Consider the following 72,089-nt stretch of genomic DNA (forward strand, 5'->3'; position numbering starts at 1 on the left):
TAGGGAATTGTATATGGTTGTGAGTGCTAAGAGGCTGGGATAACTGGGGGCCACCTGAAACTCTATCTGCTACACACCTTCTGGGTAAAAGTCATTTTGGAATAAAGCAGAAAAAAATAAAGATTTGAGGGTGTTGCAGGTTCTCTTTCCAATTGTACCTGACTCCCAGCTGAAATCCTACAAGTTTGGTTCATGACCCAATAAATTAGCTGACATTATTACCTTTTTTTCCCCACATAAGCCAGTATGTTTTGTGTCCATTTCAACCAAAAAATTTCTAACTAATATGTAATTGTACTTTTAATACCTAGCATAGTACATGATATATGAGAGACGACCCTAATTATACTTTGATAAATCAAATTGAGAACCCTGCCAGTTGTTCAAATATTTTCACAGTATCTTTTTTATTTTTATTTTTTATTTTTTGTTTGAGACAGGGTCTCACTGTGTCACCTAGGCTGGAGTGCAGTGGCACAACCGTGGCTCACCACAGCCTCAACTTGCTTGGGCCTCAGGTGATTCTCCCTCCTCAGCCTTCTGAGTAGCTGGGCCCACAGGTGCACACCACCATACCTAGCTAATTTTTGCTTTTTTTTTTTTGGAACCTGGGTTTTGCCATGTTGCCCAGGCTGGTCTCAAACTCTTGGCTTAAGCAATCTGCCTGCCACGGCCTCCCAAAGTGCTAGGATTACAGGCATGAGCCACCATGCCCGCCCTACTTTGGCAATTTTAAGTCACCAAATCACAGGATGTTGGAGCTTAGAGCCCTCTTTTTAATGTGCTCATTTTACATTCTGAAGAAATTGAGGGTGAGAGAAAACAAGTGAATAATGTGACCTTGGCTACACAATTAGTTATGTAGTGATGGAGCTGGAACAGAGTTCTAAATCCTAACTCTGCATCTGGTCCTCTCAGCAGGAAAGAGACACAACTAGACCCTAACGCGAGAGGATGGGCAACTCAGTACCATGGAGAGAGACTTGCATGTGCCGGCTCCTCTATGCCCTTAGCCTTGAATAGCCAATGGTTTGAGTCCATGAATTAAGTATTGCAATAAGAATATTTGGTGTACCAAGTACAAACTTAGCTGACTGAAATTATTTGTTTTGATATGATTACGAGTCTCAAAAGTATAAGAACTATATAGCACATTCCTCTCGTGGCTGTGAGTCCTACATAATTTTCCTTAATGCTTGTCAAAACAGGAAATTTAGATAAGTTGCTATTCTTTTACAGAAGTTCAGTGATTCTTGATAGTCAATTTGTTTTAGAAAGAAATCAGCATTCTTGCAGTACAATGATCTAAAAATATGCTCTAGGAAAAAATTATTTTATAGCTTTATGCAGAATGCATGTCTTTTTTGCTGAATAATGTTCTTTGCTTCTGCAGAGTCATGTGCATTCCCCACTGGCTTGGTTCACATAGTCCAGATAGTTGAAATGTTTTGCTTGCTCTTTTTAATATTTGAAGGATGTCAGCATGCATTTTGGCATAGTTGGAAATGGCCCACAAGGGGTTCTCTTTACAATATTTGAAAAATGTTAATAATGTCTCAAATTTACTAGTTGTAGAAAATTGAATATAAATATTTTCAGTGGAAAAATATTACCTGACTCAAACTTCTCTAATTCTGCAGTTTTAAGGCACGTTGAGTGTGACGGTGGTTTGTAAGTGTTAAAGCATGATACAAATGTTAATTGTCCTTGTTAGCAATAATAGTATTGTTGCTGTGAAATTTATTATTAACAGACCTGGGGGCAGATGATCCTTTTTCATTTAACACACCCACAAAAGAGATGGCTGCAAAGATGGTTAAATATGGTATTTCAGTACAAGAAGCTGGGAGAGAACTGTTGTAGAACTCACTAAGTGGGGTTGGGTCCATCTTTGCCAGCAGATTTTGAACTCCTCAAAGTCTATTCATCTTTTCATCTGCCCCTTCCCCATGCCAAACACTAGATTCACAACAAATGTTCCTTGCTTTGCAACGAATGCCTTTCAAAGCCAAGTCACTCAAACTGAGCAGTTATGCGTGTTGCGGAAGTGCCGAGTTTACCTTCTCCATCAATCATATCTTGTGGCTCTTTTCTGTCTCTTGATTTCCTTTGAAATACCAGAAGTTGTACAACTTCAAAATGATGCTAATTAGAAATTAGTGTAACTCATAGAGAAAATCGAAAATCTTTAAAGTGGCAGCAGTGAAGATGAAATATGACAAAGGAATGGACAAAATGGGTAGTTATTTTATTACGCTATGTAGCATTTAATTAAAATTTTAATGTAGGAAATTCCGTGTGGGAAATCTCTTTTGAGTGCTTTAAACAAAGTCGCATCTTTCAAAAGATGAGAGCCATTGTTAGCTTTTGTCATTGTAACTCAGTCACATGAAATTACTGACCTGCATTAATGACTGTTATCTGATAAGGCAGGTTTGACATCACTTTGTTTTGGTGGGGGGTGATGGCCCTTACGTGGCTGATACTGGTTTTTGATCTTTCTCTTCCCTATCCTATTGTCAGCTCCATAGAATGGAAACTCAAGATGACCATAATTGATATTTCTGCCTTTTACTAATAGTGTGAGCTTAGCAAGAGATTTATCTACGTCTCTGTTTTTCTATCTGTAAAATGGGAATCATAGACTTGCTTCAGAGGCTTCTTATGACAAATTAAATTAATCTACATGAAAGTACTTTGCAATCTTGTAAGGGGTTTCTCCTGCCCTTCCTTACTCCCATTTTTCCTCCCTCCCTTCCTCCCTCTCTCCTTCCTTCTTTCCTTTCTCCCTACCCTACGGCAAACAATAGTTGTAAGGGCATTTCTATTAGAAGAAGGCACGGGGATCAGCAGAAGCAAAGATCTTCCAGGTAATGGGGGTGGATCACGGTTGGGATATTACTTGTACGTTATTAAATTTCACATTGAATCTAGTAGGTTTATTTTTAAGAAATCTTCCAAATTTTATCTTTCTTATTATTTTTGTTACATTTGTTGTTGATTGTTGAACACTTGGCAAATAAGCCTACTACTTGTCACGTTACTGGAAAAGTTCTGTCTTCATTATTAACCTTCAAATCATTTGTGTCTTTTCAGATAAGCTTTGGAGATATAAACACACAGAGCTTCAGAACTTGGAAGGGCCTTAGAGAAAATGTCTTCTACTTCCATCATATTGTGGAAATGTGAGCCAAGGCCCAGACAGACCAGTAAATCAGTAACAGAGTTGAAAAAATAATCCAGGTTCTTGTCCGAGGCTCTTGTTGCTACTCTGAACCACTCCCAGCTCTGAAATCTGTTCCCATCTTCCTGCTGTCAACATCTTCCTCCCAAGGCATCATCACCTGTTTTGTAATCCAGTCATTCAGGATCCAAGGTGAAACTAGCAATGCCCTGGATACCATTCTTCCAGAAAAGAAGCCACTGACAGTGATTGAGTTCAGCATCATGGGCAGACATATTCTGGTTTGGTCACTTTGAATTGACTCCTACTTGCTTGATGTGTTTTGTGGCATTCCAGAGACCTGGAAAAAATTCTGAAACTAGTGAAATCCCCAGCTTCTTATCTACACTGGGACACGTTGGAAAGAACAGAGAACTGATCACTGGGATCTGGCCCTAGCTCTTCCCCTAGCTCTCCGTATGACCATACGTCACTGAGCTTTTTCATTCATGCATATGGCCAGACAGCTTTTCAGTGCATTCAGTCATTAAAGCTCATGCCGGGCACCGGGAATCAACCCACATTCAAAACATTGTCTCTGTTCTTGGGTGGTACAGTCTAGTGGGGAAGGCAGGCATACAGAAAATATATACTGGGCTGCAGTAACTGGGATCAGGGAAGGCTTAATGAAATTGTACCAGACATATACTGGAGGTGATGTCCAGGAGAGACTGTACAATAAAGGTGAGGTTGAAGGTGAGAAAGCACTGAAGGAGTCTTGGAAAACAGGTGGATTCCAGAGGCGGAAAATGGTATTTTCATACATTCATTTACTCATTCATCTGCCCATCCATCCATTTATTCCATTAACAGGTGTTAAGCATCCCCTACAAACCAAGAAATAAGGAGATGAAAAACACAGTCTCTATTTCCACAGAACTCCTATGAGCTTGAGCAAAGACTCCAGGGCCACAAAAGAGCAGATGGGTTCAGGGAACTGCAAGTGACTCACTCTGGCTGGAGCAAAAGCCTCCTGTGTAGCAACAACAGGAAAGACTAGAGAAATGGACAGGGCCTTGTACACCATGAACGGCCTTAAGAACGGTCATAGGAAGTTTATGATTTACCTGGAGGACTGGGATGGGGCAGGGATGACATCATAGAGAGGAGGCAGGGATGACATAACCCAATTTGAGTTTCTGGAAGACCTTGCTGGTTGAAGTGTGAAGAACGAATGGAAATGAGAAAGGACAGAGCAAAGAAAAGGGAACCACGTGGGAGGGTGTTGCTGCTGTCACGGGAGATCTCATGTTGACCTGGACAAGAGCGTGGTAGAGGAGACAAAGAAGATCTTACTGAGCAGTAATTACAAAATCTTATTTTAGATGCTCATTTTCCAAAAGAGAAAGTTGACAGATGATATGTCTTGCCCACAGGCATGACCCTGCTCGGAATTCTCCTACATGACATCTGATGCTCACTCTTGGGAAAACTGGACCCTGTATTGGTTCCACCACTGGCCAGGGATGGAGTTTCCCTTGAGTTGGGTCTCAGTTTCTTTGTTAGACAGTCTGGAACTTGAGAACTGATGTTCCTCTGGCCTCAGCTCTGTGACCATCTATGCCTGCTTCCTGGGAGCTGACACCTGATATTTGCAGCATCTGCTTTTTCCAAGGACATTTGGGGGTCTTGCAACTTGGGTGATTTTAATAGATATGGTCCTCTAGGAAGACATAGGCCAGTTGAGGAAAAGTGGCAAGGGCAGGGGTAATTAGGAAAGCTATCTTAGGAAGCAGTGGTGGGACTGGATGAGGTACAGAAATAAGGAGGGCATCTAGCTGGAAGAAAGGAAACCTTCCTGGGTACAGAACAGGACTGTATGGTGGCCCTGGCAGTTTATGGTCAACAGCTGTCCTGATTGGCCATGGCCTCCCAGGCTGGAGGGTGGATATGATAAACATCATCCTGAGCCTATGCCAGTAAGGCAATGATCTCCTTCTCTAGGATGCATTTAGCTGAGTGGGAGGAGAGGTAGGAGAAGGATTTGGAAAGAGAAGGAAGGGGTGTCCCAGGAGTCAGACAGAGGTTGATGATGGAGGTCTTGCATACCAAATGGAAAACATGTGCAGACGGGTCTCCACTCACCTTCTCCCTGCTCTCTGAAACCATGATACTGACAGTCTAGGCTTGTGCTTCATAATGCTGGCTCCCTCTCCAATCCCACAGGCTCAGCCTCTCTATGCCTTGGTTTACCCACGTGCAATAAGGGATTAATAATAATAGGACTAGCACATTGTGTCTGTTGAAATGGTAAAATGAAATAATACATGCAGGTCCCTAGCACAGAGCTTGGCATATAGTAAGAGCTCAATGCAGACTGCCTATTACTTCTATTTCAGAGGAGCTCACTGGGTCCTGAATATTCTGGCCTGGCTGGTGTGTTTCACAGTGAATGTCTTTGTGTGGATGCTTCACCCTCACCCTCCGAACCCCGAGCTATTCCATGACGAGCAATGTGATTCTTTTTTTCCTCAAAGACTCCTGCCAGTTGCATACATTTTGCATGATCCCCTTCTCTTTAGAAAGTAGGTTTTCAAAAATAAACGCAATTTAGGATGACATACTTTCCTCCTGCCTGCTACATTTCCATGAGCCCTGTTCAGCTGGAAGGAAAATCAGCCAGGGGTTCTCAGTGAGTATACTCAGCTGTGGAAATCCTTGGGCTATAAATAGGGAGTGTGTGTGGGTATATTTTTTATGATATGATGGACTCATTTTTCCTGATCATAAAATCCATGGCTTCTACTTATAGCTACAATGTTGCTCGTTAGTACTGAGGGATTTTAAAAATAGGTTCCAGGAAATAAGATGTGCTTGGCTAACTCTCTCAGTATGGAGGCAGCAGAAGGGGCCTGGAGATTTGAGCCTGAGATTTAGGGTCTTTGTGTTAACCCCATGATGTCTCTGAGTTGTCCTTGGTTCCAGGTTCCCTCAGGTCTTGTGCTTTCAATTTGCATTACATTGCTTGGGCGAAGAGATTTATCTATTCACTCATTGAGAACTTGCTCTGAGCCAGCCATGCTGCCATGCTTACTGGGGAAATAAATAGAAAGTTCATAGAACCAAGGCGCTCACAGCCCAGTGGGCAGACCTGTAAATACATACAGGATTCCAGGATGAAAATGTGATAAATGCCATTGCACCGGTATTAGGAAAGGCCTGGGAAGCACCAAGAAGGTACACGTAATTATGCCCACGGCAGCAGGAGAGCCACCTGTGGTTGATGGAACAGTGGCCCCCAAAGATGTCCAGATCCTAATCCCTGGAACCTGTGAATGTCATCAGGCAAAAGAAACTTCACAGATGGGATAGAGTTCAGGATCTTGAATAGGAGATGGGAGACGATCCTGGATTGCCTTGTAGGCTCACTGTGGTCACAAGGGCCTCATTAGAAGGCAGCAGGACAGTCTGAGGAGAGAGACAGAGGAGAAGGTGATGTGCCTACAGAAACAGAGAGAGATTGGAAGGTGCTACGCTGCTGGCTTTGACGATGAAGGAAGGGGCCATGAGCTGAGGGACGCAGTCCTGGGAGCTGGAAAAGGCCAGGACACAGCTTCTCTCCTAGAGCCTCCACAGGGCAGCACGGCCCTGCCAACAACTTGGTTTCAACCCTGTGAAAGTGATTTTGGACCTCTGGCTTCCAGAACTGTAAGAGAATTAATTTGTGTTTTTTTAAGCCACCAAGGTTGTGGTAATTTCTTTCAACAGAAGCCATCAGAGACCAATATACTACCCAAGATACCAATTGGTACTGGCACCAATATACCAACCAAGGACTGTTGTAAGGCCCATCAGGTGATCAGAGCCACCCGATACCCATTCTTTTCTGATGATACCTGCACCCCACTTGTTTAGCTGAACCCCTTCCTTAGCAGAGCTTGTGTTTCAGTGAGGCAGGCTCACCTCTGGTTCTAGGGTAGGGCACAGTGTTTAGGCCTAAACTAATTAGTACAGTTACTGTTCAGGCTCAGGGCTGAGCATGCATCATACATGGATCCAGCTAGGTGAGAGCCCAGGGTTTTGTTTGTTTGTTGTAGAGACAGGGTCTCACTCTGTTGCTCAGGCTGGAGCACAGTGGCTTGATCATAACTCACTACAACCTTGAATTCTTGGGCTCAAGCTATCCTCCCACCTCAGCCTCCCCAGTAGCTGGGACTATAGGTATACATCACCATACCCAGTTAATCTGTTAATTTTTTGTCAGGACGAAGTCTTGCTCTGTTGACCAGGCTGGATGGAGTGCAGTGGTGCCATCACAACTCACTGCAACCTTGACCTCCTGGGCCCAAGCAATCCTCCTGCTTCAGCCTACCAAAGTGTTGGGATTACAGGAATGAGCTACCATGCCCAGCCAAAAGCCCAGGGTTTTCTAGGATGGTTGTACAAGAAGATGCTTTCTCACTGCACCCCCGCCTCCCATCTTTGAGGATAAATGAGGAAGCATGTCTTCCCAAGAGGCAGGGGCCATGTTGAAACCATGAAGAAAGACTCACCCTGAGAAGAACTCAAACACCAAACAAGCAGAACTTGGAGATACTGAGAGAAACAGGGTCCTGAGCTGCTGGACTTTTCAGATGCACAAACCCGTTACATTTTTTTATTAAAAATGGTTTGAGTCAGGTTTTCTCTTACTTGCTCCTAAAGTATCAAAACAAAGACTAGAGAGACGCTGCTATGAGCAGAGTGAGGGGGAAATGGGAAAGAAGATGAGAGGCAGGTATTGTGATTGAAATCTGCATGTGGTAGAGAGCCCGGAAGGCCAACCTCCCTCTCATTGCAGGTAAGTGTGACCTGGGATCAGGTCCCAGTACTGTGGGTTTTCGGAAGAAGCTTGGCCAGGATTGATTATAAACTGTTGTTTTGCAGATAAGGAGCAGGAAACACACAGAAAGAGAAGGGCTTGTTCAAGGTCACACAGTGAGTTAGTGGCTGACACAGAACCGAAGCCACCTCTTCATTATCCTGGCCTGGTCTACCCGGCTCTGCTCAGGCCCAGTTCTGCTGTATGGCGATTGGTCAACCCAGGGCCAGGTCAGCCACATACACACAGGTGCCCAGAACCCCACCTGGGCAGTCCACACCCAGGGATTCTAGGTGGCCCAGGCTCAAATGAAAAATGCTTTTATGCTTGCTGTCTGTATGTGGCTCACTGAGGAAACAAAGACAGTTGCACAGGACCATGATTTTTTTTTTCTGTAGCCACAGCAGCCTGGAGTGGGAACAGACCATGAGATTCGGAGTCCTGGAGCTGAGTTGCGGCAAAAGCTGCCTCTTACTCTGTCTGTGCCCATGGATAGATTGTTCAACCCACTGTTACCTCACTTGATCTTTCTACCTTTCAAGGGATGCAAAACGACAGAGATAGTGGAGGCAAGGTGTTTTCTGAATTGCAAAGTGCTGGACATCCACCATGATGGGCATCACTCGGCTGATTCCCTCTCCCCTTGAAAGTGCTCTACAGAGACTGGGGTCCTTGACAGACATCTTTGAACTAAAATGCTCCAGCCTTCCTTAGTTGGATATTTTCACTGGCCAGAAAACACGTGGGATCAGAATGTCAAATAAGACAATGATATTTATTTGTTAAGCTTTGGTGACATGTGAAAATGTTTGTGGGAGGTTTGACGGTATGTAAGATATTTCTTTCTAGGAAACAGTATGAGATTGTAGCTAAAGAGTGCATTTTATCAAATGTGAATGCTCCTTCCAAGCCATTGTTGTTCCTAGCTCTAGGTTCAGAAAGAATGTCTCCATTTCCTCTGCAACAGCCACAACACACTACAAGTTAATGTCTAGTCCATGAAAGTGCAAGATGAGTTATCCTGGGTTCAATCAAATGGAGGGTTTTTTGTTTTTTTTTTTTTTCTTGAAACAGTCTCACTCTGTCACCCAGGCTGGAGTGCAGTGGTGCGATCTCAGCTCACTGCAACCTCTGCCTCCTGGGTTCAAGCGATTCTTCTGCCTCAGCCTCCTGAGTAGCTGAGACTACAGGTGCACACCACCACACCCAGCTAATTTTTGTATTTTTAGTAGAGATGGGGTTTCACAGTATTGCCCAGGCTGGTCTCAAACTCCTGACCTTGTGATCTGCTTGCCTCGGCCTCCCAAAGTGTTGGGATTACAGGCATGAGCCACCGTGCCTGGCCTCAAACAGAGCTTTGAAGTCAAATCTGGGTTTGTTTGCCAGCTCTGTCAAGTGCTCTTTGTGTGACCTTGGCCGAGGGGCTAAACTTCTCTGGGAATCAGCTCCCTCTCAACTGTCACTGCCTCTCAGGTTTGTTGAAGGATTAGATAGAGTGTGTGCTACCTAATTTATAACTTGTCCATGGTGGTCATTATTGCATTGGTGTTGCCATCCTAACCATCATGATGGGCAGAAACAACAGTGGAAGATGGAGAGGGAACAGGCTTTCAATAGTGCACAGCATCCTTAGGCAAGGACCTAACTCCGCAAGAGGACTCCGTTTATTTAGCCAGTATTAATAAGGATCCACAAGATGCCCACGGCAGGGATGCTGCTGGGATGAAGGAACAAAGATCATTGCTCTCAAACAGCCCACAATATGGTGTGGATGCAAACGTGAAAACTATCACACAAGACAGAAATAAAGAAATGCTGAGAGATAAACAGACAAAGAAGCCTGTAAGAGGAAACCGTGAATGCCATCACTGGGGATCACACAATTGTAAACCCAGTAGGGACTTCAGCGATCAAATGATGCAACTTCTATTTGGGTGGAGAGGCTGCTTCAATTCCATAAATAGCCAAAACGGAGGGTTAAAGATAAACCTCCAAGTGTCAGGCCAGAGGAGATCTTTGATGGTGCAATCCAGCAGGGATTTTTCAATCATTGATTTCTGTGCAGTGAGAAAGATTTTTTTTTTTCAGCTAAAAGGCTTTAAAAAGTTTGTCCTTCCTGCCAAACTCAGGGATACATGAACTTTCCTTCCACCACGATGAAGTGTGCAGTGCAGCAAAGTCTGCACATTGGGGAAGACAGACTAATTTGTGCTTTTATCATTGAGTGCATCTGTGTAGTATTAAAGTAGGAACTATGAGCCACAAATAGGGAAGACGCTCTTCCTGAACTGTGACCTTTGAGCAATTACAGATGGAGAGAAAGAAACAGTCTCTGTGGTGTCATAAGAAGGTCCTGTGATGCTGCTGGTTGCCCGCTGATCTCCACTATCCCTGAATTATTTACTTTAAAAACCCAGTTTTTAGAAGATAGCAAGGAACCCAGCTTAAAAATACCACCACATTCCCCAGCTACGCTTTCACAGCATTCCACTCAGTGAGATGTAGGTAGAAGTTTTGGGGTGGGTTCCAAGACAGCTCCTCAAAGGGAGCAAATTCTTCTTGTTTGCATCTTTTCTCTTCTTCCATCCTCCTGCCCAAAACATAGATGTGATGGCTGGAACTACTGCACCATATTGCAACCATACAAACCAGACTAAGAACATCAGGGTGTCACTGGCCCTGAACCAATGCTGGCCACTCTCTTCTTCTGAATTTATCTTTTTATGAGAACAATAAACCTATATTGCTTATGTCGTTGATATTTGGTTTATCTGCCGTATCACTCAAGTGCCAATCCCTAAGTGATAAATGCTAATCATATGAGTATAATCCAACAAGATTTCCATTTTTAGCTTAATTTGTTTTTAACAGTTTTATTGAGGTATAATATACAAAGACTGTACATACGGAATGTATATAATTGGATGAGTTTGGACGTATGCATGCACCCCTGAGGCCATTACTATAATCTGGCAATAAACATATCCATCTTCTCCAAAATTTCCTCATGCCTTGCTGTCTTTGTTTCTTATGGTAAGAACACTTAACAGGAGATCTACTCTCCTATTTTTTCTTTCTTTTTTTTTTTTTTTTTTTTGAGACGGAGTCTTGCTCTGTCACCCAGGCTGGAGTGCAGTGGCACCATCTTGGCTCACTGCAAGCTCCGCCTCCTGGGTTCACACCATTCTCCTGCCTCAGCCTCCCAAATAGCTGGGACTACAGGCGCCCGCCACCACACCTGGCTAATTTTTTCTATTCTTTAGTAGAGACGGGGTTTCGTCATGTTAGCCAGGATGGTCTTGATCTCCTGACCTCGTGATCTGCCCACCTCAGCCTCCCTCTTAATTTTTTTAAGTACACAATACAGTATTGTTAACTATAGGCACTATATCCCATCTCCAGAACTTATTCATCTTACATAACTGCATTTTTATACCCATTGATCATCAGATCCCCATTTCTCCCTGGCAATCGTGATTTTTTACTCTCTGCTTTTATGAGTTTGACTACTTAGATACCTCATATAAGTGGAATCATGCAGTATTTGTCTTTCTGTGGCTGACTTATTTCCCTTAGCATAATGTCCTCCAGGTTCATCTATTTGGTCACACATGGCAAGATTTTCTTCTTTTTAAAGGCTGAATAATATTCCATTGTGTGGATATACCACATTTCCTTTATCCATTTATCCATTTACCCGTCAATGGATATTTAGGTTGTTTCCAAATCTTGGCTATTGTGAATATGCTGTAATGAACATGGGAGTGCAGATATCTCTTACAGATCCTGATGTCAATGAATTTGGACATATATATGTATATATGTGTGTATGTGTGTGTGTATATATATGTATGTGTGTGTGTATATATATATATATATATACATATACTTAGAAGTGGAATTGCTGTAGTTTTAACCATTATAAAATATCCCTAAATTCATTAATGTTTGTTTTTTTAAGTAGCACTGTTAAATGTACATTAAAGAACATTCAGATGACAATGTCACCCATTTATGCCACCTTCTTCTCTAGTTTCTTAATTCAAGTTTAAGCCCAGGGCTTTACATAAGTCAGCGTCTGAAGTTTCACTCACCTTGGGCCATTGGCTTTGATGCAGAGCAGTGTGGAGACATGCTGTTTTCCATAATTTCTGTTCATGACCTTCATTCTTTAATGCCTTAATGCAAGGCATATTGAAGAACATTGGCACTCTGTCTGCATTTCCTATTTGGTTAAACTCAGCATTGTGTTTTTTTCTTAATTGAGTTTCTATTGCTGGAAGGTAGAAAGCTTCTCCTGGAAATCAGCAAGATTCTGACTCATGACTCCTAAGTCACCGTCCTTCATTAGCCTGGGCCGGTCACACTAACTCTCCCAGCTTTACCATTCTCTAATCCATTCCAGGGGGTCAGTCGATTTATCTTGCCACCAGCTAACTGCATTGCCTGACCAGTGTCATCCTTTTATACATGTCTCACGACAAGACAAAGGCTTCACTATATATAGACAAGAAAAAGGCTTCGCTATATAGGTTGTGAATTAGCATGCTTACCGCCCAGAGGAAAGGTTGTTGCTTTTCAAGACAATGAGAAAGTACGGGACCCCTCTGGCCACAGATATTGGCTTTACTCTTAGTAAATTTACCTCCCGCAGATCTGTACTCAGGCCCTTCTGCCTGCAATAACTTCTGTTTTAACACTGCCCTAGAATGTAATCTTTTTGAAGACATTGCAAGTGACAATTAGGGATTCAGTTTAAGATAAAATCCAACTCTAGGTGGTGCTGCCAAGTCAAATAACTCAAATTAGTTGACAGCACCTGACAGGCAGAGGCAACATTTGCACAGAGGACAAGTTCTTTTAAAAATCAATTTTAAGGTGTAGCTTGATTTCAAGACCACTGACATTTGAAAAGACAGGATCTTATATTTGAGGAAATACAATGTAATAACTGTTGCATGAAATTGGCTAAGGTTAATTCTTTAGTAAACTCTATATTAAATAAATTCCATATCATGAGTTCAGCTCACAGCAATAATTTTTCTATGTCATCTTTATAGCATTCAGAGATAAAATAACTCTTTCATGTGTTATTAGAGTCCTTACTAGACTTCAAGATCCACCAGGCAAAGATGAGGAGGTAGTCAGGTTCTATGGTAACCACTATACCTAGCACTGTGTCTGCCACATAACTGGGGTTCAAAAATACTTGATTGATTGCTGAATGACCTCCCCTGGCTAGTGACATCAGGATTCTGCTGTCAACAATGATTGGAACAGCTGTATCCTGAAACAGCAGCATTTGAGCTTGGCCTGCATGGAAAAATGGGCGAGGAAGGGAGTGGAAGACGGCCAGTGGCAGAAGAAATATACTGGGAGGGACTAGAGTTCTAGCTAAAGGAACAACAGCAAGAACAAAGCACAGAGATAAAGATATGCCAGGAAGACTGCCTGATGAGGTGGGGGCTTTCCGTGATAGGGGATTCAAGAGATAAGGAGCCATGACTGGAGAGGTTGAGCCAGGAGAGCAATAGGAAGAGCATTCAGCACCTTCCCTGTGTGCTATGGAATCACGAATCTTTCGAACCCCATTTGGCAGAAGTTTGAGAGTTATGAAGTATTTGACCTTTATCTTATGCTATTTAAAAATGCTTTTCAATAATCAAGTCAGCACTAGCACTTGAGCCAAAATGATGAACCCTTTTTTATTTCAAACTAGTCAGCTGGGTTATCACTTCTAAATGTAAGCACGAATATGACATTTCCTGCTAAACAAACTCCGAGTCAAACTCTAATTATCCCAAGGCTGCCCTTACCAGCATTTATGCCTCAGCGTGACACTGTACACCTTAAGAGTCCCAGGTCTAGATTTTTGAAAACCTCTTGCTCTCTGATTCTGACAGTCCTTAAGCATGTTTTGTTGTAATTAGACCTAAGGATAAAATAGCTGGACTACGTGGCAGAATAGAACTCATCTGTTATATTAACACCCCTTCTAATATCCCCAATTAAGAATGGTACTGTGGATTAAATGGCACCCCCCAAAAAGTATGTTTGAGTCCTACTTTCCAGTGTCTATAAATGTGACCTTATTTGAAAATAAGGGACCTGCAGAAAAATGAACTAGATGCCTATGTCTCGCCACATACAAAAATCAAACCAAAGTGGATTAAAGACTTACATTTAAGACCTCAAACTATGAAACCACTACAAAAAAAACATGGGAGAAAATCTCTAGGACATTGTCTGGTCAAACATTTCTTGAGCAATACTCCACAAGCACAAGGAACCAAAGTGAAAATGGACAAATGGGATCACAAGTTAAAAAGCTTCTGCACAGCAAAGGGAACAATCAACGAAGTAAAGAGACCACCCACAGAATGGGAGAAAATACCTGCAAACTACCCATCTCACAAGGGGTTAATAACCAGAATATATAAGAGCTCAAACAACTTTATAAGAAAAGAGAATATAATAATCTGATTTTTTAAATGAGCAAAAAATGAAAATAGATGTTTCTCAAAAGAAGACACACAAATGGCAAACAGGCACATGTAAAGGTGCATGACATCATTGATCATCAGAAAAATGCAAATCAAAGCTATGAGATATCACCTCACCCCAGTTAAAATGGCTTTTTTCCCAAAAATAAGCAATAACAAATGCGGATGAGGATGTGGAGAAAAGGGAACCCTCATACACTGCTGGTGGGAATGCAAATTATTATACCCACTATGGAGAACAGTTTGGAGGTTCCTCAAAAAACTAAAAATAGAGCAACCATATGATCCAGTAATCCCACTGCTGAGTATATACCCCCAAAAAAGAAAATTAGTGTATCGACATGATATCTGCACTCCCATGTTTGTTGCAGCACTGTTCACAGTAGCTAAGATTTGGAAGCAACCTAAATGTCCATCAACTGATGAATGGATGAAGAAAATGTGGTACGTATACACAATGGAGTACTATTCACTCATAAAAAAGAATGAGAGCCTGTCATTTGCAACATCATGGATGGAACTGGAGATCATTATGTTAAGTGAAATAACCCAGGCACGGAAAGACAAACATCACATGTTCTCACTTACTTGTGGGATCTAAAACTCAAAACAGTTGAACTCATGGACATAGAGAGCAGAGGATGGCTACCAGAGCCTGGGCAGGGTAGTGGGGGAATTGCAGAGGGAGGTGGGGACAATTCATGGGTACAAAAAAAGTTAGAATGAATAAGTCCTACTGTTTTATAGCACAACAGAGGGACCACAGTCAATCATAACTGAAGTGTACATTTTAAAATAAAGGTTATAACTGGATTATTTGTAAATCAAAGGATAAATGCTTGAGGGAATGGAAACCCCATTCTCCATGATGTGCTTATTTCACATTGCATGCCTGTATCAAAACATCTCACGTACTCCCATAAATATATCCTCCTACTATGTACCCACAAAAATTAAAAATTAAAAAAAAAATTAAAAAAGAAAAAAGGATCTTTGGGGATGTAATTCCTTTAAAATGAAGTCATATTGAATTAGAGTAGGCCCTAGTCGAATGACTGATGTCATTAGAAGAAGAGGGAAATCTGGACACAGAGACCCAGACACAGGGGAGAAGCCCACGTGAAAATGGAGGCAGAGATTGGAGTGATGGAAAGTCAGTAGCTGCTGAAAGCCAGGAGAGAGACATGGAACAGCTCTCCCCTCACAACCCTTGGAAGGAACAAACCCTGCCCACACCTTGATCTTGGAGTTCTAGACTCCAGAACCATGAGAGAATTAATTTCTGCTGTTTCAAGCCACCTGGCTTTTGGGAATTGGCTACAGCAGCCCCGGGAAATGGATAGGGATGGGGACACTGAGACGGGGTGGCTTGCCTAATGGGCTGGAGTAAGTTTTTCACAAAGCAGTCGCAGGCTCGCGCTCTGATGTCTTGGGCACACACCCAGCTCAAATGGAAGCATGTGTTGACCTCTCAGCCTGCGTGTCACTATGCTTTGTATGAAGAGAGGGAACAGGAGAGAGCAAGGAAGTTATTGTTAGTTGGTACTGGCCCTCCAGAGCAAGACAGCTTTCTTCCCACTCAAATCACTGTGCTCTGCTTAGTTGCCTAATGCATTTCTGTCACATACGAAGAATATTCCCAAAACTGTAAACTTGACTATGTCTCATGAGCCCAGAGACAGGTTGGTGGATTCCATTTGTCATTCATCTGCTCAGTTCCCATTTAGCCAGAGTTGTTAAAAGAATGATAAGAAGAAAATCAATGTGCATTTTAGTTCCATTAAAAAAAATGAATTAATAAGAGAATATCCTGTCATCCATACAACTCCTTATAAGATCAATTATCTGATTCTATTTATAATTCAAAGTCTTTTCTAATGCGTGAATTTTTTTTTCAATTAGAGGTTTCGATTTTACTTTTCAAGGACTTCACTGACAAGTTATATTTGGGGTAGGTTCCTTTGATCAAATTTCCCTGGACTTTTTCAGAAGACTCAAAACATCTGATCCAGATAACACCAATATAAAGAACAAGACTCAAACCATGTTTCCGAAATTCTCATGCCCAGAAATCCCAAGCCATTAGCTTGCATCCCCTTACTATATGTGATGCTACAAGTGATGGGGACAGGGGAGGTAGGGGCAGAAAACTGGAGTGGAAAATGCTGACTTTTAGATCAAGATCTGTATGCTTGAATTCTGCTGTTTATCCGATGAGCAACCCTGGTAATTGAAATAACCTCTCTGAGCCTCAGTTTTCCCTCTGTATCTTGCAAAGTGACTCATGGTTGTCAGAGGTCAAAAAAATATATACACACTTTGGGTAGGAAACCTACTTTCTGAGCAGGAAGGAAAACTACTGCATCAGAAAAACTAAATGCAGTAGGTTCAAGTTCTGAACCCAAGTTCAGCCGCTCACTGCTCAAAAGCCAAACCCCAGAGACAAGAGTTGATGAGAGGAAATGCGGGTTTATTCAACAGCTGGCAACTTAAGGAGATGGTGGACTAGTGTTGCAAAGAACATCTCAAGTGCGTACAAATTGCAGGCTCTTGCTATGTTAAGCGTAGGGGGAAGAGTAGAGGGTTGGGATCAAGAGGTGACCAACAACTGCAGGCATCTGGGCACCGGCAAGCTTCTGAGGAGGCTAAGAACTTTTTTGTCTTTGGTCGGTTCACAGTGCTCCTATAAATCTTTAAACAAGACATAGTTGTTTACATACTTCCCCTTTAATCCTAAAGTTAGTTTTAAAAACCACGTGATTGCTGTTTTTGCATATTATCTCAGTGCTCTAAAATTATCCATGCCTATGTGCAGTAATGGGTAAAGAACCCTTAAACAAAAAGTGGAGTCAGTTATGTCAGCTCTTTGCTGTTTCACTGCTACAGAAGTCTATGAAAAGTAGTAGGAAGTTTGTGAAATTATGGGATGTGCACACTGGGAAACATTTCTTCTGTTGTGGCAGTAGGGAGAGAAAGTACTAAATTAGGGATAAGACAATGTCATGGTCAGTAAGATGTAAGAAAACACAGGTAAGATAAGGGAGAGGAGGAGGCTGCAGAGTGCTGGCATTCTTGTGACCTCAGAAATGATGTTAGCCAGGACTTGAAGTTGATTTCAACCAAAGATACAGGAAAATCTGCTTAAGACCAAGGTGTGAAGGCATCTACTCTGCTTTCCCTGCATAGGGGTTCCTCCTCACACAGGTGAAATAAACAGCGATGGGGACAGAGCAAGTGCTTCTCCTTGCAAAAGGCACTGGAGTGGGACTTGGGTAACATTTGACAGAAGATGAAAAGGGAAATTGTATGGAGATGGGAGAATATATTTAGAAGGGCTTGAGTACATCATAGAAGTGTGTGTGTGTGTGTGTGTGTGTGAGAGAGTGTGTATGTGAGAGAGAGAAAGAGAAAGGGAAAGAGAGAGAGAGAGAGAGAGAGAGAGAGAGAGCTAGGCTGCGGAATGCCTGCTGGTTCCCCCATGGGATGGTTGTGAACTGGAAAGAAGCTACCTGCTCCTAAACCTACATTGTCTCAAATATCCTGCTTACCATATGACCACAGTGGGGCCTGGGTCAGGGGAGGCAGATTCCACAGTCTTAGTGGCCTTTGTGAGTTTGTGTAACTATTGTGGTTTTGGGCAATTGTAGTGGGCTACCACCTCAATGACTCTCCTATCCCTTTTCACAACCAAGAAAAGTTTAGCCAGCCCAAGGGGAAAAGGTCACTACTACATATATAAAGTACCATGCTTATAATAGGCACTCAGTAAATATCAACTTTATGCACTCTTATAGTTGTATCAGAAAAGATAAGAATTGCTTGTCACAGACAGGCACAGAAACTTTAGACACTTGGCACAGATACACAGAAATCAGAGTTGCATTTTTTTTTAAAGAATCATTAAAACAATCCAGTGATGTACAGCTCTGACGTACAGCTCTGCCACCAGGGCTAGGGGTGGAAGAAGGGACAAGAAAGAGTTATTAGTTATAGGGTCCAAAGTTTCAGTTAGACAGTAGGAGTAAGTTTTTGCGATCTAGTGCACAACACAGTGACTATAGTTGATAATAACTCATTGCATATTTCAAAATTGCTAAAAATAAGTAAAATTCAAATGTTCTCATCACAAAAGATGATAAACATGTGAGATGACAGACATGTCAATTAGCGTGATTTAATCATTCCACAATGTATACATAGGTCACATTAGACTCCCTAAGTATATGCAATTATTATTTGCCAATTAAATTTTTTTAATACACAAAGCAAAAAAAGCTGAACTTAATTATTCCTGTAAATAAGTGAGAAAAACCTTGCACAAAGATGCAAAAGGCTGGGACCGTGGATTTAACCATGGCCTTACTTGGGTATCACCCACGGAAGCCCAGTTAACTCCCTCCTTCTCTCTGGTCAGCTCCGACGATGGATCACTCTTCTCCTATTGTTCTGAGTTCAGCAGATCATTCTACAATTTGCTCTGTATTTTGTGGAAAGACCTAGTGAACAGAAGGCAAAAATCTTTTCTTAGTAAAGTGGAAATAAAAATATTATGCTTTCTTAAATTAGAAAGAAAAAACAAAACATTTTTAAAATTAATATTTTCTTCATCTAAACTAGCCAAATATTAAAAACAGATTCCTAAAGGTGATCAGACAAAAACCTTGTTAGAAGAGTATCAAAGAACACAGAGAGCTCGGAAATAGACATGTGAATTTAGAATATGAAGAACAGAATGTTTCATATCGGTGGAGAAAAAAGGACTATTTAATGAATGATTACATTGGATAATTGGCAAAATATTTGAATAAAAAAGTTCCCTGCATCCTTCCTTATGCCAAAATGAAATCCAGATGGAAAAAGATGGAAATGTAGGAAATAGAAACACAAAATAACAATGCTAGTTATTAATAATTAGAAAACACTAGGTAGTCTCCGTGTTGGGCACAGTGCCTGACACATTCAAGGCACTCAGTAAACAGTTGTAATATCCATTAATGCAATGCTTTTTATGTGCCGGATTCTCCACAGAGGAGTGCTTTACCTGCTTTTTTTCTCATTTAATCCTCAAAACAGGGATATAACACAGGATATAATAGTTCCCATATTTTATGTATGAGAAACAGAATCACAAAGAGGTTAGATAACTGCATTGAGAACCACCAGCTAGCAAGTGTGGGGATGACATTCAAACCCTGAAATTTGGACTCCAGGGCGCTCTCTTGTTTTCTTTTCGTGTGTATATGTGTGTGTGTGTGTGTTGTGTGTGTATACGTATCTGTGTGTGTGTGTGTTTCCGGTAGATCTTAGTTTTTATATTTTTATTATGGAAAACCTTAAACATATATAGAGATGGAGAACATGGTACTATGAGCCCCTGTGGCTGTGTGTACCACCCTCCATTTAAAACAACGATCAGGGCCAGTCCACTTCTTCTGTATCCCCACGCACTTGGGTCCACTTCGGGTGACTTTGGAACAGATCCCAGACTTATTCATGTGAAAATATCTCCGCATGTGGCTCCAAAAGACACAGGTATCTTTCTTCGAACATAATCTCAGTTCTATCATCATTCTAACAAATAACTATATTTTTATAGCAAATATTCAGTCAGTTTTCAAACTTTCCTTCTTGTTTCATTTTCCTGGAGAGAGGGATCCATTTACTGAGGTTATTTGACATGGCTCTCGAGTCCCTTCTACCCCAAGACTCCCCTTTTTTCCCTTTATCCTTGTGAATTATCTGTTGAAGAAGCCAGGTCACTGGTCTGCAGTTTCCTATTGTCTGGGTTCCACTGACTGTGTCCAGTGGTGTCATCGAGCATGTGTCTCCACCCTTGCATTTTTGCAGACTGGCCATCCAAGTTGGTTGAGCCCATATGGTTTAGTTCATACTTATGAGACAATATTTTGTTTTGAGATGGAGTCTCATTTTGTCGCCCAGGCTGGAGTGCAGTGGCATGATCTCAGCTCAATGCAACCTCCGCCTCCCAGGTTCAAGCAATCCTCCTGCCTCAACCTCCTGAGTAACTGGGACTACAGGCACACCCTGTAGCCACCACACCCAGCTAATTTTTATATTTTTTGTAGAGACAGGGTTTCACCATATTGATCAGGCTGGTCTCAGGTGATCCACCCTCCTCAGCCTCCCAAAATGCTGGGATTACAGGCGTGAGCCACTGGCGCCCAGTCGAGAATAATTTTTTAAACTGTGAGGGGAAAGAAGAGCTTTCCTTGACATGATGAAAGGAAAAGAAAGCAAGAGGAGAAGGAGGAGGAGGAGGAGGAAGAGCAGGAGGAGGAGGAGGAGAAGGAGGAGAAGGAGGAGGAGGAGAAGGAGAAGGAAAAGGAGAAGGAGAAGAAGAAGGAAAGGAAAAGGAAGGAGGGAAGGGAAGAATTGGCTGGGTGTGGTGGCTCACACTTGTAATCTCAGTACTTTGGGAGGACGAGCCAGGCAGATCACTTGAAGTCAGGAGTTGACCAGCCTGGCCAACATGGTGAAACCCTGTCTCTACTAAAAACACGAGAATTAACTGGGTGTGGTGGGGAGTGCCTGTAATCCCAGCTACTCAGGAGGCTGAAGTGGGAGAATCATTTGAACCTGGGAGTTGGGAGTTGCAGTGAGCTGAAATGGTGCCACTGCACTCCAGCCTGGGTGACAGAGCGAGACTCTGTCTGAAAGAAGGAAAGAAGGGAAGGGAAGGAAGGGAAGGGAAGGGAAGGAAGGAAGGGAAGGGAAGGGAAGGGAAGGGAAAGGAAGGGAAGGGAAAAAATATTTAGAAAACAGTTAGCTTTTCCTGTTTAAATATTTAGAATTCCCTTCCTTTATGACAATCTTTCCTTCTCTCTCCAACTAGGTCAGAGGACGTGCGATAAACTAGGGAAAATATTTGCAATGCTTCCATCAGTTAATATCCATAATCTATAAAGAACTCCAACAAATTAGTAAGAATAAAACAAACAGCCCTTGGCTGCAGTGAGAACATGCACTGAGCACTCAGCTCTCCTACTGTGGGGGCACAATTGATGGGCAGCTTCAACTTGCCTGGAATTCAACACCACATTTGTCCCAAGTCCATGCTTCCCAGGGCTGCTCACAGCCAAGGACAGGAATGCAGGTCTCTTCCTGGGACAAGACACTCCCCTGAGGGTGACTTGGTTGGAGTCCATGTTGGCCTGCCTGAAACTTTCTTGGAACTGTGGGGCAGTCTGATGCTCTGTCTACTCACCTCTCTTTTACTGAGGCTGCATTGTATGACCCTTCCCACCCTCTCCAGCCCCTCCCCTTCCTCACTAACTCTCTCCACATCTAATCCCATCTCAACATCTGCTTCTCAGAAGGACTCAACCAACAAACCCTCCATGTTGCACCTGTCAGATGGAAATGATGAAAATAACTGATGATTATCACAGTGTGCTGAAGTTGGCATGCTTATCCACCATGATGGGGGGTATGAGTGGTTAAAATCATTCTAAAAGACAGTTTAGCAACATGTCTCCAACCTTGTGAGTGGCTAACCTCTTTAACCCCAAATTCCACATCTAAGATTTTAGTTTAAATGGTATGTATTAAAAAAGAAAATACATATTCATCTCAATTGACGAGAGAAAACCTTTCATAAAATTCATAGCCTTTCATGATTAAAAGATAAAAACCTCTTAGCAAAATAGAAATAGAAGAGGACTTCCCTAACACAAAGAGATGTATTCAAGAAAAATGCCCGAGGGCAAGAACTGCATCTGCCAGGTACCAGGGCCTATCCCTGGCTCAAGGTCAGTACCTAAAAAGTCTGTATGGAATGAATGAAAGAAAAAGGGAATGGTCCCTGGCCATGTTTTCAGCCCCATCTTCCGATCCCCCTTTACACGCCTCTACTTCAGCTGAACAAAATGACTGGCACTTGCTGCGGTGGTCTTAGAACTCCACTTTATTGGGCCGGGAGTGGTGGCTCATGCCTGTGGTCCCAGCACTTCGGGAGGCCAAGGTGGGGGGATCACCTGAGGTCAGGAGTTGGAAACCAACCTGGCCAACATAGTGAAACCCTGTCTCTACTAAAAATACAAAAAAAAAACATTAGCCGGGCATGGTGCTGTGCACCTGTAGTCCCAGCTATTTGAGAGGCTGAGGCAGGAGAATCGCTCAAACCCAGAAAGTGGAGGTGGCAGCAAGTCAAGTTCACACCACTGCACTCCAGCCTGGGCAACAGAGCAAGACTTCGTCTCAAAAACAGCAAAACAAAACAAATGTTGAGCATCTGTGTGCTGAGCTGAGAGTTGAGCATTTGACTAACGTCATTTCTAATTGTTGCTACAACCCTGAAAGTTGGAGAGAGTTCCCCATTTTATAGAAGAGGAAAGTGAGGCTCACAGATGCCAATAGCCCACTCATGGACACACAGCTAATGAGAGGCAGCACTTGGATTTAAGTTCATGTGACTGCCGTGAGAGCCTGTGCTTGCTCCGCCCTATCACACGGCCTTTCTGGGGCAGCACTAGGATATATGAAGACCTTGTCCTTAACATTGAATGACCTGATACCTTGTCACTTGATCTGAAAAATGACACTGTCCAGTCCACTTCTCCTGGCTCTGCGTGTACATTATTCTCTTCTGTGTCTCCTGCGCACTGAAAACCCCGTTGGCCAGCATCACTCTGCCCCGTGCAAGAGACCCTCCAGCCACCCTTGAGATTTTAACCAGTGTTAGTGCCAGCAGTTGGAGCTGGGGACAGGATGGAAGGGACACACTGCGAAAATGGAACATGTGCATTTTCAACAGCCTCCTCCAAGGTCATGGCCTCAGGCCTCTGTTCCCTACACTCTCCTGGAAATGGTTTAATCACAGGCTGGAGCCACAGAACCCCATCTTCATTATAGCCCCAGGAAACAAGGTGCCAGGCCCTCTAGAGCAGCCTGCCTGGAGCAGGCTGTTTCTGCTAGTGTCAATTTCAGACATTAAGCCTCAGCCACCTTGACAGTACCAATAATAATTTGCAGGGGGTGGGGAAGATCTAGTTTGCAGAACTGTAGAGGCTGGAGAGCCCTCTGGCTTCGCTAGTCATCTTCTAATCCAAATTTCTTTAAAAATATTAGTAGGTTAATTAAAACCAGCAAGAACAGCAAAACCACATTGTTACTCAAAGGGCCAAGTGCTTTGCCAAGGTGACATATTTGGCCAGGGGCATAGTTTTGGATGGAAGTCACGGGTTCTGTCTCCTGTCTGATGCTCCTTTGATCTGCCGAGACCCTTGGGGACATGACTGCCCCTTAGTGTCCCTTCCCATCCTAAGGGTGCAGGTTGTAGTTAAGAGCATATGATGGTCTCAGCCTAGCTCTGCCGATTGCCAGATGTGTGGTCCTAAGCAAGCTAAAAATCTCTTTGTGCCTCCGTTTTCTCATCTGCAAAATAAAGATGATAAAAAATGCTATCAATCTAGTGGAGCTGTGAGGGTTAAATACATTAACATATATAACGTTTTTAATACAGTGCCCAGTACACAATAAGCACTCCACAAATATCGGCTATTACTATATTAATTGGTAGCCTTAGGTCAATAAACCATTGTGGAACCTTTTTCAGGAGTGAAGTTAAAATGATTTGTACCCAGTTTATAGTAACTCTTGAATGAGTGAATACATGAATAAACAAACAGATGAAGGACGAGTGAGTTCAAATACCCCTGAATGGTAGTTAATGGCTTTGATATTTTTCCATATGACGTGTCCACTGAACAGAGAATTTCCTCACTGTAAGTTACTGACAGTGCCCTCAGACACCATGGCTTCCCAATAAGGTGGATATTTAGGAGCAGGGGGCTTTGCTGGGTGATTGGATCTCCAAATTAAAATAATCTCAGCCACAAAGATATCAGGACCTTCCATGTTCCAACGCAGGCTCGTGGAGGCTTTGTTTCAGGAGAAGAGGGAATCCCAGCTATGACTGACATTTATTTACGCTCATAAGATGGCTTGTCTGCTGACGAGGAGCTGGAGTGTAGGAGTGAAAGTCAATGACACAGAGAAACAGAAATAGATGGGGAAGGTAAAATTATCTCTTGTTTTGGCATCTTCTGCTCTGCCAGGAGTACAGTTAAATTCATACCATCTTAGGATGCCAGAGATGAGGTTTGCCTTGGAAGGGCATTCATTCTGTCACCATCTAGAAAGCATTATGTGCTAGGTGCTGGGCCTGAGGGTGGCAATGCAATGGTGCCCCAGTGAGGCCCATCTCCTGCCCTGGGTCATGGAGAAGGGAGGGAGACAATGACCCAGCGTTTCAGAGTGCTCCGACGGACAGCTGTGAACTGGATTCTTATGGATATAAGATGGGGAGATGCCTCTACTAGAACTTCCTTTTAGGGTCAGGGAGACTGTGAAGGGGAGGGGATACTTGAGCTGGGGCTTCAGTGGATGAAGAGAAGTTTGCCAACCAGAAAAGCAGGAAGGCTCCCTAATGGAGGCAGCAGCAGGTGCAAAGACTGGGGGCTGTCCAGGGGACCTCCAACCTTTGTCATGGCTGCAGCAGCAGTGAAAGGGTGTCAGGGACAGGTGGGAGATGGGAATGAGTGAGGCTACAAAGGAACTGAAACTTTATCCTGCCACCATTGCAAGGGTGAGTAGGAGAGGTCACAACGGTACCAGCCCATCCCCTTATTTTCGTAGAGGAAGAAAATGAAGCCCCTGGACATGGACACGAAGTGACTCCCCCAGAGACACAAAACAGGTCCATGCTGGTGCCAACACCCAGTTCTCCAAATGCCCCATTCTGATCCTTTTCACCCCACTCTATCGTCCCCTCTAAACCTAGGAATTGAACAACTATATAACACGAAGCAAAATCTACTCAGAGATAGGCCACATAAGGATAAAGATTTCTGGTTAAGGTTGTTTGAAATTGAGTTCCTGTTCTACTTAAGAGCTCAGAAATTCAGTTCAGTCATTGTAAAGTGAAGGTTATATTTTCCCATGTAGGACTAAGTGAGATAGAGATGGTGAAGACACACAGCATAGTGCTTGGAGAGCAGGCAGAGGACAACTAATAGCTGCCGTAACCATTGATGGGCTGAGACCTTATTGGTGCCCATTGGTAAGTGGGAGTCCAAACTCAGTTCATAAAATAAAGCTGTAGACTGGTGGTATTTTCTTGGAGAATCTTCAAGGAAAGGCTCGGCTCCCTGTGATAATGGTTTCCTTTGACTTAGCCATCCTCTCTTAGCCAAACTAGTACAGAGCCACCTGGGATTTCGTCCCTCATGCAAACCTGCCTGCACAGCATTGGTATTCTAAGCAGCTTTGGTTCCCCGAAATGATTACCCACAGTTATTTGGGGCACTAATTTGCATGTAGTGTTTACTGCATTTTGAAATGGTTCTTTTGTTTTCAGCCCAGCAGACATAGTGGAGGAGGAACATGGGGAGGAGTGTAATGTATCTTAATTTGGGGGTAGCTAACAGTCTTAAACCAAGCTCCGAGATGTACCTTTGAAACTGAAGCTGGGCATACACTAGGGTGAGGGAAGTGGGAACCAGCCCCTGCAAAGTATGCATTTCAATAGAACGCTGCATCTTTTTTTTTTTTTTTTTTTTTTTTGAGATAGAGTCTTGCTCTGTAGCCAGGCTGGAGTGCAGTGGCGCAATCTCGACTCACTGCAACCTCCACCTCCAGGGTTCAGACAACTCTCCTGCCTCAGCCTCCTGAGTAGCTGGGAATACAGGCATGTGCCAGCATGCCTGGCTAATTTTTTGTATTTTTAGTAGAGACGGGGTTTCACCATGTTAGCCAGGATGGTCTCGATCTCCTGACCTTGAGATCCGCCGCCTAGGCCTCCGAAAGTGCTGGGATTACAGGCATGAGCTATTGCACCCGGCCCACATTATATCTTTTAAACAAAGAGTCTTGGATGGCATATGATTTTCGAGCCAAACAGGTAAAGGGGAGAAAAATGTACTTAATTAAATTGCATAATTAAAGAACAGTAGGCTATGCCTCATCTTATAACAACTAAGTCCTGGTGAGTCAACCTCACTCCATGGAGTAAAACACAAAGCCTTTTCACCATGCTCTTCTTCTTTGCCTCTTAGCAGCAGGTGGCCTGGTTATCTGTTCTAACCCCTTGACATTCTCCCCTACCCTGACTTCAAAAGTCTCTACTGCCTTTGGTCCCCTGCTTCTCTCTGACCACTTTCTCCTGCCCTGAAAGTCTGTGTATCCCCAGGGTCACTCCTAGGACCCTTCTCTTTGCTGTCTCTTCTTCCCTTCTTAGGAATCTGTCATTCTTTGCCAGGCTGTCTCCAGGAGTGAGACCCTGTTTAAAAAAAAAAAAAAAAGAGGGCCAGGCGCAGTGACTCACTCCTGTAATCCCAGCACTTTGGGAGGCCGAGGCAGTCGGATCACCTGAGGTTGGGAGTTTGAGAACAGCCTGATCAACATGGAGAAACCCCCATCTCTACTAACAATACAAAATTAGCCAGGAGTGGTGGTGCGTGCCTGTAATCCTAGCTACTCGGGAGGCTGAGGCAGGAGAATCGCTTCAACTCAGGAGACAGAGGTTGCAGTGAGCCAAGATTGTACCATTGCACTCCAGCCTGGGCAACAAGAGTGAAACTCCATTTCAAAAAAAAAAAGAATAACCCAATTCATGTGATCAGCTTTCACACCTGAATCATGGTAGGCTGTCCCAGGCAGAGCTCTCTTGGTTATCATGAAAACCAGTTGATATGGTTAGGCTTTATGTCCCCACCCAAATCTCATCTTGAATTGTAATCCCCATAATCCCCACATGTCAAGGGAGACACCAGATGGGAGTAATTGAATCACAGGGGTGGTTTCCCCCATGCCGTTCTCGTGATAGTGAGTTCTCACGAGATCTAACGGGTTTTTGGGGGCTCCTCCCCCTTTGCTCGGCACTTCTTCCTGCCACCTTGTGAAGAAACTGTCTTGCTTCTCCTTTGCCTTCTGCCATGATTGTAAGTTTCCTGAGGCCTCCCCAGCCATGCTGAACTGGGAGTCAATTAAACTTCTTTCCTTTATAAATTACCCAGTCTTGGACAGTTCTTTATAGCAGCATGAAAATGGACTATTACACAAGTTATCCAGCCCCAGCAAATGGAAGGGTCATTGAATGCACTTAGCACCTTCCTTACTTATAGGACAGAGCTTCAGGAAACACACGGGGTCTCTAGCTTCTTCCAGCCCCTTCTCTCTCGGGCCTCATGGTCTTCCAGCTTGGCATCTCTTACAGTCTGTGTACCCTCTTGTTTCTGCAAACCACACTACTTCATCTCTCATGGTTCTGGCTTAGCGAGACACCACCCCCAACTATAGCCCTCCAGATCTTCTTGTTGAATGGCTACCACCTCTGACCTCTGTGACTCAGTTCCTCTCATTGAGCATTTCATTGACTCAGCCCAGTCCACAAGCAAGCCAGTCTTGAGTCATGTGGTCATGCTTGGTCCAATTGGCTGTGGCAGGGTTGAGGTCACATGACTGCTCTTTGCAGAGGAAGGCAGTGGAGCTGATTAAGTCAGAAGGGGAAGTTGGGTGTGGGAGGCAAACTGATGGATCTGTCTGCTGTACAGGTTTTTCCATGAATATTCCATTCAGGAATGTTACTTCGAAAGCTGGGAAGAGGGACTGCCCTGTTCTTGGGATTGACATTTGCTTCTCTGAATCAGGAGTTTATGGTTGGATTTCCTTTTCTGTCTTCTGTTTTCTTGTGTCTGAAATGCTAAGAGATTGGGAGTGGGAATAAGGGACAGAGAATTATGACTTTGACTTTGGCTTTTGTGCAATTTCTGATGTAATGCTATGTGCTAGGAGGTTGAATACCTCCTGCTGTCCCTGCTGTGCCACTTCCCAGCTGGTGGTACCCGGGCCTGGTCACCTACCCATCCTGATTAAACTGCATGACAATGTATTGAATTAAATGATAAGGTCTGTTGTAGCCACCATGAATCCTGTCCTCACTCAGTCAACAGTCAATAAACATTTATTTTTATTACATGTGCGATAATGAAGGCTCTCTCCCTCTGGCGGGTACAGAGAAGGAAAAGCAGGGGATGGCATTTGCTAATTTCTTAGGCTATTTCCAGCCCTCACATTGACTGTTTTTCAGCTATCGCTGCCCCAAAACTGGATTAATGTCACCCTGCAAGAAAGAACCAAAGAACAAGAGGCCAAGTGTGAGAGAACACATAAGACAAGGCTGCTTTCCAGGAGGAAAATGGAAATGCCAAGAATGCAATTGTCACCAGAGAGGAATAGGGCCTGCCCAAGAGGACAGGAGGCATAAATCTCTCCCACTTTGCAACTCTTCCCGGAGCTCTCTCTAGTGGGGAGAGGGAGAGAAGTTATGGGAAGAGGGTTGACAGAGTCCCATCTCTGAGCTGGCCTGTGCTTTCCTGACAAGGAATCAGACACACCAAGTTCAAGGCTTGGCTCCATAACCCAGGGCAAGTTGTCTAAACTGTTCTTTCTGTTTTTTCCGCTGAAAATCTGAAAATGAGAGATTAAATACTTTTCTCCAAGAGTCACTGTGAGAAATGTATGTTGCTATATATGGAGATGACACCAACACAGTAGCTATTCAAGAGGCGTGAGCTTCCTCTCCCTCAAGCTGGGAGGCCCATCAATCCCAGAGCCGATGGAGCACAGTGACCATCCATTTAATCCTGCAGAGAAGGAAACTGAGGCTCAGAAAGGGAATGACTCTTGCCTGAGCAATGGTTAGGGCCTTGCTGCTGACTGCACAACTGGGTTACCCTCATCACAAGTTCTGTGGGCCAGGCTGGTGGGATCCTGTGCCTGTGGATGAATGCTAGCACCCTAAAATGGATCCTTAACAGAACCAGTGACCTAACCCTCACCCAAAGCTAGCAGACACTGCAGAAACTCTGAGCAGTTGCTCGAGGTTTGGGGATTCACTGTATTGCACATGAACTTCTGGAAGCTTCCAGTGAGTACGGACACTGTGGAGATCCCAAGCCAGAGCTGAGACAGGACCTGAAGTTACCCCCAGAAAACCCGCCAGGGTAACGGGGAGACAGAGGGATGAGCACCTAGTTCTGAGGATCCATTCCACCCCAACTGCCTTCACTAAGGCAAAGGCCCAACCACTGAGTAGATTCCTCTTGTGTCTGCCTGCTCAGCATCTATTCCATTCATTTTAGTGACAGCACTCCAAATTTCCTTGGAGAACCACCCCTCCCCATTCTTAAATCCAAGATTTAGTCTTCTGACTCTTACTCTCTTCTTCATCCTCCTCTCCCGGGATGGGCATAGCAACATGACTAGCTGGCCAATCAGAGCATGGCATTATCCTCTACCTACAGTGATTGGTTCAGAAATGGGCACATGACCCAGGCCAGACCAATTAGAGCTAACGAAATTTAACAGGAATGCAAATGACTGGCAAAGAAACCGCCTGCCTTTTCCCTAGTGAAAGGATAGGGTATAAGCCTGGAACTGCCACGAAGAAAAAGTAGCCTGTTAGTAATCACAGCCTCCACAGAAATGCAGGTTGGGAGGTCTGCGTGGGTATAGCGTGGGGCACCAAAGCTTCAGAGAGAAATACTTCTGATCTTTCAGCTCTTGGTGCTCTGGGAATGGAACTGGACCCTGTCTTTGGGGCTGACTCCAGCTTTGTTCCAGAAGGTACAATATTGTGGTCATTTGGGTGCTCCAGACAATTGTAAGGACAATGTTTACCCAGTGTTCTCGGAGCAGCGCTGAATAATCCCAATGCAGTGACTGTTCTGTGTAAAAATGTCAAAGACTGTCTTTACCGTGGGCAGGGTGATCCCTGCAGACATAGTTAAGGTGTGATCAGTGATGGGCTGGGAGATACACCGCCCGGAACCCTCTTCAGGGAAGGGCCTGTTGCCCAGTCGCCGGGCCTGCTGTCAGCCCGTTCAGGGACACTTCAGGCTAAACTTCTCTGGGACGGCTTCACAGGGAACCCAATGGCTGCTATGAAGTACTGCTTCCTCTATTAGGATCCAATGAGAGAATTAGAGAATTGGGGGGGGTGGGGCACAAATGGCAAAGAGCAGGATGTCACAACCTGGTACAACTGAGGACTAAAAGGAGGAAATGTACGTGAGGCACCCGCCTCTTTCCCTCCAAATAGAGTCAAGGCCAAGGAATATCAGAAGCAGCAAGATCCCATACTGATATTTAGATGCTTCTTTTAAAATAATTCCTGTATGTTGCACTCAAAACTCAGAAAAGTCTCTTAACCCAACAGCCTTAAGCTAACTGTGGTTGTGGTGCCTCTGGTTCGTATTTGGACTGGAAATTGAAGCTGCAGCTCCCCAAAGGTTATTCAAAGCTGTCCAGAGGTGATGGGAGGAGGTCAGAGCAGCAGCTGGAGTGAGAGGTGACAGCCTGCAGTCAGGACAGCTGGTACCCGGATCCCCTGGCTCAGGACTTGCTTCCTGTGGTCTTACCCTGGAGGGCCTCTGGCTAAGGAAGTCTGGCATTAAGGGAAGGAGTAACTTCCCTGAAAACTGGGATTTGAGGACATTAGCATGACCCCAGACTTAGGACACGTTTGCTGAGGATCCCACAGGGAAGACGGCCGAGGGAGGTGGGATAAAAACAACAACCCCCGCCTCAACAGGCCATGGGGGAAGGAGGAGCACCCTGGGGGTGGGGCTTGCTGTGTGCTGCAGCCTGGGAAGAGGAGAGGAGAGGGGAGGGAAGGGGAGGGGAGGGAAGGGGAGTGGGAGGGGACTGGTTGGGGAGGCCATTCCCTGGTCTGCTCTGGCACAGCACAGGGCCCAGACGACCTCTAGATGGTGAGACTGAAACTGGCTGTGCTGGGAGGTTTCCACCATGTACCCTGAAGGAAAGGGCAGGGCTGAGCTGTCATTCCTTTAGGCTGCCAGGCGTGGGACCCAGAACCAAGGCTCCTGGCTCTCCACCCTTTCTGCAGCCCCAGGAGCCTGGGGCGGCCTCTCAGTCACTCTCAGGACAAACGATCTTGCTGAATGCATAGAGTCTTCAAGGAATAAAATCAAGGATTTTTCATGCGCGTGATCAAAGCCTCACATTAACGTAGCAGAGTGAAGGAGGTTGCCCCATTTCCCAGGTGGAAGTATTGAGGTGCAGAGACATAAGGGACGTGCCCACGATCACAAACACAGCAAGTAGCAGAGCCCCTTGAGCTCCCCCTCTGCCCCCAAGCTGTCCTAAAGCTCCTTCTTGCTTTATTTCTGCCCCAGTCTCCCATTTAGGGTGTAGATACAGTCTAAGCCCATTTGCTGAATGCAGCCAATGCCATGTGAGGGATGGGAGCCAATGCCATGTGAGTGATGGGAGCCGATGCCATGTGAGGGATGGGAGCCGATGCCATGTGAGTGATGGGAGCTCCAACCCAGCCTTAATACATGTTTTCTTGTTCGGTGACTGTTTCATCTCCAGGGAGCCAGTGGGGCTGTTAGGGCTTGCACTGCAGTGTTTACAAGATGAAGGGGTCCAGCCAGGAGCTACAGAGGAGTGGAAGGGAAAGGCCTGAAACAGAAAGAGCAGGATCAGAACTGCGGCATGGTAGCAAAGAGGCAGGTGGAGGGACCATGGTAGGAAAGAGGCAGGGTGGAAGGACGAGCTTCAGGAGCACCCCTGCCTTGCCAGCCTGGGACAGTGTCCTTGGCTCAGACTCTGTCTCAGGAGAGAGAGGGTGGAGGGAATTACTGTGCACCTGTTTGTGGGGGACACTGAGGATAGGGCCACCACACAGAGCCTCTCTTCAGTTTTTGTAATCACAGCCACACAGGAAGACCCACATAATGATCTTTTTGGAGATGAGCAAGCTGAGGCTCAGAGAGGTTAAGTTACCTGTCCAAGGCCACACAGTGTGCCTGGAATAAGAACCTGTGTTCTTCTGCTCATGGGGCTGAAAGCCAGGCTTCTGCCCTTTGGGTCCAGCATCTCCATCAGCAAGCAGGCAGGGCAGCTAGGAAGGCCCCTACGCTCACAGGGAAGACTTGCGTTTTGACCTGGGGACCAAGCCACTTTCAGTGTACCAAGAAGCCCTGTGCCCTACAGAGATAACAAAGCTGGTATTTGCCTCTCTTGGTTCAGTGCTCTGTGTGCAGAATTCATTGGCAGGAACCCTGGAAGGGAAGGGGCTGAATGAGGGGCTATAAGTAACCAACCCCACCCCAACCTCCAGTGGCAGGGGCTATGATTGTCCCCATGTTGAGACATGAAACCGAGGGCTGTCACGGCAGAACCGTGTCCCCAACCAGTGTGGCACCAGAACCTGCTCTAACCATGGCCTCCCTTGGCCTCAGCTGGTGCAGTCCTCAGCACAGAGGAGGCTTGCCGGGCATGTTTGATGAATGACTGAATGATGCTTGGGTGATGCCTTATTGATCCATGAGCTCCCCAAACAGGGAACAGAGTCCTCTGCACATGTGTCTCCACGGCTAGCCTCACACACAAGTGTGCATCTGAGTAGGCTGTTGGATGACTCTCCTGGGATTTCTGCCAAAGCATGTGGCTTTGGTTTTCCTGCCTCTTCCCTTCTCCAGTGACGGTATCTGACCTGACCATTTGCTTCCATGAAGTTGGGGTTGGAATTACAAAGACCCAATAACCACAAGGCCACAACACCACAAGGTGTTTCTGATTACAGAGCTGGGGGATCTCTCTGGAGTCACTGGAATTGGATGTACAAAGGCTTAGCTCTCTGGGACAGGAAAGAGGAACCAGCCACAGCTCCCCTGAGGGCAGGCAGGGGCCCGCAGGGCTGGGAAGAGAAGGCAGAGCCTGATTTACTTTCGCTTCTGAGGCATTCCTGGGTAAGATGGGCCCATCCTATTAGTCATTCTGCCTGAATGGGTGGAGCCGAGGCTGAGCCCTTTCCCCAACTCTTTCAAGAAGGCTAAAATGTTGGTGGAATTTTCTTCCTTTAATGGACAAAGATGGGCATATTAGTTTTCTGTGGTTGCTGTGACAATCCACTATAAGCTGAGTGGCTTAAAAAAAAAAAAAAAAAGGTATTCTCTCAAATTCTGGAAGCCATGAGTCCAGAATTAAGAAAGAAACCATCTCTTGCTTCCCCTAAGGTCACATCACTCCAGTCTCCACCTTCCTCTTCACATCATCTCCTCATGGTGTGTGGGCACATGTGTATGGGCACATGTGTGTGTGTGTATGTGTGTATGTGCCCACACTTTCAAGAGTCTCAGAGTCCAGTGTGGAAGTCCAACCAGTACATGCTCAATGACCATCTTTTGCATTATTCTGTAAAGCCAATCACTACAAAGCTGTGTGATGCATTCTGTGGTTAGAATGTGTGACTGGTGAGGTGGCTTGTGGTAGTAAGCGGTGAATTCTACCTGGAGGATCAGGGCAGACTGCTCCACAAAGGGGGCCTTTGAGCCTGGCCTCAGAGGAAGAAGGGGAGTCCAGGAGGGAGCACTGACCAATGGAAGACAGCAGGCCCAGGGTTGTCTCTGGAAGGTCAACAGTCCTGCGTGATCAGGCAGAGCGCAGGCTCGTTGGATGAGAGGACATATTTGGAGGCGGGGGGGAAGGGGGTGCTGCAAAGGGTGGTCAGGGGCATTGCAAAGGCCTTCCCTCCCCTGCTAGGAAGTGAAACCACCTTGCAACTTTGGCACAAAGTGTGATCTCTGCTGCATTAACCTGGATGCATCCTTTTCTTCTCAAACAGGACTTCCTCAGAAAGACCTTTTCCAGACTACCCAGACTCCAGCACTTTCCTGTGATTTATACTCATGGCACCCCATGCTTGTCTTTCCCTCATTTGTACACACGCGAGGGGCAGCTCAGGTTAATGCATAAGAGCAGGACACTGGACCAAGACTGCCAGCAGGTGGTGTGCGGGACTGCACCATTACCCTGGTTCCTCACCCATCCCTGCTTACCCTTACCAAGCCAGTTTGCAGTGCCCTCCCCTGTGGGCAGGGCTTGCTGCCTGTCCCTATGTTTGGCTACTTGCTTTGCTTTAACCGGTGGAATTAGGGGGGAAATGACAGGGTACCAACTCTGAACCTACTGCTTGCTCTCTTGTACTTCTGCCATCCCTATAAAAAGGACATTCCTGGAGTGGCCTGTTGCTTTCAGAAGAGGAGGAGAGGCATGTGGAGCAGAGCCAAGCCCCCACTGGCCACCGGCACATAGATGAGAACAGGAGAACCGCCTAAATGAGCCCAGCCTGGATCAGAGCCAATACCCACCCAACAACTTGTGACAACCAATACATGGTGGTTTTAAGGCACTAACTTTTGGGACTGGTTTGTTATGTGGCTATAGCTAACTGATACAGGTGGCCTTGGGCAAGCTAATTAATCCATCTCTGCCCCCATTTTCTTTTTTGTAAAGTGGGGAAATGAATAGTACCTGCCTCATGTGATTTTTATAAGGATCAGATGAGTTAACAATTGTATAGCACTTAGGTGCCTATATACACATTTGTTTAATAAGCATCTTTGTCTTTATTCGAATAATGCTGTTTCCCCAACAAGACTCAATAACTGTTTCTTCGTAATGTCCCCAGCGACTAGTACAATGCTTGGTCCATAAAAGGCATTCAATAAATGCCTGTTGAATAGATAGTGGATTTTCCTAACACACATATAAATTACAAGACCAAATATGGAAATTCCTTTAAAAAAAATGCTATTTAATGAGCCCTACTAATTGCCAGGCATGATGTGAAACAACTTAGGTAGAGGTAGGTAGAATTATTATGCTCATTATAGAGACAAGAAAACTGAGGCTCGAGGTTAAGTAACTTGGCTGTAGTCACACAGCTAGGAAGCAGCAGAACTACGATTTGACCCCAATCTGAGTTCCTGCATTCTTTCCTCCACCCCAGCGTGCGTCCCTGTGTGCAGATGGCAAATCAAAGCCAAGATTATTTCCCACTGTAGGAAAGGACTGCAGGTAATAAGGAAGGGGTCAAATACCCAAAAGGGCAGGCTCAGCCTTCTGAGGACCTTCTGAGAACCGGGTCCTCAGAATGAACTCTTTAATTAGATGAATTCAGCTTTTTTTTTTTTTTTTTTTTTTGTGGGAGGGTCTGATTGATATTGTCACTGCAGGAGGAAGCCCAGTGTCAGCATATTCTCCAGGGGCATGGGCTGGCCTCTCCCCCAGTGGCCAGCTCCATTTTCTGAAGGTGGTTTATTGGAGTTTGCTCCCCGAGGGCCACTTCCTGAGCGGAACATGAAGGCAATAGCAAGATGCTTATGTGGAGGTTTTCTTTCTTGGGCAGACGTTGGAAGGGTTTGGAAGCCTATCTGAGTAAGCAGGTCTGGGCAGCCTGGGACTCCTGGGGCTCATATGCTCTGAGCTGCTGAGAGAGGATGTCAGCACCTCCTTGGTGGACCCACCGTGGGGCCAAAACAAGAAAGGGCCTTCCTGTGACTTCCCTGCCTGCTGCTGCAGCCATCCCCTACCCGCTAGGAGCTTCACATTCTCCCTGGGGCCTCCTGAAAGCAGGGGGAACTGGAGAACATGGATCACAGCACCAGGAGCCATGGGTCTAGCAGTCTGGTGTCAGACACATTCTACCAGCTGTGCAGACCGTGAACAGTCAAACAATGTCCTGTGCCTTAGTTTTCCCATGTGGAAATTAAGAACTCTAACTGCTCTGGAAACCATAGTTCAGTACCCTAAAGAATAACAATATCTATGCATGTATTCAACACCTCCTACATTCTAGGTCCAGGGCAATGCATTTTATATATATGACCTCATGCAATCATTTAAAAAACCCAATGAGAGATTGTAGGGTTGATTTACTCTTTATTTTACAAATGATAAAACTAAATCTCAGGAGATTAAATAAAAGTTGCTTACAGTTTCAGATGGTCAAACTTTGGAGCATCCACTTGGCATCTTTTCCACCTTTCTCCTTTCTAATAGAATCCCAATTTTATCTACGTAATTTTCTGTCTCCACAGGGGAAAGTGACCACATCCCTGGCTCCAGGACTCAGTCTCACTACCTCCAACAAGCAACGGGTGTTGTTTGGTGGCTATGCCGCTGGCCCATGGGTGAGCACAGGACTTGTATGGGGTGAGGGTCTCCTGAGCTAATGATGTTGTTCTGTGTGTGACCTCGGTTTCTATGCAGCAATCTGATGAGTATGAAGGGAGTCACCCTTAGGATGAAGCCAGTGTGAAGCAGAGATGGAAGAAGTGGAGTCTCTGATGACATTATTGAGCCATTGAACCAACCACTCCTGATGCTTGCCCTCCCTCTAGATTTCCTCAGTAGTCAGATAATCAATGTCTTTATTTTTCAGTCTAGTTTGAGTCTATTTAAATCATCCTGAAAGACACATGACATGAACTTTCATCAGTTCAACTTTGAACCCATGTCTTTCCAATCAGTACCTAAAATGACAAAGATTTCGTATTTGTTCCATTAAAGAATTTAACGAGCATTTGCTGACTGACTACTAAGTATATAAATATTTTACAAACATTTCACTTTATTCTCATCATGGCCTGAGAAGGTACATCAAGTTAAGATAATTTTTCTCCTAAAGGAACAAAGATTCAGAGAAGTTAGATGACAGAAGTAAAAGACACACAGCTATTAAGTGGCAGAAAATAGCTTCAAACCTGGATTTCTCAGAGTCCAGAGCCCATGCTATTTCCAGCATTGCACACCACTTCTCCAAAACCTGTGAGCTCCAAGCTTTACCCCCTACCCACTGAGATTATCAGCAATCGTATCATCAGGTCAGTTCTAATCCTAGTTTTAACCACCCCCATATACACACTAGAAAGTTGCCCTTAAGACACTGGAACCCATTATGAACCCATTGTCTTTTATCCTCAGATCAAGTGAGAAAGACCACCTGGAAATTTGGAGGGGAAGCAAGGCTACTTCCTGCATTTCTAAAGAAAAGAAGGAAATTCTACCAACAGTTCCCTCCTCAATGGATTTGCTAGGGTGAACTCTGCCTTTCTCTTACTTCTGAATCATTTCGTCCCCAGGAAATTACATTTAACACAAAGCTGCTAAGCAACTACTATGTGCCAGGTTCAGTTCTCAGTGCTGAGGATAGACCAACAAAGAACTCAAGGTCCTATCAGTGGTGTGGACTGAAGCCTAGCATTTGTGGGGCCATGTTTCTTAGTCACCTAGTATTTAAGGGCTCATTGCTCATGCATCACTTCCTCTTGTTTTCTATTCTCTTATTATACCATTTTCCAGTAAGGCATCTCAGGGACCAAGGAGACTGGGAAACTTCTACATATTTTGGGGAACACATTAAAAAACTAGGAAATCCTATAACATAGTTATCAAAATTATGCTGTATTTTAAATACATACATTAACTAAAACAACACCTTGAATGTAAAAAATGCAATGACATATACTTATGCTCTTCACAGAACAAAATACATAATTTTTAAAGGTTCATTTATTCACTATCTATATTCATTGTGCCAGTTTAAAGTTGTGTTAGTCTTCAAGGTTGTACTACTGGCACATGAAAAGCAGATCAATGTTACAGAAATAGGCAAAAATACATACAAGAATTTAGTATATGATCTCTGCAGAGTTTTGGCAAAGTAAAACTTTATCATTTTGATAAAGTTCAATTTGTTAACGTTCCCTTTTATGAATTATGCTTTTGGTGTCAGGTCTAAGAACTCTTTCCCTAGTCCTATATCCTGAAGACATTATCCTGTGATTATTTTCTTAAAATTTTATAGCATAATATTTAATATTTAAGTCTATTATCCATCTTGAGTTAACTTTTGTATAAGGTGTCAGATAGGTCAAGGTTTATTTATTTGCCTATGTATGTACAATTATTTCAGCAGTATTTGTTGTAAAGGCTACTTTTCTTCTATTAAATGCTTGTGTACCTTTTCAAGAATCATTTGTAACTATTTATGTAAACTATATCTGGATTCTCTATTCTGTTCCTTTTATCTAGATGTGTGTCCCTCTGCCAATAAAACAGTCTTGATTATTGTAGCTATATACTAAGTTTTCAAATGGGGTAGACTGATTCTCTTTCAAAATTGTTTTGGCATTTTTAGTTTCTTAGTCTTTCCACATATATTTTAGCATAATTTTGTTTGTAGTTACAAAATATTTTTCTGGAATCTTATGAAAATTGCCTTAAACCAGTTTGTCAGTTTGGTGAGAATTGACATCTTTGTTATTTCCAATTCATGAACATGGTATGTCTCTCCATTTATTTGGATCTCCTTTGATTTATTTCATCAGTGTATTGTAGTTTTCAGCATAAATGTCTTTTACATGTTTTGTTAGATTTACATCTGGGTATTTCTTTTAATATGTGATTGTAAATGCTATTGTATTTTTAATTTCAGTTACCAGTTCTTCATTGATAGTATGTAGAAAGGCAGTTGATTTTTCTATGTTTATCTTTCTTCCTGTGACCTTGCTGAACTCTCTTATTATTTCTAGGAGGTTTTTTGCATATTTCTTCAGATTTTCTACATAGGCAATTATGTCATCTGCAATAAAAACAGTTTTATTATTTCTTTCCAATCTGTATGCTTTTTTATTTTTACTTCTTGTCTTATTCTACTGGCTAGAACTGCCAGCAATAGATTAAATAAAAGTGGTGAGAGTGAGCATACTTACCTTCTTCCTGCTCTCAGGGAAAAGTTATTCAGTTATTGATCATTAAATATAAGATTAGCTGTATTTTCTTTCTTCCTCTAGTCCTATTTTCCTAAGATTTTTAAATAAAAAATTGGGGTTGTATTTTATCATATTCCTCTTTCTTCATGAATTGGTATTATCATGTAGTATTTTTCTTTAGCCTATTAATATTGTGTATTACATTGATCTGACTTTTAAAAATTGAACCATCCCTGCATACCTGGAATAAATCCCACTTTGTCCTAGTATATGCTGAATTTTTTTTTTTTTTTTTTTTTGAGATGGAGTTTTGCTCTCGTCACCCAGGCTGGAGTGCAATGGTGCAATCTTGGCTCACTGCAACCTCCACCTCCTGGGTTCAAGTGATTCTCCTGCCTCAGCCTCCTGAGTAGCTGAGATTACAGGCATGTGCCACCACACCCAGCTAATTTTTATATTTTTAGTAGAGATGGGGTTTCACCATGTTGGCCAGGCTGGTCACAAACTCCTGACCTCAAGTAATCCACCTGCCTCAGCCTCCTAAAGTGCTGGGATTACAGGTGTGAGCCACCGTGCCCACCTGCTGAATTCTATTTGCGAATATAATGTTAAGGATTTTTGCCTTTGTATTCATGAAGGATATTGGTCTTAGCATTCTTTTTTTTGTATTAGCTTTGTCCAGTTTGAATAGAGAGTAATACTAGCTTTGTAAAATGAATTGAGAAGTGTTCCCTTCTCTTCTGTTTTTAGGAAAAGTTTGTATAGAATTAGTGTTAATTCTTCTTTAAATGTTTGGTAGCATTCTCCACTGAAACATCTGGATATTTCATCTTCAGTGAAACATCTGGAGATGTTGGGGGGCAATTTTAAAATTACAAATATAATTTCCTTAATAGTTATAGGTATACCCAAATTATATTTTTTCATATTGAGTGAATAGTGGTTATTTGTGGGCTTTTGAGGAATTGGTCTATTAAACCTAAGTTTTAAAATTTATGTGTGTAGAGTTCAAAGTATCTCCTTATTATCCTTTTGATGCTTGCAGGGTCTATAGTGTTATTTTCTGTTTCATTCGTAATATTGCTAATTTGTGTCATCTTTTTTTTTTAGTTTTTTGTTTGTTCGTTTGTTTGTTTGGTCAGTCTTGCTACTGACCACATTTGTCAATTTTGTGTACCATTTCAAAGAACCAACTCTTTGTTTTGACTTTTCTCTATTGCTTTCTGTTTTCAGTTTTACCGATTGCTGTTCTTGTCTTTATTATTTCATTCTTTTTCCTTACTTTGGGTTTCTTTTGCTCTTATTTTTCTAGTTTCTTGAGGTGGGAGCTTAGATAATTGATTTAAGACTTTTCTTCTTTTCTTGAGTATGAATTTACTGCTAAATATGTCCCTCTCAACACTGCTTTAGCTGTGTCCAACAAATTTTTTAGGTCATAGTTTCACTTCCATTCATTTCAATGTAATTTTTCATTTCCTTTAAGACTTCCTTTTTGAACCATGAATTGTTTAGAAGTATGCTGTTTCATTTCCAAATGTTTAGAGATTTTATCGGTTATCTTTCCATAATTTACTTCCAGTTTAATTCCATTGTGGTTGAAGAAGATACTCTGTATGTTTTCATTTCTTTTAAATTTGTTGAGGTTTATTTTATAGCACAGGCTATGGTCGATCTTGGTATGTGTTCTTTAAGCATGTGAAGAAGATGTATATTTTGCTTTTGTTGGGTGATGTGTTCTACAAATGCCAGTTAGATTCTGTTGGTTGATTGTGTTGAGTTTTTGTATATTCTTGATGCTTTTCTTTCTAGTTCTACCAATTGTTCAGAAATGTATATTGAATTCTTCAACTACGAATTCTTTATTTCAGTTCTATCAGTTTTTGCTTCACACATTTTACAGCTCTGTCATTTGAGACATATACACTTAGAATTACTATTTCCTCTTGGTAAACTGACTTATCATTGTATAATATCCCTTGCTAGCTCAAATAATTATCTTTGCAGACTACTTTATCTTATATTAACATAGAGACTCCTGCTTTCCTTTGATTAATGTTTGCATGGATATATATTTTTTCTATCATTTTACTTTTAACCTGCCTGTATCATTATGCTTGAAGTGAATTTCTTGTAAGCAGAATATAGTTGAGTCATGTTACTAATCTCTGTTTTTCAGTTGATGTGTTTGAGTGTAATTATTTACATGATAGGCCTTAAGTCTTATTTTTCTGTTTGTTCTCTCTGTTTTGTTCTTTCTTCTAGTGGGTTATGTGGACATTTTTAGATTTACAAAGATGTAGAGTTTTGATTTCTCTATAATGTTTTTAGTGGATCTCTTTGTGTAGGGTTTTTTTTTTAGTGATTGCCCCAGATATTACTTTATATACATAATTTATTACAATCTACTCTTATCATTTTTATAGTTTGAGTAAAGGATGATACCTCACTTCCTTTAATGACCCTTTACTCTCCCCTATGTATAGTATAATTGTATTAGTTCATTTTCACACTGCTATAAAGAAATACCTGAGACTAGGCAATTTATTTTAAAAAAGAGGTTTAACTTACTCATAGTTCTGCATAGCTGGGGATGCCTCAGGAAACTTAAAATCATGGCAGAAGGTGAAGGAGAAGCAGGCACCTTCTTCACAAGGTGGCAGGAGAAAGAGAATGCACAGGAGAAAATGCCACTTTTAAACTATCAGATCTTGTGAGAACTCCCTCACTATCACTATCACAAGGACAGCATGGGGGAAACTGCCCCCATGATCCAATAGCCTCCTACCAGGTCCCTCCCTCATCATGTGGGGATTATAATTAGAGATAAGATTTCGGTGGGGACACAGAGCCAAACTAGATTAATAATTTTCTTAACTATTTCTTCTACATACATTTAGAACCACATCAGACAATGCTAGAGTTTTTGCTTCAAACATCAAACACAGTTTAGAAAACCAAAGAGGAGAAAGACCATCTATTTTATTACCCATACTTTCACTTAGCCATGTTCTTTCTTCCCTTCAGATGTTCCAAGATTCCTTCTTTTATTGTTTCCTTTCTGTTTAAAGAACTGTCTTTAGCCATTATTTAGGGCAGGTCTGCTGATGACAAATTCTCTGAGTTTTCCTTCATCTGAAAATGTCTTAATTTCTCATTCATTTTTAAAGGATATTTTCACTAGATGTAGGATTCTGGACTGACAGTTCTTTGCTCTCAGCACCTGAAAATATTGTGCTACTTACTTCCTTCTGGCCTCCATATTTGCTAATGAGAAATTCACTGTTATTCTATTTGTTTTTCCCTTATAGGTAAGATATTGTCTTTCTCTGGCTGTTTTTAAGATTTTTTTCATGTTTTTGGTTTTCAGAAATTTAAATATGATATGTCTTGGTGTGGATTTCTTTGGTTTATCCTGTTTGAGATTTGCTCAGCATTTTGACTTTGTAGGTTTGTATGTCTTGCCAACTTTGGGGAGTTTTAGCTATTATTATTTCTTTGACTACTTTTTCAGCACAATTCTTCTCTCTCCTTTTGGGGCCCCAGTGATACAAATTTTAGATTTTTGTTGAGGTTCTACCGGTCCATGAGGCTCTGTTTATGATTTTACATTCTGTTTTTCCTATGTTGTTCAGATTGAGTAATTCCTATTGTTTCATCTTCCAGTTCATTAATTATTCTCTTTATCCCCTCCATTTTGCTGTTCAGCCCATCCACTGAACACTGAACTTTTTATTTTGGTTACTGCATTTTTCAATTCTAAGTTTACCTTTTAGTTCTTCTTTATATCTTTCAATTTTTGCCTTGTCTTTCTATTTCTTTGCTGAGACTTTCTATGTTTTCATTTGTTACAAGCCTGTTTATCATTGTTTGTTGAAGCATTTTTATCATGATACTTGAAAATCTTCATCAGATAATTCTAATATCTCTGTCATCTCAGTGTTGGTATCTATTAAATATCTATTAAATGTCTTTCCTCATTCACTCTGTGATCCTCTTGGCTTATGATATGACAAGTGATTTTATTTTAAGATCTGGACATCTTAGTTTTATGCAATGAAGCTATGAATCTGAGTGTTTTAGCTATTTTTAATGACTGCTCTAGCAGGGGAAGTGGGGATACTGCCTTGTCATTTTTAGGCAGAAATAGAAGTCCTGAGTTCACATTTGGCTTTGTTGATATTTGAGAAGGGGGTTCTCCATTTTGCTGGGTGAGAGTGAAAGTCCAGCCTCCCCACATGATCTCTAGTGATACTGCTGGGAAGGAGATCTCATTGTCAGCTGGTAGGAATGAAATTCCTGGCTTCCTAATTGGCCACCTCTGACATCAGTAGGGGTATTGGGGTGTCTTGTCAAAACATCATGAGACCGAAAATCTAGGCTCTTCTTTTGCCCTTTGCTGTCATGAGTGAGGATAAGGGTTTCAAGGTTCTGTGTGTAAAGTGTTTGGCTAATGTAGAGCAGTTATTGGGGGCAGATTTTGTTTGAGCTTTTGATTTTGTCTGCTCCTGTCCATGTTTCTGGGAGAACTGGCTTCTTCACATCCAATTCTGGGATATATGAGGCAAAGAGAAAACCCAAGGAACCCACCACCATGTTATTCCCTGGGTTCTGAGGTCTCGAGCCTTTTACCTTCCCCTCTCTATCTTGCAGGAGCTCCGTATGTTTGTCTTGCATATAACACCTAGGCTTTTCATTGCACTTAACAGGATGAATAGAGAAAAGTACACCTGCTTTTTTGTCTTAGGCAAGTAAGTCCCCTCAAAGATACACTTTTAGTTGAAAAAGGAAGGTGCAGAACAGAGAGTGTGCTCTGTGTAAGCACACATATGTGCAAAGACTCTCTCTGGAGAGTCAAACACAAAACACCAATCACATGGCTTCCAAGGGGACTGAGGTCAGGGAGGAAAGAAACTTAGGCTTCTCTGTATATTCTTTTGTAGCATTTCAAACTTGTACCATGTGCATGCGTTGCATATTCAAAAGAATAAATGGTTTTTTAAAAGAATGCAGCACGATGTACATTTTTATATTCTCCAGGAATATTTCCCTGACTGTCTGCCTAACCTTGTGTTCTGGGCTGAATTACGTCTCTTCCAAAATTCATATGTTGAAGTGCTAGTTCCTAGTACCTCAGAATGTGACTGTATTTGGAGATAGAGCCTTTAAAGAGGCAATCGAGTTACAATGAGGTCATTAGAGTAGGCCCTAATTCAATATAACGGGTGTCCTTGTAAGAAAAGAAGATTAGGACACAGACATGCACAGAGAGAAGACCACGTGAGGACAACAGGGGAAGACAGCCGTCTGCAAGCCAAAGGGTGAAGCCTGGGAAGAACCCCTGCCAACACCCTGATCTCGAACTTCCAACCTCCAGGATTGTGAGTAAATAAATCTCTGTTGTTTAAGCCAGGCAGTCTGTGTTACTTTGTTATGGCTGCCCTAGCAAACTAATCTAACTTGTTTGGAGATAACACTGAAGGTATGAAGTTGAGACCCTTGGTGAGTGAGAGACCTGAAAGAGACGGCTCTCCGGCCACACTAGCTGAAGTTCTGCCAATGTTCCTACTGTGGAGTCTGTGAGGCCCGGGCTGCCTCTAGGATGACCCTTCAGCCAGTACTCCCTGAGTGAGGAAGCCTGGCTTGCTCCAGATTTTCTGTTATGGTGAATGCAGTTTGGGGAACCTTCCCAATACGGCATGATCAATAACAACACTGATACTGAGCCTCGCTTGGCTCCTTGTGTTCATTCTCAATCGGTTACATACCCAGAGGGGAGAGGAGAGATTAAATAGGTTCCCTCAGACTTCCAACAAGAGCAGCCCTGCAGTTTTTTGGTGCAAATGCTTTGAAGAGCATCGTCCTATATGTCTCTTTTAAAAAGACCTGTGGGATGCATCCCACTCTGATGTCAAAGTCAGAAGCATTTATTACCCACTTAACAGCCTGTGCTTCTGTTACAAACATCAGAGTCCGCCTTGCTCTTTGCCCAGACTCTTTCTACTGTGGTAGAAGGCAGGCTACTTGATAATCAGCTACGAAAATAGCCTTTCAGTCATTTTTCTCTCTTCCCTCCTGTGCTTTTTGTGTTTTTCGGAGTTTTGTTTCGTTTTGTTTGTTTTTAATTTGTCCCTTTTTTCTGTTTCTCGTTTAAGTTGTTTTTAGTATTATTTTACCCATGTTTTTGTTACACGCTCGCAACTCTGAAGATAAGCTGATGTGCGAATACAACCAGGTGGAGAGAGATAACCCACATTCTCTTGTAACTGTAATAGTTACAATAGTATCAATTATAATAACAGTGAATGTTCACTGAACAGTTTTTATATACTCATGACTCTATAGTGCACATGACATGCATCATTTCACTTGATCTTAGAACTGTCCAGGGGAAGATATTATTGTTCTCAGTTCATAGACAGAAACAGAGGCTCTGAGTGATTATAACATATGGCCACAGCCCACCTCGCTTATAAGTAACTGACTGTGCATTTGAAACCTGGCTGTTGAATTCCACGGCCCAAGCTTTTAATCACTGAAATGCTACTTGGCAAAAGGAAGGGCAAGTGTCTTCCTTGTGCCTGGCACATGAAAGATACTCTTTGCATAATTGTCAAATATTAGCTTAGTGAGACAGGGCTTTTGCTCTATTTTGTTCATAGCCTGGCACTGAATACGTGCTCATTAAATATTTGCTGACAGTATCAAATGAATGAGTGCATGAATGAATGAATACAAGGATGAACATGAGAATCAAGAGCTGTGGGAATTCAGAGAAGGGGAAGCTTCCCCCGCTCCCCAATTTGGGCCAGGTGAAATACGAGAAGAATCTACAATAGCTCTTCTGATACTAGTGGTAAAAAATCCTGACGTCATTCCAAACAGGCTCTGTGTTGCCCAGCCCACACCTCAGGAGATATCAGGAGGCTTAGGAGTGTGGGGAGGGCAGAGATTTCACATCCACCACAGCAGAGAGAGGGCTCCAGAAGAAACCCCAGATCTTCAAGCTGCACACAGGGTTGCAGTCTGCACAACTTCTGCTGATGGCCCTGCTTACAGGTATGGGCTGGAGTTGCTGCACCTCTGGGTGCTAAGTGGTTAGGCGCTGGGCATGGCTGTCCCAAGCATGGTTCGTGTACATAATTTAGAACGTGAAAGTGCAGAGATGCTCTTCAAGTTGCTCCCAGAGGTGACGTGCATTATCAAAGGGGAAGAACCATCCACAGAGAAGGCAGTGATTGCTTGGGGAGTGACTGGAGGATGGGATTTAGTCTCCCATAGCCTTATCAGTTATTTGCCCCATTCTTCGTTGTGGACAACTGATGGTTTTCAGTCCCACATAGAGGGCTATGGAAATACCCCAAGCCCACATCCCTGCCCACAAGTCCCTCACCTGGTGACACAGGTGCTGTTACAGGCAGAGTGTCCACCTCATGCTGGCCCCCCGGCTCTGTGGCCCCATTCCTGCTGACCGTGTGCTCACAAAAGATGTGGTGAAGTGCTAACCGCAGTACCTCAGAGTGAGACTTTATTTGGGAATAGGGTCATTGCAGATGTAATTAGTTATGATGCACTTATATTGGAATGGAGCAGCCGGTTCATTCAATATGACGAGTGTCCATATAAGAAGAGAAGAGACAGAGAGAGTGGAAGGCCATGTGATGGCAGAGACACGCCGGAGAGGACCACGCAAAGAAGAGATGGGAGTGATACAGCTGCAAGCCGAGGAATGCCAAGCTTTGCCAGTAACTGCCAGGAGCTGGGAGAGACACACGGAGCCGACTCTCCTTCCAGTCCCTCCAGAGGGAGCCAACCCTGCCCGACACCTTGATTTCAGACTTCCAGCTTCCAGGATTGTAAGAAAATAAACTTCTGTTGCCTTGAGTCACCCAGTCTGCGGTGATTGGTTACAGCTGTTGTAGGACATGAATACTCTTAGCCACGCTGCCCGAGTGCCAAGACACTTCTCAAATCATCTCGTTCCCATGTGCAGGAACCTTCAGTGGCTCCCCATTATCTTCAGGATAATCTGCAGCTCTCTGGGATGATTCACACGGACTTCAAAATCCGGCTTTGCCTGGCCACCTCTGTGGCCTCCTCCCCGAGTCTCCCTGCCACTGTCCTTCCAACTCAACCACAGCAATGCCTTCATGAACCCCTTCTTTGTCTGGAAAACTCTTATTTATTCTTCAAAACCTGGCCTAAATGTTCTCTCCTACAAAAAGGCTTCCAAAGTCTATCTGAGCAGAGAGAACTGGTTGCCTCCTCTTCAGTGCTTGAGAGCACCCCGAAATACCTTTGTGATGGCAGGTAACACAAGAACATAAGCTCCATGAGGACAGGCAGTTTATCTCATTCACTGTTGAGTCCTCAGAGCCTAGGTAATAGTCATTCACTAGGTATTTGTTGAATAAATGTATGAATTAATGCAGGAAAGAATGAATGAATGCAATGTGCCATAATTACAGTCGCTTGAGAGACTGAGTCCCTTGGTGTCAGGACTATGTCTCATTTGTGCTGTGCACCTATGGATGGCAGGGAGACAAAGGTTTCTTTCCAGCATCTGTAATTGGAAAGGACAAGGTTTGAGGGGCACAGGACTAACGGTAATAAAATGAAGCCAGGCATACTCCCCAAAATAATAAAAAGGTATTTGCAAGCCTTCACATCAGCTGACTGTAACTGTTTTAAGAAAGCACAGAAAACAGCCGGACATGGTGGCTCGTGCCTGTAGTCCCAGCTACTCTGGAGGCTGAGGCGGGAGAATGGCGTGAACCCGGGAGGCGGAGCTTGCAGTGAGCCACGATCCTGCCACTGCACTCTAGCCTGGGCGACAGAGCGAGACTCTGTCTCAAAAAAAATAAAAAAGAAAGAAAGCACAGAAAACAAAGAAGGTTCAACACAAGCAGTCCCGCAGTAGTGTGTCCCCAGGTTCCAGAAACAATAGACATTCCATGTCATCAAAATTATAGGACTGCAGCTGGAGGTCATCGTGAGGACAAAGGTCACCTGCATGGAGAAGCCCTCCCTAACTGTGCGATGTAAAGTGGCCATCTAAATTCCCCACGTAGCCCTTGGCATACTCTGCTTCTTGCGATCTCTTTGTTTATTATCTCATCCCTCTTCCTTCCCCTGTGGTACATCAAAGGCTGGCGAACTACAGCCTCTATGCAGCAGGTGAGGAAACCAACTCAGGGAGGGAAGGAGTCTGCACTGGGTCATGCGGGAGGCAGCCTTGGAACTCTCATGCTATTACTGGTCTGCTGTTGCTAACGGAATGTTAATGCTTTGCGTTTGATCCCAGCCCATGGAAAGTGGAACGCCAAAGCAGGAAGGACCCTCAGAGACTGTTCAGCCCAAATGTGCTATCGCAGAGATGAAAAGCGAGGCTCACTTACCACAGGGGAAGGAAGAGGGATGAGATAATAAACAAAGAGATAGCAAGAAGCAGAGTACGCCAAGGGCTACGTGGGGAATTTAAATGGCCACTTTCCATCACACAGTTAGGGAGGGCTTCTCTATGCAAGTGACATTTAAACGGAGATCTGACTGACAAGGAGTCAGCCCGCTGATGATCTGGGGGAGGAATATTCAGGGCAGAGTAAAGAACTGTGCAAAGATCTTAGAGTCAGATTAGTTACAGCGTCACCTCTGAAAGAGGAAACACTGCAAGATGCAAAGGCCAACAACCAGTGAGTCTTGGATGGCCTCCTGGCTTAGGTCAGATTCCCTAGAAATGGAGCCTAAGATAGAGATTCTTGTGTGAGCAATTTAAAAAGGAAGTGTTCTCAGGAGACACATGTGAAGGAGTCAGAAATGTGAAATATGGGAAGGGGACAAGCCAGGCAAATGTGTGGTTTAGGGCGAGTCTGGCCTCCTGACCCCATGGGGAGCTCTGGAGCTTTGGATGCACCACAGAATTTGTCTTGGCAGAGGCAGGAGGGCTGGGTGGTCACACCCCATATCAATCCACTGTTGGCCACAAGTCACTCCTAGGGGTTTGGCCATACATCCCAGGCATCCCTGGGCAAAGTAGCTCCCATCAACCAAAGGCAATGTTCCAAAAGGATGCAAACATGAGCTGCTGGCAGCCAACACCTGCCGCATCTGGGAAATGAGTACAGCAGCCCCCAAGAGGAGTTGGGTGAAGACCAGCATGACTCAGTGCACCTATGGCACACCCTAAATCATTCCAGATACTTTTCCACCCATTGCCCCGTGTGATATTTACATCACCCTGAGTGGAAGTCATCACTATTTTGCAGATTAAAAACTGATGTTTAGAGAGGGTAAGGTACTCGCCATGGCTCACTCTGCTAGGAAGTTAGTGAGCTGGGCCTCAGACCTAGGTTTTCTGATTCTCTTTAGGCTACTTCAGACTGCCTCCATTGCATATATAAATACTCCAAAGATGCAGGCAGTAGGTGCCATTTGTTTTATACCTTGCTGCATAGTATATGTATCTCATAGCCAGAGATGTTAACACACTCCTTAGGGAGGAGTAATTCCTGAAAGCCAGTGATCTTGTGGAATACTCCTTTGAGCATCGGCTCAGAGCCTGGTCCACATCCCTGGTTAGTTCAGGTGACCGGTACCTAGCAGAGGAAGTCATTCTGCTTCCAGTCTGAGTGCCTACACGTCAGCTCAGCAGAGACCCTGTGGTCCTAAAGCTTGAGGTGAAAACCACAAAACTGATTTCATGCTGTTGTGGGTGCTCAGCTGCCTGCTTTGGGAATCCTCTGGAAAGGCAGCTTGCAGCTCGCATTTGTGCCTGGTGAGCAGCTAGTCTGCATCAGTGAGCATTGAGCCCCACGCATCTTCCATATTAGTCACTTTTTTACAGAGATCTTTCTAAAATGATTAAGATGCTGAATAAAATGTAAGTCTCTTCTTAATGACCCAGGGATCATCATCCTGAGTATGGGGCCAAATATAGTATTTCTTTCAGAAAGTAGGTACTGCTTGCCCCTAAACTAAATAACCCCAGATTTCTGCCTAGTATAAGTTAAATTGCATCACCCTACACATTTGTATGTTGAAGTCCCAACCTTCAGCATCTCAGAATGTGTAGGGTCTTTGCAGATATAATGAGTTAACATTAAGTCATACTGGAGTAGAGAGAGACCCTAATCCAACACAACTGGTGTCCGTATAAAAAGGGGAAGCTTGGAGACAGACACACACAGGGAGAATGCCAGGTGGAGATGAAGGCCAAAATCAGGGTGATGTATCTACAAGCAAAGAAATGCCTATTATGGCTTGAAAGACTGACAGCAAATCACCCTAAAGCTAGGAAAGGGACATGAACCGATTCTCCCTCACAGCCCTCAGAAGGGACCAATCCTGCCTATCCCATAATTTACAACTTGTAGCCTCCAGGACTATGAGAATAAATTTCTGTTGGTTAAACCACTCATTGTATAACACTTTGTTTCAGCAGCCCTGGGCTAACATACTGCCCTTGCTAGTCACATGTAGGGTTTACTTTTTAAATATTTTTTCAAAATATTTTCTTGGTAATCTTATGTATATGAATATAATAGTTTCTCCTTTTATGAACCCAATTCTTTTTTTTCAAAGATGAAAGAGAGCTGAATATTAACCCAATTCTAATTCAACTTCTAATCAACTAGAAGCTGGAGAACAAAATCATGAAATAGTTGGGCATATGAGTAAAATGGAAACCAGCAGGGCCGAGTAGGGCTCACTGCTTGAGTTTTCTCACAACTTTTTATTTATGCTTGGACTCTCCCTTCTTGCTTTGAGATTCCTGTTCTGAGAAGCCTGGGTTCCCCGAGCTGGACCATCAGATAAACATGTTTTCATTGGGAATTGACATGTTGGGTCCCAGGCTGAGCTCTTTTTGTACATTATCTCCTTTAATCATCATAACCAAGTGGTAAGGCAAGAGTCTTCATCCTCACTTTATGCTTAAGGAATGAGAAAATTACAGAGTGAAGAAAGTTGTCTCAAATCATGCAGCTGATGAGCAGTATAGCCAAGAAGTGAACCCAAGCCTTTAAGACGTCAAAGACTGATCTCTTTCCATTAGAACACAGGATTTCTGGTCATTAAACCCAACAGCCCCATATGTTGGTATCACCTAATGATCATACTTATCATGATTCTTTGTGTGGATGGGACTGGGATGTGATGATGGGAAAAGGATTCCAATAGGCATCAGCCTGTGTACTGAACTCCAGGGTGACCAACGACTTCTAAGTTTCCTCGCCATCAGCTCAATCCAAAGATAGATTCTTGGCCAAATTACACTGTAATTGCATTGAATCCAAGAAGTTCTTTCTTTTGTCCAACTAAATTCTCAAAGCTTCAATTTATTCCGTTCCTTTTGATGGGAAGCTCTCTAGAAAAGGAAAATAAACTTCTTCCATGTTTCTACTCCAGATACGTGATATTTCTGCAAGAATAAAATTTGTCACCTCTTCTCTGTAAAACAATTCAGTGCAATGATAGACTGTTTTGTTTTGTTTTGTTTTTGAGGTAGTCTCACTCTGTCACCCAGGCTGGAGTGCAGTGGCACAATCTCGGCTCACTGCAACCTCCTCCTCCCTGGTGCAATGTATTCTCTTGTCTCAGCCTCCCAAGTAGCTGGAATTAGAGGCGTGTGCCATTACGCTGGGCTAATTTTTGTATTTTTAGTAGAGACAGGGTTTCGCCATATTGGTCAGGCTGATCTCAAACTCCTAACCTCAATAATCCGCATGCCTTGGCCTCCCCAAATGCTGGGATTACAGGCTGCTAGACTCTTCTTTAATCACTTCTCTGTAGAGTCACTCAGCTTGAACCAAATAGTTTAAAAACACAAACACTGACTCTTTTCATCCGTCATGTGCACAGACATCAGACAACTCGGCTTAGGCCTTGCTGTGTGCAGGAGTCTTCCTGCTTAGATTCTGCCATTTTTTCCATGGACCAGGAAGTCCACATCATACCATTTTGTCATCATTGTGTGTTAAGTCTGAGTCAATAAGCCCTTAATAAAGACCCTTTCTGTGTTTATGCCATTCTGAGAATTTGATGAATGCTATACCCTCCATCCCCAATTCATATTAAAAAACACAAAAAATTAATATGAATTCAAATATTCTGTTTTTCAGAGTCAATCACTGTCCATGGTTTCAGGTTAAAAACACCTGACTTAAAAAGAGACTAAGAAAAAAAGAATCCCTGAAATGATTTCTTAGAATATTGATGACTTTATCCCAAGGCTAGTCCATTAAAGTGTGAAGCTGCATGTTGCAATCTGGTCAAGAAAAGAGATTATGGAAAAAGAAGGAAGAGAAGGAGCAGATAAAGAAGGACAAGGAACAGGAGAAAGATGAGGAGAAGAAGAGAAGGAAGAGACTTTGGCACCCACTGACAAGGGTTGGAGAGAAAGACCTGTGTCCTGATTGACCATTTGTGCTGCCTTGGGAGTCGGAAGCACAACTCTTGTCACAATGACATAGACTTGATTTACTGTTGAAGAAATCCTTCATCTCTAGCCTCTCGGGAAGATTTGCCAGCCTGAGACATACCTGTGGGGCTGTGCTTTCTGCCTGGCCAGCCACCAGGGATACTCTGAAAAGACTCTAGTTTTGTCTCCATGGAGAAAAACACCAACCTGAGAATGAGAAGAGCTGTGTGACCCTGGGCAAATCCCTCTACTCAGCTTCAGTTTCCTCTTCTGAAAGATGAGAATAATTGCCCCTGCCCAGCCTGTCTCTCAGGGATGTGGTGATGTCCAGGTACTTTACAAATGGAAAACACTGAATTGATATAAGGAAGACATTTGTCAGTGGGATGATGGCTTAGGGGACACAGTGGCAATTTATTCTGAATCACTCCCAAGTGCAATTTTCTATTTTCTATTCACTTCTCATTGTCCCAGAGTTGAGAAACAGCCTTGCTCTTCTCCCACCAGCCATCTCTCTTGCCTTCCACCAGCTCACTTAGATCTGGCAGCAACAGGAGTTTCACAAGTACCTGGGACAGACTGCCCTCTTAGAAGACTGTGTGGAGACAACGTGATACTGAGCACCTGTTGGACCTGACCTCTAGAAAGGGTGTCTGGGAATAGGTAGGGCCATATTTTCTTATCAGGCAAAGCCACTGCATTCAAACAACCTCTTATGAGCACTTACTATGAGAGTGGTGCTCACTGGGGATGCTAATGAAAGATGTAGTCTCTGCCATTAGGAGTGGAAAAAGAGCCAGCTACTGTTGAGTAGCTCAGGTGGACCGGATGCAGTATGGATGCTTTCTCTAACCCTTGAAGCAATCTATTGAGGTCACATCCTCCTCACTTACACACAGGGAGGACAAGGCACAGAGAACCTTGGCGATTTGCTCTAGATGTGCAGGATGGAGCCAGCCTTGGCCTCTCTGGGTCCAAACCCCATGCACTTTTCTCTGTGTTGAGTTAGCACATACTCTGGAGGAAGAGGCAAAAAGTCTGTAATACCACCAATGACAATAACTCACAAGTCTTGAGCAGGTATTATCCACCAGACACTGTGCTAAGTGCTTTACAGAGTTACTCTCTTCTGATACAACACCACAACATGGTTTCTATTCATAGCTCCATCTTGCTGGTGGGATAACTTAGACACAGAAGGTTAAACAAAGTGACCAAGTTCACACAGAGAGAAAGTGATAAATCCAGGGCACAAATGCTGAGAGTGACTCCAGAATCCCCACCATTAATGTCTCTGCTACATTCTCCCCATCAAATGATGAATCACTCTGTAGGATGGTGAGACTCAGCACACAGAAACCAGTGAAAGATTCTCCCTGTGATGGCGAATTTTATGTGTCAACTTGGCTGGGTCACAGGGTGCCCAGACATTTGGTCAAACGTTATACTGGGTGTGTCTGTGAGGGTGTTTCTGGATGAGATTAACATATGAGTTGGTAAACTGAGTAAAGCAGATTGCTCTCCTGAATAGAAGAAAAAGACTGAGTCAGAAGGAGCTTCTTTTGCCTTCCTGCCTTTGAGCTGGGACACCAGGTTTCTCCTGCTTCAGACTTGAACTGAAACATCAGCTTTTTCGGGGTCTTGAGTTTGCCTGCTTTAGGACTGGAACTACTCATCGGCTCTTCCAGGTCTCCAATTTGCAGAGTGCAGATCTTGGGATTTGTCAGCCTCTGTAATCATGTTAGTCAATTTCTATATAAGTCATAAATCTCTCTCTCTCTCTGTCTCTCTCTGCACACACACACACAGAGAGAGAGAGAGAGAGCGAGAGAAACTATTGGTTCTGTTTCTCTGACACCACAGACAGCAGCTTCTAAGCTGCATGCCTTATCCCTGGATCATTCCTGGTTCATTCCCAATAAGGGAAAGTTCATCCCTCATTGGTTTGAAAAATGGAGGACCTTTCCATAACCTCTCTGATTTTGGGTCTTCGGAGCTCTTCTGGCCTCAGCCAACTGGTTGACCTTTGTTATGAGCTCCTGAGGCCAGGGACCAACTCTTTCATCTTGGTGCCTTGATGCCTAACACACAGCAAGGACCCTTGTACATCTGCTGGTTTGAACACAGTTTGGAGAGAAGGCAAGAGAAGGGGAAAATGTAGCTCCCTGCTCTTTGGTTGGATAACACAAAAGAGGAGGAAGAACAACCTGAATGAAGGCAGGGAAGTGTTGAGTGTGGATCAGGATGGAGTTTACCTGCCTCGAGCATCCAACTGGTGCCTGGTGTTAGTTATAACGAGGAAAGACCACTTTTGCTTTTTTCCCATGGGGCAAGACCACTAGAGGGGATTTTACCTGGGTGAGAGGCAGGAAATGCAGCTCCATGGAAAACCTAACTCCCCACAGCAAATGGCCCTGGTCTGAAGAGCAGGATCTGCAATGTCAGCAAGCATAGGCTAGCAGCCAACACGCAGGTAGGCAGCAAAAAGTTGAGGGGTTGACAGCGTCAAAGAAAAAACTGGCTCTAATTTCAGCTAAGCATAGAGTGTTCTCTAAAGATAAGCCATGTTCAGCCAAGGCCACTCTTTGGCCATGTTTGGAACAAGACAGAGAGATCACCTTGCAGTGCCCAAGGTGTGGGTGTAATGAAGTCCTCCTTGAAGGAAGATGTAGCTCCTTCCAACCCTGGATTTCTGGCCCCCTATCCTGCCAGGATGCTAAGCAGAGATTAGCAGCTTCTTCAGCCAACTGGCACCTCAGCAGAGAAAGGGCCAGCCTGGTGCTGCTGAGAAGGACCGGTCCTCTGTGGAGGGACTATGCCCTGCCCCAGCCAGGCTGGACCCAACTCCTCTCTCTGAGTCCTGGGAATCTCTTAACTTAGGCTTTACAGGCCTGTTTGGGTCCCTGTTTTCTTTGAATTCCATAGAATCTCAGAGATAAACCACGTTGAGCTCCCACTGCAGAGATGGAAAAACTGAGGTCCAGTTGACTTAGCCTCCAAGAGGTACAGCCCAGGTGAAGGTCTAATCAAATACTACATTTTTTTTTTTTTTGAGATGGGGTCTCACTCTGTCGCCAAGGCTGGAGTGCAGTGGTGCGATCTCGGCTCACTGCAAGCTCCACCTCCCAGGTTCACGCCATTCTTCTGCCTCAGCCTTCCGGGTAGCTGGGACTACAGGCACCTGCCACCATGCCTGGCTAATTTTTTGTATGTTAAGTAGAGACGGGGTTTCACCATGTTAGCCAGGATGGTCTCGATCTCCTGACCTTGTGACCCGCCCGCCTCGGCCTCCCAAAGTGCTGGGATTACAGGCCTGAGCCACCATGCCCGGCCCGAATGCTACATTTTTATTTCTAGGCAGGGCCACTACATGGACTCCCCATCCAAAGCAGGATAGGCTGAGAGGGATTAAGCTGTGGACTCACACAGACCTAGGTTCAAATCCTGGCCCCCCCATTACCAGCTATACGGTGTGGGAAATATTACATCACCTCTCTGAGCCTCTGTCTTTTCATTAATGAAATGAGGACAGTAAAATTTCTTATTCAAGACTGGTGAGGCTTTAATGAAAAAATGTCAGGCACTCAATAGATGCCAGTTGCTACTTCATCCTGCCCAAAGGAGATAAGCTGAGTAGCATTAAAGAGGACCCCAATTCACCCTTCCCTCTCATTCTAAGTCCAAGCCTGGAGCCAATCCTAAGTGATCAAATCCCTGCTTCTATTCTTTGAGACCTGAACTGACCACTGACACTCTGTCAAGCCCCAAATGCCTCCCTCCCAGATAGGGGAACTCAGAAAGCTCTTCCAAGTGATACCATGATATCACCCAAAATCATGGTGCAAATAGCTCTATAGACCAGTCCCTCCCCCAAAGCAAACATTAAACTGAAAAGAGTAAGTGAAATAAACTCTTCTGGAATGCTGGAACTTGAGGACATTGATGACACCCAATAGAATTCTTGATAAAGGAAGAGGTTGCTGATCCTTCATAAGTGAGTAGCATGGGCAAACCAAGTACTTTCCTCCGTTTCTCAGCCCCACTACACCTGTGGGCATAGAAGCTTATGTTCTTGGCATAGTTGGCTGCAAGAGGGTGGGCAGTGAGACTTGTTCTCCAAAAGTTTGAAGTTGTACATTTTGGTTGGTTTGGTCATGGCTTGAGAGACTGGTACAGATACATGGCCCTCTTGTCATCAGTGACTTCCCTAGTGGCATCTATTGGAAGATTTAAAGAGATAGAACCATTTTCCCTATCATTTTAGAACCAGACCTTTAAGAAAAATGTTTGTTAGGTCACTAGTTGACTGCGAAGAAAACAGAACATAAAGTTCAGTGACCAGACACAACAAGGAATATGTACTTTGCAGAAATAAATTGGAAAAGTCACAAACAGATAATGCTAGCCTTCAAGAAGCAAAAATCAGCAATCTCCAAAGAGGGGAAGAATCTGATTTCCAGAGTCGTCACATTATAATACTCAGAATGTCCAGTTCTCAAGGAAAAAAAAAAACTACAAAGAAACAGAAGAGTATGATCCAATCACAGGAAAAAGAAAACTTAATAGAAACCATCTCTGAGGAAGACCAAACATAACTAGTCAAAGACGTTACATCAGCTGTATTAAATGTGTTCCATGAGCTGAAGAAAACCATGAACAAAGCACTAAATGTAATTAGGAAAGGAATGTATGAACAAAATGAAAATATTAATAAAGAGACATTATAAAAAGGAACCAAACAGAAATTCTGGTTGAAAAGTACAATAGTTGAACTAAGACATTCACTTCAACAGTAGATTCAAGCAGGGAGAATAAAGGATCAGGTAATTTAAAGATAAGGCCATTGATATGATCCAGTCTGAGGAACAGAAAGAAAACAAAATGAAGACAAACGAACAGAGCCTGAGGAACCTGTGGAACACCATCAATTGTACCAATACATGCATCTTAGGAATTCCAGAAGGAGAGTGGAGAGAAAATAGTGTCTAAAAACTTCCCAAACCTCCAGCCTGCTCAACATAGCAAGACCTCATCTCTACTAAGTTTTTTTAAACGAACTGAGTGTGGTGGAATATGCCTATAGTCCCAGCTACTCAGGAGACTGAGGCAGGAGGATTGCTTGAACCCAGGAGTTCAAGGTTGCAGTGAGCTATGATTGTGCCACTGCACTCCAGCCTGGGTGACAGAGTGAGACTCAAAAACAACAACAACAACAACAAAAAAACACCAGCCAATCTCACTCTTTTTTTGAGATGAGACCCCTCATCTTAAAAACAAAACAGTTCCAAACCTGATGATAGATACGAATTTACACACTCATAAAGTTCAATGAATTCTAAACAAGATAAATTCTAAGAGATTCACACCAAGACATATTTTATTCAAATTGCGGAAACCCAAAGCCACAAAGGGAATTTTGAAAGCAACAAGAGAGAACCAACTCATTGTGTACAAAGGATCCTCAGTATGATAACAGCTGATTTCTCATCAGAAACCAAGGAGGCCAGAAGGCAGAGGGATGACATATTTAAAGTCCTGAAACAAACAAACAAACCCTCCTAACCAATAATTTTATGTCTAGCAAAACTATCCCTCAAGAATAAAGGAAAAATTAAGACATTCTTCGATAAAAATAAATGCTGAGGAAGAGGAAGCAGGAGAGGAAGGGAAGGGCTGGTCCCTACACTTCAGGGAAGAGTTATAGTCATAGTACTTTTCAAGTCACTCCCAAATAAGCTGGAATGAAAGAGACAAAGGCAGGTGTGGTCAGCACAGAGTTTTGGTTATATGGTCTCCAAGGCCCCTGAAGCTGATTTACACTTCTGTGAAGCCCATAGAATTTTGAGGGTGTAACAGACATCAGGCTGGTGACAAGTGGGCATGAAATCAGTCTTCAGCACATCCCCTCAGACCATATAAAAGGCACAAGCCACCTAACAAAAGAATCTGATGCCTCTGAACCTATGAATTCTCCATGAGAGGAAGGAAGATCTGAATGTTGCACTGAGTCAGGCAGCAGAGGAAGTGGTCCTCAAATGCATCTGCCACCAGAACTGAAGCAAGCTCCTTCACTGATTACAGTCACTCTTTGCCCCTCACCTTGGACTTCCAACCTCATTTTATCCCCCAAATAGCAGCCTGGCAATCACTGCAAATCAGATCCTGTCCTTTCTTGCTTAAAGCTTTCCAGTGGCTCGCATCATCCAAAGGTTAAAATGATAACTATTGACTTGTCATTCATGACCCCCTAGATTTAGCCCTGCCTCCTCTCTGGCATCATTATTCATCAGTGATGAACAACCTGGAGTCCTAAGAATATACAATTCTTTCTCACACTCCCAGAACTTGACTCCACTATTCCTTCTGCTAGTAAAGGCTTCTTTCCTCATTTGTCAAGTTTGAGTCTTCCTTGAACACCTGGCTAGATCAGGGGCCTTTCTCCATGCTAAGTCCACTATACCACTCATTGTACTAGATAGACCACCTACTTTTCCCATCCCTCAGTAGGTTCGTTTTCTCTGACAATCTCTTAATTACCAGGCACTAGTATAAAGCCTGGCACAGAGCTGGCACTTAATAGATTATGTGTTCAATGAATAGATGAAAAAAATGAATGCGTGAGTAAATGAATGTCTGTATGCCAGGGGGCAGGGCATTCTGGGCTTGCACAGGTGAGGAAGGCCATGCCAGGAATACCAAACCATTTTAAAGCCATTATATTATTAATACTGGCTCGAATTTGGCAGAATAAACAAACCAGCTTTGCCCAGAGCAGTTTGATGCCTTCTAAATTGCCCAGGCATGAACAGCTCAGAAGTCAGATCTTCTGGTGATTTTCTTTGTTTCCTCTCCTGCGCTTGCTGGAAATGTGTGTCCCTCCATATCTTCACCCACTAAAGTTTTCTGACGACTTTACTGGTTTTAAAGGACCCAAAGTTCTACAGTTGCATCCCTGGGTATCAAAAAGTAACTGGCTACTAGAAGCTTTCTGACACTGCTTTTGAAAGAAGTTTGGTATCCTGCCAGCCTATCTGCAAATGGACTCAGACATTTATTCACACAACAGACGTATTTGGAGGACCAACCACATGCTCAGTATCATGCAGGGTGCTGAGGATTCAGGGATCCAGATCTGGTCCTGAAGGAGCTCACTGTCCAGTGGGGCAACAGATAACTACTATGTGGTGAAATGTGTCTAGGATAGGGCTTGCAATGGGGCATATGAGAACCCAGTTAGAGGACAGTTGTCCAAGCCTGGGGAAGACAAAAGGCTGTGTCCAAAGAAAGAGACATTTATTTATTTATTTGACAGAGTCTCCCTCTGTGGCCCAGGCTGGAGTGTAATGGCATGATCTCAGCCCACTGCAACCTCTGCCTTCCGGGTTCAAACGGCTCTCCTGCCTCAGACTCCCCAGTAGCTAGGGTGAGAGACATGCGCCATCACATCTGGTTAATTTTTGCATTTTTAGTAGAGATGGGGTTTTACTATGTTAGCCAGGCTGTTCTCGAAATCCTGACCTCAGGTGATTCACCGGCTTCGATTTCCCAAAGTGCTGGGATTACAGGTATGAACCACTGCGCCCAGCCTAGAGGAAGAGACATTTAAAGAACAAATGCATGTTGTTTATCTAACAGATGAAGACACTAAAGAAAGGGTATCATGACCAAAGAGATCAGCGCGTGCTGAGGCTTGGAGGCATGAGAGGAAGTCATTGGGAAACTGCAAGTATCAGTTGTAGGTGCAGCCAGTGTATGACTACAGGATGTAAGAAAGAAAAGTGGTGCAAGATTAAGCAGGAACTGGAGCTGGGGACTCTTCTATGTCATAAGAAGTGGTTTGCATCTCTATTCTACAGGTTTCAACATGCCCTTGAAGGGTTTTAAGCAGAGAAGTGGTAAGAGCAGAATTATGCTTTAGAAGGATTACATTGTGATGTTGAGCTTAAAAGACTCAGGGTAGTGTCTGGTATGTAGAAGATTCTCAAAATCAGCTCCTCTGCCACCTTCCAGCTCCCCCACCCCACAAGCCTTCTTGGTCCTAGACTTACCCTCCCCTTTCCCTGACATCTTTTATGTTTACTCCCTAATTCTGCAGTGGCCTTTTCTGTTCTGCCTGCCCCAGCCTCACTGAGCCTTTTCAGGTGAGTGACAGGCAGTGAAAGTGGGGAAGCCATTAGAGGTTGCATCCAAGGAAGAGTTAATAGGACTGCAATTCAGACTAGCAGGACATGAGCTACCTAATTCGAGAGTCATGGACCCTCATACATGTGGTGATGTGCTCATCAATTTCCTTGAATCTACCCCCAGTGAATCACTAGCTCAGAAAATAAGGGCTATTTGGACACTTGTCCCAGTGGGATCATTGTGCACGCAAAATCTTGCTGGTAGAAGGATATCAGTTGCTCAAATCTGCTCTAATGAAACAGAAAGTTCTCTAGTAAAGGAAGGAGAAAAATCAAGGAGAACAGGCTCGGATTTTGTGCTGAATTCACAGTCAGAGTCTTCTCAGAATGGAGAAAGGCAACCACGGAGCCCATGGGGAGATGGCTTGAAATTGCCAGAAAAGCAGAAACTATCAGAGAGGCTTGGCAGAGGCTGTGATGACGTGGGAAGCTCAGATGTTCTGCCCCTCTCCAGGCATGCAGATCACAGTGTTGTCTTAGTCTTTATTCTGTTGCTATGGCTGAATACACAAGAATGGGTAATTTATGAAGAAAAAATTACTTCTTATAGTTCTGGAGGCTGGGAAGTCCAAGGTTGAGGGGCTGCATCTGGTGAGGGCTTTGTTATCATGTCATAACACCACAAAGGGCATCACATGGTAAGACGGCAAGAGCATGCCAGCTCAGGTCCCTCTTCCTTTTTGTGTAAAGCTACCAGTTCCATCATGGGGACCCCATCCTGATGACCTTATCTAATGGTAATTACCTCTCAAAGTTTCCACCTCCAAATGCCATCAACATATAAATTTGGGGATTAAGTATCAAATACATGAAATTTGGGGAACATATTTAAATCATAACAAGTATCCCAGAAATGCAATCTGTGTGGCTGCAGGGAGTGCACCAGACAGACGACCACCCATTCTGTCCACCCAGCAGACTTCGGGGATGACTGCCCTGGTGCTCACCTATATGACAAGGGCTCTTGTGCTTCTGCTACACTGGCTTCAGTGACTGGCAATGCACCATCCCTGTGTTTCCATTGCAACACAAGATAATATGTGTAGAGCCCCTGGTACACAGTAGGTGGTCAATGAATGAAAACCATTGTCATATTCCCCAGGCTTTGTGTAGCTGAAGGTTAAAGCAAAATGCTTTTAGCTGAAGGGCACATGAAGTTTATTGTCCATCTTTTCTTGAAAGAGCCCTGGTTGAAAAAAACTGTCCCCAATACAACAGTTGTTATCAGAAAGGTCTCCCTTTGAATATCATAAACACACTGTCACACACATTCCCATTGCTTTCTGAGCCCACTGAGGCCCCAACTTTGGGCCAAAGCATCACCATTTCATCTTGGGTGGCTATTCTTGTGGTCTTTAAGAACCCAAGGGGGCATAGATGGTATCCAAGCTCCTCTGGTTGGGTGAACAAGCCTATTTATGCCAGAGGGGTGGGTGGAATGTGGTCAACAACAACTGAGCAGATGGCCCATCTGGCCAGGAAATCTGTCCTTTCAAAAATTACTGCAGAGGTATGGTGGAGTGTAAAAATGAGGCAGGGACATTTAGATTCATGTTCAGCCTGGCCACTAGCTGTTTGCCTTTGGGCATGTGACTACCTCTCTCTGATCCTATTTCGACTTTTACTGGGCTATTGTGAGAAGGAGCTCAGATAATGCACCTGAAAGGCCTAGTAGAGTGTTTGTTACACAGAAGCTGCTCAGCAGATACTAATTTCATTAGTTTATCTCTTCCATTCTGTACCCACTCCCAAAGTAGACCCTCTTTGCATGGACCCAACCTTTCCTAAGTTTCCCACACCTTTATGGTGGAAGGTTCCTTCCTCATTGCTATTCCCAACTTCCCCAAGTGACTTTTCCTTGTCTATATCTCACACATGGACTCTAGGCTCATTGTGACTTCCTGGACAACCACTAATTGGCCCATCCTCTCTTCCAGGAAACTTGTGGGGAAACAGTGGCTCCCACTTTCCTTCTCTTCATCTAGCCCTGAAAAATGGGGCCACCTGCTGGAGCAGTATCCGAAACAAAGTCCCAGCTTGCCTCCCCAGCCTAATCCTATCATTCATCTCTATGATGGTCCCAAACTCAAACTCTCACTGTTCCCAAACCCACTTCATGCTCTCTTGTCTCCATGACTTTGTTCCTATAATGCTGTGGTCCACAAATGTGCACATGACACGCACGCACACACACACACATAGAAACACACACACATACACCTGTGAAATCTTCCACCTCCATTTCAAAGGCTCTTCTGGACCCTGTGACCCTCAGCAAGTGCAATTATTACTTTTTTTCTTTCCAACTTTTATTTTAGTTTCAAGGGGTACATGTGCAGGTTTGTTACATGCGTAAATTGCATGTCATGGGGTTTTGTTGTACCGATCATTTTGTCACCCAAGTAATCAGTATAATATCCGGTAGTGTTTCAGTCCTCATCCTCCTCCCACCTTCCACCCTCAAATAGGCCCAAGCGTCTACAGCTCCCTTCTTTGTATTCATGTGTACGCAATGTTTAGCTCCCACTTATAATGGAGAACATGCAGTATTGGTTTTCTGTTCCTGTATCAATTCACTTAGGGTTATGTCCTACAAAATCCATCCATGTTGCTGCAAAGGCCATGATTTCTTTTTTTTTTTAATAGCTGCATGGTATATATGCATCACATTTTCCTTCAACTAGTCCACCACTGATGGGCATCTACGTTGATTCCATGTTTTTGTTGTTGTGAATAGTGCTGTGATGAACATATGTATGCATGCATGTTTATGGTAGAGCAATTTAAATTCCCCTGGGTGTGCACCAGTAATGGGATTGCTGCGTTGAATGGTAGTTCTATTTTAAGTTCTTTGAGAAATCTCCAAACTGCTTTCCACAGTGGCTGAACCAATTTACATCCCCACCAGCAGTGTATAAGCATCCCTTTTCTCTGCAACCTCACCAGCATCTGTCGGTGGAGTGTAAATTAGTTAAACCATTGTGGAAAGCAATATGATGATTCCTCAAAGAGCTAAAAGCAGAACTACCTTTTAACTCAGCAATCTCATTACTTGGTATATACCCAGAGAAATATAAATTGTTCTACCATAAGGACACATGCATGTGAATGTTCATTGCAGCACTATTCACAATAGCAAAGACATGGAATCAACCTAAATACCCATCAATAACAGATTAAATAAAGAAAATTTGATACATATACACCATGAAATATTATGCAGTCATAAAAAAGTTCATGTATTTTGCAGGAACATGGATAGAGCTAGAGGCTATTATCCTTAGCAAACTAATACAGGAACAGAAAACCAAATACCACATGTTCTCACTTATAAGTGGGAGATAAATGATGAGAACCCATGAACACAAACAAGGGAACAATGGACACTGGGAGGAGGGAGAGGAGCAGAAAAGATAACTATTGGGCTTAATATCTGGGTGATGAAATAGTCTGTACAATGAACCCCATGACCCTAGTTTACCTATTTAACAAACCTTCATTTGTACCCCAGACGTAAAATAAAAATAATAATAATGATAATAACCATTCTGATTGGTGTGAGATGGTATCTCATTGTGGTTTTGATTTGCATTTTTCTAATGATTAGTAATGTTGAGCATTTTTTAAATCTGCTTGTTGGCCACACATATGTCTTCTTTTGAGAAGTCTCTGTTCATGCCCTTTGCTCATTTTTTAATGAGGTTGTTTTTTTCTTGTTGATTTGTTCGAGTTCCTTGTAGATTCTAGATATTAGACCTTTGTCAGATGCCCAGTTCGCAAATATTTTCTCTCATTCTGTAGGTTGTCTGTTTACTCTGTTGATAAGTTTATTTTGCTGTGCAGAGCCTCTAGTTTAATAGGTCTCACTTGTTAATTTTTGTTTCTGTTGCAATTGCTGTTATTGCATGAAGTCTTTGCCTGGGCTGATATTTGGTATTTCCTAGATTTTCTTCTAGGGTCTTTATAGTTTTAGATTTTACATTTAAGTCTTTAATTTATCTTGAGTTGATTTTTGTATATGGTGAAAGGTAGGGATCCAGTTTCAATCTGCATATGGCTAGCAAGTTATCCTAGCAGCATTTGTTGAATAGAGTCCTTTCCTCGTTGCTTGTTTTCATTAGCTTTGTCGAAGATTAGATGGGTGTAGGTGAGCAAGCGCAATGTTTTCAAATCCCTTGAGCCCTTAGGTCATATCCCTTCTAGTCACCTGACTCCCACGCGTCCAAATTTTTGAAAGACTTAAGGAAGAACTTATTTCCCCTCCAGCCAGATGAATGTCTTTATCCTTGTAACCTGTGTTAGTTTGCTAGAGCTGCTGTACAACCATCACCACAATCAGTTTTAAAACATTTTCGGCTGGACGCAGTGGCTCACACCTGTAATCCCAGCACTTTGGGAGGCCGAGGCAGGCGGATCACGAGGTCAGGAGATCCAGACCATCCTGGCTAACACGGTGACATCCCGTCTCTACTAAAAATACAAAAAATTAACCAGGCTTGGTGGCGGGCACCTGTAGTCTCAGCTACTTGGGAGGCTGAGGCAGGAGAATAGCATGAACCTGGGAGGCGGAGCTTGCAGTGAGCCGAGATCATGCCACAGAACCGGCAGAGCGAGACTCCGTCTCAAAAAAAAAAAAAATTTCATCACTCGAAAGAAAACTTCATACCTATTAGCAGTCATGTTTTTCCCCAACCTCCATCCCAACTTTAGGCAACCACTAATCTATTTTCTGTCCTTATAGATTTGCCTGTTCTAGATATTTCATAAATTGAATCTTTTTTTTTTTTGAGACGGAGTCTCGCTCTGTGGCCCAGGCTGGAGTGCAGTGGCCGGATCTCAGCTCACTGCAAGCTCCACCTCCCGGGTTTATGCCATTCTCCTGCCTCAGCCTCCTGATTAGCTGGGACTACAGGCACCCGCCACCTCGCCTGGCTAGTTTTTTGTATTTTTTAGTAGAGACGGGGTTTCACCGTGTTAGCCAGGATGGTCTCAATCTCCTGACCTAGTGATTTGCCCGTCTCGGCCTCCCAAAGTGCTGGGATTAAAGGCTTGAGCCACCGCGCCCGGCCCATAAGTGGAATCTTATGTGGTCTTTGGATGTGACTGCTTTCTTTCATTTAGCATAATGTTTTTAAGGTTCATCTATGTTATGACATGTATACATACTTTATTCTTTTCAGTGCCTAGTAATATTCATATGTATGGAAATACCACATGTTATTTAGTCATTCATCAGTTCACAGACATTTGGGTTTCCCCCACTTTTTGACTCTTATGAATACTTCTGCTATGAACATTCATGTACAGGTTTTTGATTGGATGTATGTTTTAATGTCTCTTGGGTATATATGTAGAAGTGGGTTTTACCTACTATTTCCCTAAGAAAACAGTATAGAAGCAATAGGAAAAAAACAAAAAACAAAAAAAAACCTTCTTAATCTTTCCACCTCAAATCAACCAATCTATCTGCTTTCATTCTGTTACAATGGAAGAATTATTCCTGGTTGTCTTAGTCCATTCCTGCTGAGACTGGGTAATTTATAAAGAACAGAAATCTATGCTTACAGTTCTGGAATCGGTGAACTCCAAGATCAAGGTGCCAGTAGGTTTAGTATCTGGAGAGGCTCTTGTCCCTGCTTCCAAGATGGTGCCTTAAATGCGCCTTCCTCCAGAGGATTTGAATGCTGTGTCTTCACTTGGCAGAAGGAAGGAAAAGGAAAACTCATTCCCTCAAGCCCTTTTATAAGGTCTTAATCTCACCTTTGAGAGAAGAGCCATCATGACCTAATCACCTCCTAAAAGGCCTCACTTTTTAATACCATTGTACTGGGGATTAAGTTTCAACATGAATTTTGAAGTAGACACAAAGGTTGAAACCATAGCACTGATCCCATCTAAGGCTGTCCTTCCTATCCAGCCCAAGCCTGGGTTCTGAACACTGTTTTCTAGCCAAGAACTTTGTTTCTTCCAACATTCATTGTGTCTCCTGTGTCACCAATTTCTCCCTCCATTTCCATCGACTCTCAACTATGCCAAAATGTCTCCCAAATTACGAACAATTCTCTAGACCCCCACATCCCTTTCTAGCCACACCCCCATTTCCATGCTCCCACTTACAGCAAAATAACTCAAGAGAAATCTGCTCCCACCCTCTCTATTTCTTCACCTCTTATTTTTCCCTAATGCTAGTTGAGTTGAGCTGCTGTTCCCACCACTACCATACAATAGCCCTTTTTAGGGTCACAGATGCCTGCTATCTTGCCAAGCCCAAAGGCTGAACCTTAGACCTCATTTCTCTCTGCTTATCAACAGCATCTGACATAACTGATCACTCCAAGACACCACACTATCCTTTTCTCCTATCTTGCCAGTCACTCCATTCAATCTCCTTTGATGGTCCCCACTCTCTTCTAGTCCTCTAAATGGTGAAATGCCCCAGGACTCAGTTCTCTGTCATTTTTTCTTGTCTATACTCTCACTTATTGTGTACTATTATCTACTTTCACAGTTTTAAATATTAACTATTACAGTGGCCAGTAAACTTTCCATAAAGGGCCAGACTAGAAAATATTTTAGGTTTTTTTGACTCAGATGGTCTCTCAACTCCTGCTGTTGTAGTGCAAAAGCAGTTACAGACAATACGTGGATGAATGTGGTTGTGTTCCAATAAAACTTTATTTACAAGAAACAGCCAGCAGATGGATTTGATCTGCAGGCTGTAGTTTGCTAAGCCCCAAACTATAAAAACTTTTTAAAACTTTGTTTTCTAATTAAGCCTAATGTATTTTCTGAACTCCAGACCCATGTATCAATTGCCTACTTTTGTCTCCACTTGATTGTTAACTAAGTATTTCAAACTTAACACATCCAAAACAGAACTCATGCTTTCATTCACCTTCCCTACTCACATGAACATTTCTTCCACATATTTCTTCACCTCAGTAAGTGGCATTCCATTTATTCAATTAAAGAATGCAACTTTATCTCCTTTCTTTCCTTCATACCCTCATCCAATCCATTAGCAAGAATGTTAGCTCTGCACTCGAGATACACTCAGAATCTGAGCACACATCATTTTTCCAAGTTTACTACTGCCTCCATGGTCACCTGGACTGCTGCAAAACCTCCTTACCAAACCCCTTATATGAAAATCTCCTGGCAACAATTAGAGTGACTTTTAAAAACTGTTAATCAGTCATCTTAATCTATTACAAATAAAATGTAAACTCTTTATCATGAGCCACAAGACTCTATATTAGAGATGGGCATCTGATTTTATTCTTCTGCACATGGATATCTAATCTTCCCAGCACTATTTATTGAAGAGATTCTTCTTTCCCAAATACATGTACTTCACACCTTTGTCAAAAATGTATTGTACACTTCAAAATAGCTGGAAGAGAGGATTCAGAATGTTCCCAACACAAAGAGATGATAAATGCCATCTATTTTGAGACGATATACATGCCAATGTACATGTAAGAGGCGATGTACATGCCAATTACCCTGATTTGATCATGATACATTGTATATGTATCAAAATATCACTTGTGCTTAATAAATAAGTACAATTATTACAAGCTAATTTTTAAAAAGATTCTATGTTAGGAGACCTAGCCCATGCCTATTTCTGTAAACTCGTGTTCTAAGACTCTCATCTTATTCCTTCTACTAGAGTCACATGGATCTTCTTTCTATTCCTTGAGTACGTCAAGGAATAGAATTCTTGACGTACTCTAATTCTGACCCCAGGGCCTTTGCCTCCACTCTTCACCCTGCCCGGGGAGCTCTTCAGATGACTTGCTTTATTATTTTGTCTCTGCTCAAAAGCCATCTCTACAGAGATGTGTTTCTCAGACAATCTCACCAAAGTACCTCCCTAGAACCATCACTCTCTCTCCTACTAACTCCTTCTGTGGCTTTGTTTTTTAAAATAGTACTTCTAAGTCTTTGATGTTATCTGTTTGCCTACTTAGTTATTAGTTTGTCAGTTTCTCTCTCTCCCAAGAATAGAAGCTCATAAAATCAAACGCTTTATCACGTTCATCACCCTGCTCCCAATGGCTTAGCACAGTGCCTCACATGTGATAGGAATTTGATAAAGTATGTGCTGAAAGAATGAATGTGTGGCTTCGTTGTCCACACCAGAGCCTGATAAGCACTCTGTCAGGTGTTGTTCAATTGAGAAGACAACAGGATGTGGCAAAATCAGCCCTCTGGGAGGAGCCAACAGTCCTAGGTCCTAGTTCTGGCTCTGTCATTAGCTGTGGGACCACAGGCGAGACACACCCCTGGTAGAAGCCTCTGTGTCTCATTTGTGCAATGAAGATGCTAATTTAGATATTTTCTCAGGCCCTTCCAGCTTGGATGTCAATGTATGAAATTGAACTGAGAAACTCTAATGGAATTTCAGGATCAGCAGGAGAGGGCCAAAGGAAGCAATTCAGTAATACCTTTCAAATGACCCCACATCTTCCGAGCAATCTTGGAGCTTGTGGAGGCAAATCTCCTTAATGACAACAGCACCTCAGGTGGGCAGCCTGAGCCCACATGGCAGTGAACCCTGTATCAATGAGGGAGAATAATAATGACTTCAGCCCTTCCAGATAGAAAGCCACATGCACCCAGCTTTTGCAATGAATCTTGAAGATCATGAAGTGATTCGAGTTGCTGCCAAGAAAGCTTTTGTCCTATAAATATGGCTCAGGAGTACAGGTGAATCAGCTGTGTGCCATATCTTCAGGAAAATAAAATACAGTGCTTAGAGTTTAAAGCCTGCAATTGAAGTGAACATGTCACTTAAATTTATTTGCTGTGATATCACCACCAGATTGCTATAAAAATGAGGAAGGAATGTCAGTCAGTGCAGTAGAGATCACCTTCAAGAAAAGCCACAGAAAAATGTCGTGGCTCTCCTTATTAAAACTGTAAGTTCTGACTGGGCACAATGGCTCGTGCCTGTAATCTCAGCACTTTGGGAGACTGAGGTGGGCGGATCACGAGGTCAAGAGATCGAGACCATCTTGGCCAACATGGTGAAACCCCATCCCTACTAAAAATACAAAAATTAGCTGAGTGTGGTGGTGCACACCTGTAGTCCCAGCTACTTGGGAGGCTGTGGTAGGAGAATTGCTTGAACCCGGGAGGCGGAGGTTGCAGTGAGCCCAGATCGCACCACTGCAATCCAGCCTGGTGACAGAGCAAAACTCTGTCTCAAAGAAAACAAAAAACAACCTGTAAGTCCTGGCATTTCCAGGTTTCTGATGATTTCTCAGTCCTGCTGCTTGTCAAGGCAACCTTTCAAAAGGATGAACTCAAGGAGTGGACTCAAGACCTATTACATACATGTGTAGATAGCTTCACACACATATGTAGACAGCTTTACAGTTTACTATGCATGTTCTCACTCATCATCTCATGGGCTGTAACTTTTGATGTCTCGAGGACATGTCTGACCTTAAGTTTCAGTGTTTTATCTTCTTTGCTATGTGGACTTGGGAAAATCACTTCCCCACTCTGGGCTTCAGCTTCCCCATCTGTAATCTGAAAATACTCAGAGTCCCAAGCGGGCCTTCCCAGACCCCCAGAGGCATTTGAAGGTCAAAACTGAGATCCAAGAGCTGTTCTCAGATTTCAAAACACCCCTCGAGCATCCTGCATATGCCCATGACCAGGCCAGACAAGTTAATTAAAATGTCAAGCTTCTTTGCTTTGGATGGAATGATATTGGCTCAGGTGTTGGCTCCAATTATCTTGCAATGATCAGAAGCTCTGATAGGCTGTAAGTGATATCACAGGAAATCCTGGGATGTTGTTTTATTGCCTGCTTGGCTGCTATGTGTCGGGTTCATAAAGTGGGGAGGAAGAGAAATTAGCCACTACACACCTGCAGACTTGTAGTCAAAACCTGCCAAGGAAAAGGTGTGTGAAGAAGAGTGGGTGGTGGAGTATCATGGATGCTGAAAACGTCCCCCCTCCACCATGCTGATCCCCAGATAGTCTCTGATATTCCCTTTCCAGTGCTAAATTCTATGATTCCAACATTGTGTTCATTTGAGAATGCATTTTTATCCATCAGGGAAACGTATTGAAGAGGACATTGCTGTCTGTTTTTTTTTAAATAGCCCTTTCTACGATAAAGTCACCCCCTGGTACAAGCGGAAAAAGAAAGCAATTCATTACAGTGTATAGCATAGAAGCAGCAAGGACAACGTCCTGAAAAAAAAAAATCAATATGGCACCAGTTTTAAAGAGAAATCTTGGCCGGGCGCGGTGGCTCAAGCCTGTAATCCCAGCACTTTGGGAGGCCGAGATGGGCGGATCACAAGGTCAGGAGATTGAGATCATCCTGGCGAACACAGTGAAACCCCGTCTCTACTAAAAATACAAAAATCTAGCCGGGCGAGGTGGCGGGCGCCTGTAGTCCCAGCTACTTGGGAGGCTGAGGCAGGAGAATGGTGGGAACCCAGGAGGCGGAGCTTGCAGTGAGCTGAGATCCGGCCACTGCACTCCAGCCTGGGCGACAGAGCAAGACTCCGCCTCAAAAAAAAAAAGAGAAATCTTGCAGCATGCCCTGAAGTTCAGCAGTTGTTGGCTACCGAGAAAGGACAAAGAAACAGATTCCACCAGCGACACCCTTTGGCTTCGAGGATCTGTGGATAAAAATAAGGGACTTGGTGACAGTAGAGCTCCAAACTCAGGAACTGAGCCATGTGACCCTCAGCAAGTCCTTTGTTCTCTCAGGACCTCAGTTTTCCCCTCTGTAGGGTACAAAACAATTGGGTGGTGATGGAGGCTGTGTGCACCCCACCAAATCCCCTCTACTCTGCCATGCCTCCAGCTCCTACCTTCTCCAAGAACTGGCAGCTAGCAAGTCACAGCTGTACCTTCTCTGGAGAGCTGTTCTCAGTTGAAGGAAGCCACCTCCTCTGAAATGGTAGCTCCCACCCCACTCCCCAGGAGGAGCAGCCTGCAGCCATTAACAGACTGATAAGAGAGTACAGCAGTCCAACCTTTGCCTCGAGGTGGGACCAGCTCAGCAGAGCCAACAACTGCTGAACTTCAGGGCACGATGCAGGATATCTCTTTAAAATGGATGCCATGTTCCTGAGCTCCCCATGGGACTAGAGGAAGCTAGACTTCAGCAGAGGCCACATCCTTGCCTGTTTCCTTCCGCCATGTCCTACTTCTCCCAGTCCCTTGATCCCTCAATGTATTCTGTCTCTGAATCCCTGTCCCAGACTCCACTCCTGATCTAAAGCACTAATGCTTGAAAAATACTTGTAGCTATATTGACTGACTCCTCAACTATTCTAGGTGAGGACATTCTGGAGCATGGCTGGGCTTCCCTGGAAGCATGT

This window comes from Trachypithecus francoisi, unplaced genomic scaffold (genome assembly GCF_009764315.1).
Source record: "Trachypithecus francoisi isolate TF-2019V2 unplaced genomic scaffold, Tfra_2.0 Lachesis_group3, whole genome shotgun sequence".
NCBI lineage: Eukaryota > Metazoa > Chordata > Mammalia > Primates > Cercopithecidae > Trachypithecus > Trachypithecus francoisi.